Source organism: Camelina sativa, chromosome 15 (assembly GCF_030686135.1).
Source record: "Camelina sativa cultivar CO46 ecotype springtype chromosome 15, ASM3068613v1".
NCBI lineage: Eukaryota > Viridiplantae > Streptophyta > Magnoliopsida > Brassicales > Brassicaceae > Camelina > Camelina sativa.
In genome coordinates, this window is record NC_141894.1 from 15,776,468 (window position 1) to 15,848,556 (window position 72,089).

General features: G+C 34.6%; 2 protein-coding genes, 2 long non-coding RNA genes, 1 other non-coding gene and 1 pseudogene across 7 annotated transcripts in view; 1 reads left to right on the forward strand and 5 right to left on the reverse strand.

Annotated features, from left to right (window-relative positions):
• Positions 1 to 10,480: 10,480 nt before the first annotated feature.
• LOC147926701 (uncharacterized) lies at positions 10,481 to 10,984 on the reverse strand (annotated as a pseudogene).
• Positions 10,985 to 12,342: 1,358 nt separating this feature from the next.
• LOC104746967 (ammonium transporter 1 member 3) lies at positions 12,343 to 14,038 on the reverse strand. The gene has a single exon (XM_010468528.2). The coding sequence runs from the start codon at positions 13,932 to 13,934 to the stop codon at positions 12,438 to 12,440; it is 1,497 nt and encodes a 498-aa protein (XP_010466830.1). The 5' UTR covers positions 13,935 to 14,038; the 3' UTR covers positions 12,343 to 12,437.
• A 1,765-nt stretch (positions 14,039 to 15,803) lies between these two features.
• On the forward strand, positions 15,804 to 17,892 carry LOC104746968 (uncharacterized). 2 transcript variants are annotated; one of them, XR_761034.2, is made up of 6 exons: positions 15,804 to 16,468; positions 16,571 to 16,713; positions 16,809 to 16,905; positions 16,973 to 17,116; positions 17,376 to 17,514; positions 17,618 to 17,892. It is a non-coding gene; the product is annotated as an uncharacterized LOC104746968 (long non-coding RNA). The 2 variants fall into 2 exon arrangements; XR_761033.2 differs by having other exon boundaries at positions 16,809 to 16,895.
• Positions 17,893 to 23,981: 6,089 nt separating this feature from the next.
• Positions 23,982 to 25,327, reverse strand: LOC104746969 (uncharacterized). Its single transcript, XM_010468529.2, has 2 exons — positions 24,897 to 25,327; positions 23,982 to 24,818 (listed from the first exon to the last, which is right to left on the reverse strand). Exons 1-2 carry the CDS (start codon positions 25,175 to 25,177, stop codon positions 24,281 to 24,283), a joined length of 819 nt encoding a protein of 272 aa, XP_010466831.2. The 5' UTR covers positions 25,178 to 25,327; the 3' UTR covers positions 23,982 to 24,280.
• Positions 25,328 to 64,891: 39,564 nt separating this feature from the next.
• On the reverse strand, positions 64,892 to 64,998 carry LOC147926702 (small nucleolar RNA R71). Its single transcript, XR_015583219.1, has one exon. It is a non-coding gene; the product is annotated as a small nucleolar RNA R71 (small nucleolar RNA).
• Positions 64,999 to 71,585: 6,587 nt separating this feature from the next.
• LOC147926703 (uncharacterized) overlaps positions 71,586 to 72,089 on the reverse strand; it is a 5,921-nt gene continuing 5,417 nt past the window's right edge. The window contains exon 2 of one of the 2 annotated variants that reach the window (XR_015581737.1): positions 71,586 to 72,044. This is a non-coding gene — a long non-coding RNA (uncharacterized LOC147926703). Of the gene's footprint in view, positions 72,063 to 72,089 lie in introns of both variants that reach the window. The other variant, XR_015581736.1, reaches the window with a different exon arrangement.

The window sequence follows — 72,089 nt, forward strand, 5'->3', positions numbered from 1 at the left end:
GATGGCACCCATTTGATTGCCATTTAGACATGAATTCAGAAGCGTAGTTGTCTTTGACACGACATTTCACAGTTTCATTCCTACATGTTTATCAAATTAATAAAAAATTTTAACAGAGACAACTTCAAAACGTAACTTTCCTAAAGGTAAAGTAAATGTCTTTTACCTGCCATTCAACAACGTGAGAACATCATTACTATTATTGGCACTCTCAGGTCTTCTTTTATCTTCCACATCTACTATACACTCACAGACATCTAATTTGGCAAAAAGACAGAATTTAGCTTTCCAAAGTGTTGCAAATCTATATTTGGTAAAAGTTTAATTCATATTTTTCTAAGGGAGGAACCAATACACAAAGTTACACCAGATCCTATAAAGATTCTAGATTTCCGAACACAAAATTACAATTAACTATACTCACATATTGTACCATATCAATATGAAATTAATTAACGAAACACTTACCGAAAGAGATGGGATGATTTATTTTTCCACGATATATATCATCCAAATCCTCGAATCAAAAGTAATTCTTTGGACTCAATTGTTGGACCAGCGTCATAGTGGTATCGTCCGTGAATTTAATTTGATAAGGATGATGAGTATTCCTCTCATTCAGGGTTGGATTGATTACTTTGAAAGTTCTAATATCATATCATTCACCATCGTCGATATATTTCCGGAGTTTAGTGAGTGTGTTTGGTAAAAAAGTAGTTTCGATTGTGTTACTCTTCACAGTTTAATAACAATTGTGTAGGAAGTCGTATATATAAGAATTGTTAAAAATTGAACTTTAAGTAAGAATGATGTTTAATTAACGACACTAACCTCTACATCCACAAGAAGCAGTACTCTTTTTGTAAAGAACTCGCTGATACTCCAAGAATGTAAGATCTTGGCGTGTATACGCCAATTAGTTCTTCCGGGAAGAAGATAATTTTGACCTTGACCTTGGCGCTAATCGAATCTCATGATTTTCTCCAATTAGGGTTTTTCCTGTTTCTTCTCTGTTATCGAAAACGAAAAGGGAATTCCAGATTTGTAAGAATACAAACAGTCACGATTAAACGTTGCGTCTTAATCGTTTTATTGTCTCACCTTTTGTTTGACTATTAAATATTTTTAATATTTATTATTATATATATAATTACAGATTAAAGGTAAAGTTTGTAGTTAATAGATATGATGTAAAATTATATATACATTTTATGACACAGCTAACAATTATATGTTTTCAAACAACATTGTTGAAACCAAATAAAATATAATCATGTGAAATTTTTTAATAAAATGTTCTTAGACCATCTAAAATGTATTTATCTATTACTTTATAATATAGAATAAGTCAAAATTAGAAAATGGTTTTCTCCAATGTGAAAGTCTATATCTGACTATTAAATAGAGGTAGTGTTAAAGATATTAAAAATCACTTTATTTAAGAGAAGAAATGTAATTCAAGTCTAAATATCCAAAACAATTATCCAACTACAAACTATAATTATACAGTGTCAAATACCTTTTTGAAAACAACATTAAGTGTTTTATTCTGGCATTTCCCATCTTTATCTGTAATTAATACCTTAAAGCATTTTCTGGTTGTGACTCGAGAGAAGGCAACATAAAGCTGTGCATGTGTGAAACCGGTTCGGTAGAAACAATCCAACATGTTCTAGCGTCTAACCTTGACTTTTGTTTATAGTAATTGCAAACGTCACGGTAACAGCAAACTTTCGTCGCCTCATACGAAAGGGTAACTTTGCATCAGGTGGAGTAACATACATCCTAGGGATAAGTACTTTATCACCCACCTTTTTTCCTGTCACGATTCTTGCTTTGATTACATGATTGGCCATCTGAGTAATAATTAACCTCGTACCATTACGCAAACCTCCCTTAGGGTCTATATTCCTTAGCAACATGACAGGTGCTCCTATTTTCAACGTTAAAGCATGGCTTGGCAATCCAGAAACTTGTATACTGTTTAGAAAATCCTGAGTGTAGATCATTTATCATGAGCACTTTTATCTGTCGTTTCAATACTATCAGAGTTAATATATCGTCTCTCCTCACCTGTAAATAAAAAAATAAAGATGAAATTTTAGATATGTGATATCTTGTTTTTTGTTGGGTTTTAAGCCTTGTTTTTGGTTAGTTTTGTTGCATTATCTTGTCATTCTAGGTTATTTTAGGAGCATATGCATCTAGTGTGCTACCTCTCAGGTTCTTGGAGTAACATCATCACATTTGGAGCATTTAGACTTGTTTTGATGCAAAGAAGCAAAGATGAGTGAAGTGGAGAAGAGGCACTTGATCACCACCATCAGCGGCCAAGACCATCGGCCAAACGGTGGCCGAGTGAAGCAAGCGGTCAAGACCAGCATCCAAACACAAGCCGACGGAACAGGAGGAGAACTTGATCGCCACCATCAGCGGCCACCTCCCGCGGCCAAACCTTTTCCGCGTGAAGCCAGCGGCCACCTCCTGCGGCCAAACCATGCCTGCATGAAGCCATCGGCCACCTCCCATCGGCCAAACCTTGCCCGCGTGAAGCAAGCGGTCAAGACCAGCAGCCAAACACAAGCCGATGGAACAGGAGACGAACTTGATCGCCACCATCAGCGGCCACCTCCCGCGGCCAAACCTTTTCCGCGTGAAGCCAGCGGCCACCTCCCGCGGCCAAACCATGCCTGCATGAAGCCATCGGCCACCTCCCATCGGCCAAAGCTTGCCCGCGTGAAGCAAGCGGTCAAGACCAGCAGTCAAACACAAGCCGATGGAACAGGAGACGAACTTGATCGCCTCCATCAGCGGCCACCTCCCGCGGCCAAACCTTTTCCGCGTGAAGCCAGCGGCCACCTCCCGCGGCCAAACCATGCCTGAATGAAGCCATCGGCCAACCCCATCGGCAAAACCTTGCCCGCGTGAAGCAAGCGGTCAAGACCAGCAGCCAAACACAAGCCAATGGAACAGGAGACGAACTTGATCGCCACCATCAGCGGCCACCTCCCGCGGCCAAACCTTTTCCGCGTGAAGCTAGCGGCCACCTCCTGCGGCCAAACCATGCCTGCGTGAAGCCATCAGCCACCTCCCATCGGTCAAACCTTGCCCGCGTGAAGCAAGCGGTCAAGACCAGCAGCCAAACACAAGCCGATGGAACAGGAGACGAACTTGATCGCCACCATCAGCGGCCACCTCCCACGGCCAAACCTTTTCCGCGTGAAGCCAGCGGCCACCTCCCGCGGTCAAAACATGCCTGCATGAAGCCATCGGCCACCTCCCATCGGCCAAACCTTGCCCGCGTGAAGCAAGCGGTCAAGACCAGCAGTCAAATACAAGCCGATGGAACAGGAGATGAACTTGATCGCCACCATCAGCGGTCACCTCCCGCGGCCAAACATTTTCCGCGTGAAGCCAGCGGCCACCTCCTGCGGCCAAACCATGCCTGAGTGAAGCCATCGGCCAACCCCATCGACAAAACCTTGCCCGCGTGAAGCAAGCGGTCAAGACCAGCAGCCAAACACAAGCCGATGGAACAGGAGACACACTTGATTGCCACCATCAGCGGCCACCTCCCGCGACCAAACCTTTTCCGCGTGAAGCCAGCGGCCACCTCCCGCGGCCAAACCATGCCCGCGGGAAGCCATCGGCCACCTCCCATCGGCAAAACCTTGCCCGCGTGAAGCCATCCCCCACCTTCCATCGGCCAAACCCTGCCCGCATGGAGCCGCCAGGCTCCTCACTTGTTTTAGTTTTGATCCAGGTTTAAACCGGTTTGAACTGGATTGACCCGACTCTCTTTTATCCTTTATCTTATATTTTGTTTAGCAGCCACTTAGGGTTCTTAAGCTTATCTACTCTTGGTTTGTTGAATGATTGAGTACTTCTAAGTTATTAATAGCAATTTCTCCTTTGAATCTCTTAATCTATAATCTCTTATTATGATTTCACAAATATCAAACTCTTTCCTTTGTGTGATCATGATGATGAGTGAGTAGATCCTTAGAACTTTGGGCTAGGTAGATTAAGGAGATAGATGATTGATCTTTGATGTCTAAGGCTTTATTTATGTGTTTCCTATCTTGATTAGTGTTAATAATGCTAGATAGCCTTGATCATGCTTGAATCTAGACATTAGGATTTCCATGCCCATAAGATGTTTGATGAAATTCTCAAACCAAATTAATGAAGAGCTTTGTATTCCTAGCCAATGGAAATTGATGATTAGGTGCTTAATGGTATTTAGACTTGTTCTTAATGCATGCTTGCCTTGTGATTGCCTTTGGAAATTGTTGATTATCACTTGATTAGCATAGGAATCTCTATCATGGAAATGAATTGATTTGCATAAGTGTTCTTAGCCATAGGATTGTTCTTGATTGTTGCTTAGACATCTAGGATTGGTTAGCTATCTCCTAAGTCAATTACCTTGCCTAAGGTTCACTTGTTTAATCTTGATTTAAAGTTTGTTGCTAGTTGTGTTCTGTTACTTTGAGTTTGCACTGTTTGAATTGTCTTGTTTTCTTTCTTTGAATCAGTTTGTTAGTTAAGATTGTTACCAAAGAACCTTTTCCTGTTTAAGAATAGATTAAGCATATTTGTGTATTCTTAGTGAGTTGATTAATGCAAATTGTAGATAGATAATTTAATTGATAGAAAAATACTACATCAATATGTATTAAATATTAGTATTTTTTTAAAAATTATTACTTCATTATCCATATTCCATATCCTATTTAATTTGCATACCTGGTAGCTTGCTAAGCATAAATTGATTTATCTTATCAACATCACCATTTCTTGGACTTAGAATAGCTCTTTCCCTAAAGAACGTTGGATCAGTTCTGCTTGCAAAATTTTCACCGTAGATTTCTTTAACTATTGCTTGAATAAAATTTTCATTTATATTAATTAATAAATCATCCAGAATTTCTATCTCCACATCTCCACTATTTGTTTCGTTGATTTTTCCATCCCCGATATCAAGAAGTCACTTTGAAAAAGTGGAGAGAGCACCCACATCCATATTTTTACGTGCCTTGCAAAGTCTCAAATTTTTGGTAAGTTTAAGAACATTACAACTATTCCAAAGAACAGATGAGTTGATAGATGCTAAAACTGTCGCTACTCTTCCTCCTTCTGTAATAACAGGTAGAATCTCTCTAAAATCACCTCCTAACCCAACAACTTTAACTCCAAAAATCTGGTCACCTCATGATATCTCGCAAACTCCTATCCAGAGTTTCGTAACAAAGCTTGTTCATCACTGGAGCCTCGTCCCATATTTTGAGCTTTGCTTATCTAATTAAGTCAGCAAGATCAGATTCGGCATCAATCGTACACACAGAATATTCATTAAGATTGATTGGAATATCAATTCTTGAATGAGCCATTCTACTACCTTCCAAAAGCAAAGCAGCTATACCACTTGAAGCAACATTCATAATAATATTACCTTTAGACCTTAAATCAGCACCAAGAATAATCCACAAGAAAGTTTTCCCAGTACCACCAAATCCATGAACAAAAAACATACCATATTTGTCGTGATTCACAGAGAATGATTTCTTCATCAACACGTCTTTGCTCCTCAGTTAGAACAGGTAAAAACTCATTGTACAATTCCTGTTGTTTATGAGGCTTATATATTCTCTCATATGCGATAAGCCTATTTACACCTGTATTCACCATACTATTATCTGGTTGAGACATTTTCTCAAAGGCCGTAAGAGACGTCCCATTCGGTTGCAACATCAGTTCTATTTCAGTTAAACATATATTTTCTATCTGAGCCTGTGTCAACATTAGATCTACAACTGTAAAGTTAAACACTTATTTATAATTTTGTTTTACGAAAAAATAAATTATATTCAATTAACAAAATAACAATTTGACTTGTGCGGGCAAAATTTTTTAAAAACAATTATTGTCTAAACTTTTTTGTGGTCAAATATATCACTAATTCAATTCTTTTATAAATTTGTGTGGGCAAATATATTTTTAAATAATAGTTCAACTAATTTAACAAACCAAAAAATAAATTAATTATAAAGCTCAAAAGGATATCAACAAAAATATTAACCAAAAGAGAAGCTATAATTTAATCTTCATCAATTATATTTATTTTCTATTTTTTAATAATTTAAAATGGAATATGATTATTTTATTTCTAAGATTTTCTAATTTTTGTTTAAAAATAATAATTCATTTTTTAAACATTTTATTTTTTAAAGTGAAAGAAAAATAATTTGTTAACATTACTCGTTTATATTTTCAATATATATATATATTTTAATTGTCAGGACCTTTTGTCTTATTTAGAATATTTGTTCCTCTTTTTGGTGATAGAGTACCCAGCCGGAATAACATGGTGTTTCCGGAGATTTACAACAACCTTATGAGATTTTGTCGAGACTACAAAAGATTGTGTCATATCTTCAAATTAAATGGATATTTGTAGTATATCCTCTCGAGATTTTCAGTTCCTTCTATCCAAATCAAACCGTCATAATTATCTATAGAAATTTACAAAAGATTTTAGTATTTATTTTCCATTTAAAAATAAAAATAAATGGGATATGAATATTTGATTTCCTTTTTTTTCTTTCTAATTTTCGTTTTTTAAAGAAAAATAATTTTAAAAGTGAAACAAACGGTCTGTAGAAATTTAATAATTTTAGAAATAGAGATATTCTCAAAGAAATATTTGCAATATATTCTAGTATTTATTTTCTATTACTTTTAAATTTTAAATGAGATATAAAAATTAGATTTATGATTTTTTTATTAAACAAAATGAGAAATTTATAATTTATTATATATTATTTATCGATCTAAAGCAATTTCAAATAAACAATAATTGTAAATTGTTAAAAAAAACTCTTCCTAATCTTCTTCTATCTCTTTCTTTCTTGAAAAACCTCTGAGATAAAGTCCCGAATCCAATTAATATTCTTTCCTTATAATATTTCTTCTTATTCTTTCTGTTGCTTTCCTTTATAATCGACTTAGGGCTCTGATTAGTATTGCGTCTAATTTGTAATAATTTTCTGTTCATGTTTATTTTGTGAATCAGTTATAACATTAGATAATATGCTACTGCACTTGTGAATAAGACATAATATATACATCAATTAATGATTAATTTATCCTCGTATGGATAACTCTTCATTATAATGCTTTATTGATTATTGTTTCACAATTACTGAAGCAACTAAGCCAACATATCCATGCTTCGGTTGATTTAATTCAATTTCTTTGGTCACTATTGCTTAAATATATGCTGATCTGATTTCATTATAATATTTTAATTTTTCATAAGTACACGAACGTGTATTTCATTACATAATGTTTGATTTCTGATCGAGACATGTTTATATACTGATTTATTAGTTTGCCGAGGTAAGACTCATGCTTATAGCTGGTCTAATATCTCGTTGGTTTACGTATGTATACAGCTATATTATATATGAGTATGAATTATAAGAATACATAAACGGTGATTCAAGCTGTACCACTTATTGCTTATATATTTTATTATTGCTTTGTTATTTACCGAGATAACTTATACTCGTTTATTTGACTAATTATTTGTATATATATATGCAGTTGAGGCTGGTTTTAGTCGGTGAATCTCTTTGAATGTCGTAGCCGACCTCTCAGTTGATGAGTCGAACTAAAATTTTGCTGTTGCAACAGAGTAGAAGGACAAAGCAATATTCATTGCCAATAATGTCTCCAGACTCTGTCTTGGATTTCTAATAACGTCTTCATCGAGATAATATATTTTATATTTTATTGATTAGCATTTAAAGATCAACTCTCCCTAATCTTTCTATCAATTTAAGAGGAAAACAAATATTAGTCAAAAATATTTATGAAGAAATAATAGTCATACAAATATTTAATCTATTTGTAAATAGAAAGAAATCAAAGTTTTTAGAAAATTACCATATTTTTTTATGAATAGAATCCACCATAGTTTTTATGCAACTATAATCATTACAAAAAATATTAGTAACAATATTATTTTAAAAAATTAAGGATTCAGGTTACCTAAAATTAATACCTGAATTTCATTATATTCAATTTTGTAGATCCACAATTATGATCAATAAACATTCATGAATTCAACTGAAACAAAAAAATTACGTTATATGTTACATATAATTAGAATTATAATTTAAATATTATAAACAGAAAAAATCCAAAATTTTAGAAAATTACCATAAATTTGTTATGAACAGAATCCACCATCATATTTTTCTGCAACTATAAATGGTAAGTGATCTCTCTTATCATGAGGTCACCATAATAACACTATTACATATATGTCACGTGTGTACGTATATACATATATTTATTAATATATTACACATGTCGACAAAAATATAATATGCATACACATTTAACACTATATATATATACTTTTAACACTATTTACAGTGTTCTGACAATGTAAGACTGCATCAAATTCTCTGTATCAATATATTATTTTAATTAGCTACTGAGGGACGTAAGTATAAATTAATAGTCTATAGATTTGTGGTATTTTTTTTAAACGAATATGATGTCAAAAATAAACACAAAAACGAATATACCAATATCTTTGAAAAAAAATATCTAACAATAAAATCAAAAATAAATAAAGAAAGAAAAACCCAAATACCGATTATTTGAAAAAATTAAAGATTCAGATTAGCAAAAATTAATACCTGAATTTCATTATATTTAGTTTTGTAGATCTACAATTATGATCAATGATCATCCATGAATTCAACTGAAAAAAAAATATGTATTAGGTTACATATAAAAGTTTATTTCAAAATACTAAACTACAAAACAAAATATATAAAATAATACAAAATATATGTTTTAAAAGATGCCAAACAACCACTACAAAAAAAAAGCATAAAAATCAGAATCCGATGAAACATATAAAATTGTCAAAAGTTGTCTTTGCTCATTTGCTTGTAAAATAAAAAATCATCAAATAAAAATATGATCATGTTTAACCAAGAGAATAAAATTGAATAACAATCACCACTAAAAAAAACAAATAAACACAATTATTAATAATGCTTTACCAATTTGATTTTTTTTGCTTGCTTCATCAACTTGTTCGTCCAATCGTGTTTTTGATATACAAAAAAACATCCATGGTCCATGGCAGGTACACCTAAAACACAATCAAACAGTACAAAATGAGTAAAACTTTTGATTTGATTCAACAAAAAAAATATTTAAAATTATGGCAGCATAAAAATTAATCATGCAAAGAACCAAAGCATATGGATAGTACATCAATATGAAAAAAATCAAAATCATACAATAGTAAAGTTGATTCATTAGAACCAAAATAATACAGAAGAAAAATTATACTCTCAAAACTATATGTTTAGCTAAATGAATCCGGCTTTTACTGTTTTGGCTGAGCCTCTATATATATAGCTTAGAAGGAAAATTGTCATAATTATCTTTACAATTTTAATATTTTTTAAAATAGTAATTTTCTTTAAACGAAATATTCGTAATATATTCTAATATTTATCTTCCATTTTTTTAAAGATAGATATTGCATAAAAATATTAGATTTCCGATTTAGTAAAACAAATTTCGTTTTTTAATTTTTTAAAAAAAAATTAGATTTAGAAAAGGGTAAAAAGGTCCAGTTTGAAATCTCATTAATGGCAAATTAGTAATCTTAAGTCTGAGGATGAATGTGGTGCATTTCAGCAACCTAAATAGAGAGAAAAAGCTACTCCGAAATATTTTTAAGGGTATTTTTTATTAAGGGCAAAGGAAGTCAAATTTTGTGAGCTTGGCTGTGAGCCCTCTCAACTTCTCCTTTAATATATTAGATATAGCAACGGTAGCTTTTAAAATCGTACAAAATAACATGACATCATGGATTACCACATAACACAAATTAATTATTTAGTACTGTAGTAATTACTGACTAATTATACATAGTGCGTACTACTATATATTAATTTAAGTCAACTGACAATTTAACTATTAAAAACTAAAACTGTTTACTAAATACGAAAAGCCATGTTGGGACGTTTACTGTTTTACGAAATTACGCAACGGCACATTGCGGCGAGTCTACCTATCCTCTATGCATATCAAACTTTAAAAAATTTGTTAGTAAAATTCTTTTTTCCTATTTTCTATATTATGTAGCAGTGATTGGTGTATTTAACAACCAAAAACATCATAAGAAAACCTATAGATAATCATGATTTTCGCATTAACATGTTTGCCAAAACAATTTAACTCAATAGTTACGTTGTTGACTTGCATTGATAGGGGATCTTGCTGAAGAACCACCCTGCAGGATTCTAAGTAGTACCATTGAATATACTGCAGCTTCCAGATAGTTTTACAACTTTAATGGAAAGTCTCTATTTAAAATACTTCTTCAAAATTTGTTATCACGGTTTCGATGTTCAACGTATTTTTTTTTTTTTGTATTGAATTAAGGTTGATCAATACATAATTGTTCATGAAGCCACAGTGGCTTGGTTACAGAATTAGCGTAAAATAAAGATGAATTACATCCCAACTTGGCTAATAAGTGAGCTGCATTGTTACATTTACGCTTTGTGAAAACTGATCTAGCTGTGTGAAATTTTGATAACCAAAACTGTAAATCCTGAACGATATTGATTAGCTGCTTATGCGACTTCTGCCATTTACAATGTTTATTAGTATTTCACAATCTCCCTCAAAAATTAATGAAGTATATCCTCTTATCCAAGATTGTTGTAATGCAACCAACATTGTTTTTGCTTCTGCCTCCAAAGGTGTAGATGCGTAAGAAAGATCAGCTGCTCCCCAAGCCAACGGCGATCCTAAGTTATTGCGAATTATCCAGCCACCAATAGCTTGGTGATTAAGATTATTAAATCCAGCGTCGAAGTTGCATTTCACGTGACCAAGCGGTGGCGCTTCCAGTGTGACATATGAGTAACATCTTCATTCCGCCGAGGCTGTCTGTTGTTATGCATTAGATCAAAATATTGTTTTGCTTCTGATTTCGAACTTAAGACTGTTATTGATGGAGATTCTCGATAATTATTAAAAACGCTATTGTTCAACGTATAGACATACATTTTTGTTTGTGTGTATATATAATACTGTATAAACACTTACGGAAATAAATTAAAGGGTTCGTACTTGTATTAATATTTTTTTAACAACGACCCACTTAAATGTAATTAAAATTATTGTACAGTGTAAATGAAAGTTTCGCATGTTCTGTCTTTGTTTGGCTGACATATGCAATATACTTTTGACAAGAAACTGTAATATTTAAATACAGTTTGACGACTAATATGCACAAAAACATGATGTGTAACGTTAAAAAAAAAAGCTAATGGAATCGCACCGTAATTTCATGATTCTATACAGGTCTCTAAAATGAATATATACAGGAGATAATTGATTGTCATCTTTTACATATTCGTTTAGGGAAATTTGAAATAAATCACTAATATCCTCACAAACAAAACGAATAATATGTCCTTACTATTTAAACCAATTATATTTAGAAAAGTTTTATATTTGCTCAAAAAATGAAAAGTTTTTGTAATTTATAAGAAAAAAAAAACTCATTAGACTAATCCAAGTTGGAATAATCTACTTAAACATGTGCTTCTTAACAAAGAAGATTATTATTTGAAGGAGTTTTCTTGTATAGCAATGAGATTCCCCAATATCAAGCTAAGAATAGCTAGGATTTCCAGACTACAATAATTGATACACCATCCATCCAAAGACTTTCTACTACATCATACTACACGCAAGTCATACCGAAGCTACAAAAAAAAATCTGAATAAGAAGAAATTAACATCAAAATTCAAACTCAACCTATCTTGTCGGTCAAGGAAATGAATAAGTTCTGTTGTTTTGGTACGAGATGGTGGTACACAATCGCCGAAATGATAAAACTGTGTATGAAAAATGGTAGACACGTACAATATAATGATCAACAAGATATATGATTATTCAAAATTTATATACGAAAAATGGTCTCCAAAGTACAACTTTTGTTTAGTCCAATCTGATAAAAGCCATCGGCAAAAAGGCAACCTAAGCAAAGTTGTATATATACATAATGCATTCTCATTTTAAAGGATCACCAAAGCTCATTGCTCATGTATGTATTAGTCTCTACGAAATAGCATATGTATTAGCCGAGGCATGCAAAATTATAATTGGAAAAATGGAGTCGAAATAAGACAAATAAACACAGAAACATGATAGATCACTCAAAAGTTAATTTAGAAAGCTTGTTGATATATGTTTGTTTGTTTGTTGATTTTTGAGTCAAAACAAACAAAAATTATCCAAGATTTGTATTTCAAAAAGCAAAGCTCCAACAATCAACAATACATAATAGTAATAAATTACAATTTAAAAAGCTTGAAAATTAGACGCGAGGAGGAGTAGCCGAACGAGGGAAAGGAGATCCTGGGTCCACTCTATGAGACTCATCATCATTATCATGGTAGATATAAGCAAACCCACCGTGCCGTGTCATATCCATTCCTTGCATCTCATCCTTCTCCGAGATCCTAAGCAGATTGAGCTTTTTAAGGATAAAGAAGAGTGTTCCCATGGTGGCACTAACCCATCCTATGACCACAAGTATTTGAACTAATTGTGCTCCCAAAAGCTTCCCACCTCCGCCCATAAATAGTCCATATGGCCTTCCTGGGGTCGCGCCATAAACCTCGTTTAGATACTTCTCTTTGGCAAACAATCCTACGAATATCAAACCCCACGCGCCACATCCTCCGTGTAGTTGGGCTGCCTCGAGCGGATCGTCATATCGTAGGAGCTCGGCGAGCTTGTTGCATCCTATAAGGACAAGTGAAGCCATGAAACCGCAGACGATCGCTGCCCATGGTTCTACCACGGAGCAACCTGCGGTTATGGCCGCAAATCCACCTAGTAAACCGTTGCAAACGTCGGTTACGTTCCAATGGCCGGATAGGAGACGTTTTCCAAAGAGTGTGGTTAGAGCTGCTGTGCATCCTGAGAGTGTGGTTGTAACCGCTGTGCGGCCGATGCCGCTCCATTGGCCGTAGTTGGAACCGGATTCATATGGGATGAGTATCTTGGTGAAAGAACCAGGGTTAAAACCATACCAACCGAACCATAGGAGGAAGGTTCCTAAGACAACGAGCGAGGCTGAGTGGCCACGCAGAGCAATGGCACGTCCACCTTTCTCGAACCTACCACGACGAGGACCTTCGATAAGAGCACCCCACAGACCTGCTATGCCACCAACCATGTGAACAACACCAGAGCCAGCAAAATCGATGGCTCCGGTACTAAACAAACGATCATCTGCTGGACGGAAGGGACTGGCCCATCCATCCGGAGACCAGAACCAATGAGAGACAACTGGATAAACAAATCCGGTTAAGAAAGAAGAGTATATCAAGTAAGCCACGAACTGAGTCCTCTCCGCGATCGAACCACTTGTGATTCCAGCGGCGGCGATTGCGAAGGCCCATTGGTAGAGAAAGAAAGAATAGTCGGCTGTGAGAGTTGGGAAGTCTCTAAGAGCGAAGTTGTGTCTTCCAATGAATCCTTCCGAGGATCCACCAAAGGCAAAGGCATAACCAAAGAGATAGTAAAAGAGTCCTCCGGCTGCAGCGTCAAGGACATTAGTAAGCATGATGTTCATTGTATTCTTGGCTCTAACAGAGCCAGCACAAAGCATAGCGAAGCCGAGCTGCATCGAGAAGACAAGATAAGCCGAGAAGAGGAGGTAGGTGTTGTCTACGGCGTAGGCTGCATCGGTAAACTTGTTGTTAACGGTACCCAACTGGCCGCAGATATAGTCTGCTGCCGCCGTGGCGTTGGGACCAAGTAGGACGGAGAGATCCGCCACAGAGCAGGTTATAGCTCCCGACATGTTGAGAGACTTGAGAGTTAAGAGAGAAAGAGAGACATGGAGAAGAAAGGCCGTCTCCTTGTGTGTCTCTTAAAGGAGGAAGAGGGAGTTTAGGGTTGACTTTTGATTCCGTCTGGACCATTTAAATTTGTTGTATTTAAGTGTATATTAATTATTTTAAAAGTTATGTGAGGTAACCAACAACAATTATTATTGAATCAGAGATGTAGTCTACCAAGTTTTCTTAATGTCGTATGATTCTATATTATACGGTTTTGGTGATTAAGTGATAGGCATGTAATCTGTTAATATAAAAAGGCAAAGGAATATATAATTTTAAAAGTACAGTATAGGATGAATATAAGAACAATAAACTGGTATTAAAAATCCTAAAGGATGAAATCATACAAGATTCTCTTAGATCAACCGTATGTTCCATATATCAGATGTTTCTCTTACCATACTTTATCTACAAACCAAATTATATGGTACATGGAATCAATTTTAACCCAAAAATTTATCTGACGTTAAAATGTTGCCTAACGACATTAGTAAAATATCTACCCAAAGAAGGAGTCTCCATCTTGCAAGAGGTAAGTAGATTCCCGTACACATCGAGTGGACCTGTTGGTAGATATAGTTTGATGCTATTAGACTCATACACTGACTCACATGGAAATAGAAACTCATTCGTGCTGTCTTTCAGCACTCTTTATATATATGATAATCTTGCAAAGTATTAATAAATTTTAAAATCAAAAACTAATTAAGTTTGTTGAGGGCTGAAACCACAAATGATAACATGGGTTAGCGGGAACCACGTTTGAGTTGTTGAAAATTGCACTTGAGGCCTTAACTTCTAGATATGTCCAAAATTACTCAGAAGGAGTTAGAACTAGTATTGTTTTTGTATCTTTACGATTCCTCATGGCTGTGTATAATAATACTATGGTCTTCCAAGACCATATATCGGATATCTGAGACCTGTTCTGAAAGTATTCAATTAATGAGAAAAAGGACAAACGACATATATAGTTTAAGCAAGATACAGTTCTATCTAACTGTCATTGGAGCCGTATCAACTATTTTATAAATTCTTCATGTTAAAACCAATATATATATATATATATATATAGAAATTCTTTAATAAATGAAAAGAAAATATTTATCTCAGTTTATTTCAGGTGGTTAACCCTTTTTGTTGATCAAAAATCTATGTTTAGTAAGTATGATGAATTTTTAGAATAAATAAATGTACTTAAAAATTGTTATAAACGCTGCTGTTTCACCAACATGATATATAGGCTTTTTATTGTTCAATAATCTATATAATAATAACAATGTGAATAAATGCTAACAACAGTTATACTTTTTCGTCCTACCTTTTCGTGAAATAATTTTTAATATTTATTTTGGAAAAAAAAGTTATATGGTTGTGTCTATTTATTGTAGAATTGTGTATTTTACCATAAAAATTATATTATTACATTTGTTCATTGTATAAAACATCATATGGTTGCTTCTATTCATTGTAGAGTTGTGTCATACTTTTCAAAATATTTTATTCATAACTTTTCATTACAATAGTTAAGTTTATCTAAATATTTATGTCTTTTGAACTCTATATGTATATTTGCCTTTTCTTAAATAACTAAAAACTTATTGTTCGGTGGCACAATTTTTTTTGTTTCATGTTGAATCTAAATAATATGGACTTTAATATTCAATATCCAACATCATTCTATAATACAACTAAAGATTTTAGAAATGATTATCATAATCACTACAACAAAAGTCTACATTCATAGCACTAGATAATAGCTCATTTTTCTCAACTGCTATTAAAAATGGTTTGTAAATTTGGTTATTATTCTATAGCACATATTAAATGCAAAGATAAAATAATCTGTAGGTGGAATCTAAAATCGCTTTGTCCGCCAATACTTGGCCAAAATAATTCACTTTATACCGCTAAAACACTTAGAAAAAAAAAGGTTCACTTATTATCGATTAAAACCTAATTTCTCTCATTTGTTTTTTATCGTTCTTCTCCTCATCCATTACCTCTTCGCTATCTTCATCTTCAGGTTCTTCTTCCTCTTTATAAATTTTCCAGTTCAGAAAACCAACACCAGCGGTCCAAGATCATTACACGCCCTAGATTTGATTTAGAATATCGTAGCTTTTGGATCTGAATAAGCAATCAGATGAACCAGCGGCGGTGGCGGAGGAGGAGGATTCGCCTGGATCTGCCGCCAACGAGTCATCAAAACCGCCGTCGGATCGACCTTCTCTTTGCCGTCGTTAAAAGTTCATCCTGATAAGAACAAGGCTCATGGCTCTTGGCTTTTTCTTTTTTAATTTTTGGTGGATTCAGATTCGTGGGTCTCTTAACGTGTTGATGTTTTTCGTTCTGGTTAAGTCTTTGTCTTAGATTGTTGCCTTCTAGGTCGCTTTAATGGTGTGTGAAAGGTGAAAGCTTTAAGCTTCGTTTCTATCTCTTTGAGAACAATAAGGAGCGGTGACGAATTGTGACACCAATCTCTTCGTCTCTGGTAGTAAACCCTTTTTTATCACTCGATTCATTTCTGGGTTTTGGGGTTTCTGGATTTTTAACAAATCCCATCTCAATCTGATTGCTCTTATTCCTGTTGTAGATGGATTATAGCTCCTAGCTAGCTACTGAATGTTACTATGCGTTCTCACAAGCAAAGCGAGAGTTCACTTTTGGTGATAGTTTAGAAGAGAGTAACTGAGTTAGAGGAACAAGTGGAGAGAATTTGGAGTCAGACTCATTAAGGTAGCAGCGTTATTGATATATATGTTTATTACCCTTGTCTTGTTCGTGGTGTGGAAGAAAAAACAATACTGAAGCTGTGTTTTCTTTTCTTGCAGCTCCTAAACTTCCTTATGTTACTCAGGAAGTGATCTCCAACATCCAAGCATTGTGGGAAGATTTTGAAGTGACTTTAAGTTTGAAAGGTTTAATAAAGTATGAAACCTCTTTTTAATTATGTCTCTTAAATCAATTCTGATCAAAATATGTGTAAATGTAACAGGTTAGGCAGTAAACTGTTCATGCCAAGCTTCTCGTCAAGTTTTGACTCTTTTGACTCTAACACAATGTGTGGGATTCTCGCTGTTCTTGGTTGCATCGACAACACTTAAGCTAAACGTTCTCGTATCATTGAACTCTCTCGCGGGTACTCTCTCTCAATCTTCCCCTGTTTCATTCAATCAATCACCCATCAACTTGTTCTCGTAATATATAAAGGTTGCGCATTGTTTACTGAAGAATTGTTTATGAATGAATTGGAATAAATTTTTCAACTTTTTTTAAGGAGGGAATAGAATGTGTTTGCTTAATCAGTCACTGTTTGATTTGGCTGCCAAAAAAAAGATTTGATCTTTGTGGAGAAGACCCGAATTGATTGTTTGGATTGATTACTTCCGTTTGTTTAGGTTGAGGCATAGAGGTCCTGATTGGAGTGGACTCCATTGTTATGAATATTGTTATCTTGCTCATGGGCGTTTAGCCATCATTGACCCAACTTCTGGAGACCAACCGATCTATAACAAAGACAAGACCATCGTTGTCACGGTACTTGAAACAATGTCAATCTGTTGTACCTTTTTGCTTATTGCCAGTTAGTGAAAATGTAACTGAGCATATCTTTATTGTTGCATTTTGGTCTGTCTTGCAGTACGAAGAACATAAAGAATACGTCTTTTTCATACATTCAAAGTGAACTAGTGGCTGTTCATTAGATTGTTTGAAGGAAAAGTGAGCAGCTAAGAAAGGCTTGGATGGGTTACATGTACATGTAAAGTTTGTCTTTGTTGTTCTTTGTAATGTTAGCTTTATGTACATGTAAAGTTTGTCTCTGTTGTTCTTTGTAATGTTAGCTTTATTTTGTTTAAGACTTGGTGGCACTTATGTAAGACTTATTTTGGTTAATGTAATATTAAGGTTTATGTATGTTGATTCTTTTATGAAATATAAATTTAATTTAATAAATTTTGAAAAAAAAATACCATTATGGTAGAATCACCTAACATAGCGTGTATAATGACTTATAACATTATCTTTAAAAATTTGAAAAGCGGGATAACATAGCATTTCTGTACTGCTATCGTATAATACTATATCATAGCATACAAATTATGCGCTATCATATGTGAGGTACCTACAATAACAATGGCCTAACATAGTGTTTGTAAAAGAGCTATGAATTACATATTATAGCGTTTCTCTCATGATAACAATGTACATATTTGTTGTTGTGAATATAAATATCTATTTAATCAACTTTAATTATGTAACTTACAGTTACATTTATTTATCGTAACTTTTCGTAAAATATATGTTTTTAAAGATTTGAATATTTAATATTTTATTTTAGAAGTTGTGTATTTTTTTATAATTATTGGTTGATGAAATTTCACTCATGAAATTTATTTTATTTTTAAAAGATTTTTTATCAGAAATTTGCATTTACTTATTTTAATCTTTTGTTTAATATTTTCACTTAGGATCACTTCGTCATAATATTCATTTATTAATAATATAAATATTAGTAAATGTTATGATGTTTGGTACTTTTTACTATAATTTTTCATAAACTATTTTATACTTATATTTATAATACATAAAAAAATATCTACAAGGTTGTTTCCATTCATTATGACTTTTCATATAATAATTTTTAACTAAGAGTGAGTCTTTTTTTGCCATAATATTTTTTTAATATAAGTTTTCATTTTGATGGTTGTGTTTTTTAACTCGCAGTTATACATATTTAATATTTATGTAGTTTTACTCCTATTTCTTATTTTTCTTTTTTTGAGATAATTTTTCATTTTAGTTTTAGCATATAATTTTTAAACTATTGTTACTTTCAAATAATTTTATAGAAATATTTTTCCTGCGATATTGCGGGAGTATGAATCCTAATTAGTTTAAAAACAATCAAAGCTTTCTATTTATGTGTGTAACTTGATCATCTTTGGGGTCAACCAAACTTAATCATTATTGGTGACACTTGCGACTTGTAATCTATATATATACTGATGACTTGAAAATGAGAGTTGACACTCAGCAAAATAGACAAAAACAAACTTATTTTAGTAACGAACGACTATATTTTAGTAGACGGTGGCTTTTAGAATCGTACAAAATAATGTCATGAAGACATGAACTATCGTGACATCATAGATTACCACATAACACATTATTTATTTAGTAGTCCGTAGTAACTGAGCAATTACTTGCATTGCGTAGTACGAAAAAAAAAGTATGTTAAAAAAAAGAAAAGCATGTTAACTAAATACTGAAAGCCATAGTCAGTGGTTTACTAGTTTATGGAATTAGACTTTAGAAGACAGGTCTCTTATGTAAGCTGGTTAGTCCATGGCTCGATACAAGGATACGTTAGGGCGTCTATAGCTCTCATCTATGTATATCAAAATTAACAATTCATTTGCGATTTTTTCATTTATTAGTTTTTTACCTATAGTAGTAACTGAATGCTACAACCAATAATCATCATCATAAGAAAATTTATAGATATTCAAGAATTTAGCATTAACATGTTTTCCAAAAAAGTGGGATTCAGACGCTAGAACTCTGAATTTCTTGGTCAGCGAAACTACCTTCACTTCATGTATAAATCAAAATTAGAGAGCCTCTCTACTCAGTGAGTATTTCCATCCTCTCTACTTGGGTTTTTATTTCTTGGTCAGCAAAACTACCTTCACTTCATGTTTGTTCATATATGGTCTTCGTTTTTTAGGACATCTTTTAGGGAAAATTAGAGAGGTCAATTTGATGTTGAACTGTTGCAGGCAATAAATTAGTGTATATTCGGAACTTGCATTATTTACTTCAATTTGATGGTAATTTTTTAATAGTTGGTAATTTTTGGTAATAGTTGGTAATTTTTTTAATACTGTATGTATAACTTCGCATGCTTCCCGTATCATTATCATAGTCCACAATATTTATGGAATTGAATTTCCGTATCACATGGATATTAGATACACTTTCTTTTGAGTTCCCAAAGTGTATCTATCATATTCACTTTCTATTCTTTGGTAAAACTGAAAATACTCATGATTTTCTCTCATTTGCTGGAGGTCCATCCATGGCTACAGTAAGGCCAAAAACACCAAGAGGATTAAAAGGTACACTACATGTAATATTTATGACTGCAATTAGTTGACAACTTATAAAATGTTCTCTTATGTTCTGTCTATGTGATCATCTCAAGTGATAGTTAGTAACGTCGAACTGATACTCCAATACTTAGGTAAAACAAATTGGATAAAGGAAAACCGGACTGATTGTAAAATTAATATGCTTTATATCGAGAGTGAATTGTGGTTTAGTCGTTTTAAAGAAGAAAATAAATTCCTTTCTCTTATGGCTTTCGTTTCTATGCTACTTACAACTTAGTCCCAAGCTTGTAAGGATCCATTCATGCAGTTTCAACAAAAAAAAAAAAGGAGTGCACGATAACATTGAACAACGCTGGCAAATTTAGGCCCTAATTGGTAACGGCTGTTACTTGTGGTTGTAGATGTTTTGACTGTAAAAACTTTGCTGTAGAGACTTTTGCTGTAGAAACTTTAACTGTTAAAACTTTAATGGCTGTTGTTTTTATTGTATGTTTTTCATAAATCGAAAATATGCTAAGAATAAATTTATGTGGGCAGTATAATGATTTTTATTTAGAAAATAAAAAATTTAAAATTAAAATACAAAAACTCATAAAAAATGAATAGATAAATATTTTTAACAAATTAAAAAATATAAAGATATGACATAATTGATTATGTGTTATAATGGTTTTTGATGCTAAAATAATTTTGAAAAATGGATCTCAAAATAACAGAAATAAAAAATCTATTTTTAATGAATTATAATATATTTGTGATAAATTATACATAGACTGAAAATGAATGTTTTAATCATCATGAATAATAAGAAAGAGAAAAATAACTACAGTTTTATTATTATTTATTTTTTTTACAGCTAAAAAGGTCTCACATTTGTGACTTTTAAAATTTGTACGTACAAACTAAAAAAGTGTGCAGTTAGACTTTTAAGACTTTTAAAAATAATTAAGCAATAAAAGCATGATTGGTAAAATTTTGGCTTTTAAGACCTTAAATTAATTTTAAATTAAAAGTCACTCCCAATCAGAGCCTTAATCTACCGAGAGGTAGCTGGTCTCTAGCCTATGAATGTGGAGCTGACTTTTTTATTAAAAAATGTGGCACTAACTATAAGGAAAGGCTTGAAGAGTGTCGTGAATTTGAGCAAAAGAATATTGGGAACGGAGGCTTGAAGACATCTATTTGTTTTCTTAGTACGAATCTTCTCTTCATCATTTTGTATATTTGCTTGGAATATCATCATTTTGAATAATAACCACATTTTTCAGTAGCTAAGTTCAGTATTTGTAGAAGCGGCTTGTGAAGCAGCGGCATGATAGTAGAAGAAAACCACATGTGTTCGGGTCACCGAAACATTAGTAGAACGAATGTTGAAGTTGAGTTGAGAAAGAAGTCTTCAAGTCAAATCTTCAGATCAATATGGTGATGGTTAACGTAAAATATGTCTGTCAAATAAGTAAAACAACATAACATATATACACATAGTTATAAGAAAAAAAATGATAAGAAGAAACTTAGATATGAATGAATATATGAATAATATGTAATGTTTATAGATGCACTAACATAAAACTGCAAATAAAGATAATTTTAGAACATGTTACGCGCGGAGTTTCACCTAGTCTGATTAAAAGGAAGACATTCATTTTCTCTAATGAGTTCAAAAGAAAATTTTTAATTTCGTCTTTACTTAGTGGAAATCGGATTGATAACATTTTAATTCCAAAATATCGGATTCATGTTTAACATTTTTATTTGTTAAAAGTAATCTATATACTTATTTAAGTAACCCTTTAAACAAATAATCCTACTCCATGTAAAATATTACACAAAATGCCACTGTATTTTAATACAAAATATAATAACAAAATCTTAATATTAATTTGTTGTAACCTGAAAATGATTATCCAAAAAATAGTAACTATTAATTTATTAGAATACAAAAAATTATTAATAAAATAATTTCGAAATTATTTAATAAAATAATAATAAAATTATTTCAAAATTATGTAATAAAATAATTAAACAGATTCTATTTATTGTTTCAGAAATCTTAGGAAACAATAACAAACTATTTAGAAAATTATAAAACTTAAATTTATTTATAAAACTAAGATTAAATATTTACATATCTAAATCATTTAATAATAACAAATATATATTAAAATTAGGATACAACATTGTTTATATTTCTAAAATATATCTATATACTTATTTAAGCTATATTGTTAAAAATTTAACCAGTTCTGATGTGACATATTACGAAAATGCTATTATATTTTAATTATTCTAATAACTAACAAAAGAAAAGTTTAGATTTGTTTACAAAATAATAAAACTCTATTTATTGTTTCATACATCTTAGGAAATAATAACAAACTATTTAATTGGCTAAAACTTAATTGTTTATAACAATATTCACTATATAAATAATACTAAGTGTATAATATTGATAATATACATAACCTAATTGTAATTTTCACCTATAAAATTAATATACAACATGTTGTACCAATAACTTCAATTTGTAAATTTGGTATATTAAGATCTCTAAACACGATCACATCAATTTGTAATACCAAATCCCGGGTCAATACATGTTTTGTTGGATTTTTTTGGCTTTACCGAATGTATAATTAACAAATTTGATATTGCACCAAACCAAAATAGTAATACCAACTACGGGTCGAAATCAGAGTATGACCTTAAGTAAATTAAATTTATGATTTTATAAAATATATAGAATTAATAAATTTTCTACTATTATTTTGTAACAAACAAATCCAAATTTACATAAATATTTCCTCACGCTGGTAACATTATTCTACAAAATATTAACATGTATTTATGAGTTGGGTAATAAAACGGGTAATGAGACGGGTAACGAGACGCTCAAAAATTAAATTAATATCCGATACTCGATCATTATTCATGGGTAATATAATTAGTATACCCTTCACTCGACCCTAAAGCTGCGGGTACCTTTTTTCGGGACGGATACAAATCAGAAAACGGGTCTAATACAGATATCGGTAATAGTTTCCAGGCCTACCTATTAGTAGTTTAATATGAATCAAAATTCACCATATAGTACTATATTATATAACATGTAAATGAATGATACAACATAAACATTATATTAATAAATAATAAAATAAAAAAAAATTCTCCGCGCTGGTATATTATCTAGTAATAATTATATGGCTCAAACCGTGTTCTTGTTTTTCTTTTCAGCTGCACTATTTTTTTTTTTTTTGGCCAAACTGCACTTTCTTTATAAAATTTGTTCTGTCTTCTATTGCATCACCATTAGAAGATATTTTATTTTGCTATCCGGTAAAACTAACTTCTATAGTTCTATTAATATGCAAAAAAATAGCACTTTTGAATAATTAAACTCCAAATATCAAAATAAATTTTGATCAATAACTGAATAAAATGAGCTTCCGAAAAAAATCAATATACTTTTAAGATCCATATAAAATTGTAAAGAAAGCTAAATAAATATAAACAAAGAAGGGAAATTAACTAAAGAGATTTTTGAGAAGTATATTATTGTTTGAAAAATTAGAATCATTTTTATATTTAGTTTTACTTTCTCATAGACAACTTTCTCTTTTCACATTTTAAAGTCGATCTTTATAATAGACAGGTGTCTGATGATGATCCAGGCTATTCAACTGACAATGCAGTTCAATGTTTAACGAGAGCTAAGTACATATATACTGAATTCCTAGTCACTAATATCTCGCAACATGTAAGTCCTAAACTATGAAAAGCAACCACATTCAGAAACCTTTCTATTAATCTAAGAAACTCATTAGAATACTCCAAGTTGGAATAATATACTAAAAAATCTGTTAATCTCATCAAGATATTTTCTCACTAAAATATCCAAATAACAATTTTTTTATTTGATATATTGGAATGAGTTGTGTTGTACTGCTGTATAACGATTGACATAGCCATTCTTGGATAGACTCTCTAGTCTCTGTCTCTACTACATCACCCTTTTAGCTTGGCACAACTAAAACGAGCTTCTTACATCACACACAATTCATAGCAGAATTACTTATGATAAACCAAAAATCTAAAATAGATGAAACCAAACTAAACTCAAACTCGACCTAACTTGTCGGTCAAGTTATTATCTTTCATTCTCCGGAAGATAAGATATTTAAAAGGTCAAGTTAGCAGAAGGGAATAGCCATGTTCCCGAAACAGTGCTCCCTTGGGGCACAAGCAGCACCACCAAAACTTCCTTGTCCTTCAAAATCTAGATTCCATAAACCGTTCCAAATAGCGCTATCTTCATTCACATTAGGCTCGGGTATTGCCACAGGAACCACCGGGTAATACCCGTTAGTATTTGGGTCACAGCCAGAGCTTGTTGTTGAATGTATGATCTGTTGAGGCACATAGAAAGCACCACCTTTGCCGCTGCTGCCGCTACTACTGCTGCTGAAGGTATTATCACCATTATTGTTGTCGTCATCTAGTAAAGACATGATCTTTTTCATGTCAATCTGATTGAACTGAAGCAATTGTTGTTCTTGCTGTAACTCCATTTGTCTTTGCTGCTGAAATTGTTGCCTCTTGAAGAGACGGTTCTTTGTCTTCTCCGCATTGTTAGTTGGAGACTTTGTCTTCTTCTTGAAATGGGTTCTCCAATAGTTCTTGATTTCGTTGTCTGTTCTTCCCGGTAAACTACGTGCAATCGTCGACCACCTACAAATACAAATCATTAGTCAAAAATATATCAACTTCTAATGGTAAGATAAACAATCAAAAGCTTAAATTAGTTACCTATTGCCCCACTTAGCATGTAACTCAAGGATGATGGTTTCTTCATGAGGAGTAATTTGTCCTCTCTTAAGGTCTGGTCTTAGGTAATTAACCCATCTTAATCTGCAGCTTTTGCCATTTCTCTTCAACCCGGCGAGCCTAGCCACAGAGTTCCATCGGCCTTCACCGTGAAGCCTCACATAATCGATCAAAAGGCGGTCTTCTTCAGCAGTCCAAGGCCCTTTTCTCCAACCTTCTTCTACCACTCCCCATCCTCCTCCCATAGCTCCCCACAAACTCATTCTTTCTTTTTCTTTCAGTGAAAGCTAAACTAAAGAACTAAAGAAGTAGTGTCTTCTCCTTCTCTTACAGACCCACCAATCTCTTTTTTTCTCTCTGTCTTGTGAAGCCTAAGTGTTCCTCTGTTTTGTCTTTGTGTTGTGTTGTGTTCTGTTTTTCCTCTTCCCCTTTCATTATTTATATATGCACTCACTCTAGCTCTCCTTGGCTCCACCACTTTTTTTTTGTATAGACTAGTGACAAGACAAAGATCTTTTTACATTTTCAGAGTTGTGTTCTTTTTTATAATCATAATTATAATCTAACCACTACCTAAAAGACAATTCCGTGCAATTGATATACTTTTCCATCTTAAATTACAAAAATAGTTATACAAGCTCTTAGTTAGTAAATAAGAATGATTAATCTAGTCAGCAAATGTTATCGTAAGAAGAAAAGAATCAGAATTATAATGTAAACAAAAAAGAATGACAAGAACTTGGGTGCTCTCATTGTTCCTTTTCAAAGGTCGTAGTCATACCTCTTGATTATCCTCTCCTCTGTCCATTTAACTCTTGATTTGCAAAGGACAGAGGAGAGGATAATCAAGAGTTATGACTACGAAATACTAATTTACGCCCTTCTGGTTGGTGCATTTTCTTTTGAATTTAAATTGAGGATGAACAATATACTGATGGACTAATAAATCCAAACGACTAAATTTCTTTTACCAATCATAAATTAATAAAAAAAATCATTATTTTGTTGTTATAAGTTGGAGGATAAGAGTTTACAAAAGTAATCTCAAAAATTAAACTTTAGAAATACAAATTAGATAGTCTGAAGATTACAAAAACGTGAAATATTGGTAGAAATTATAGTTAACATGGAGCAAACAAATCACATCTTGTAGATTAAAAAAGCGGGTTAATCTTCAGAAAAAATGCATCATTAAAATTAGCTCTACACAATATGTTTCAAAAACCTAACAAAATATCTGTTTTAATAAGGTATATTATACATATAGTTCATGACTAAAATTTTCTCCATAGTTCATGTAATCGTCTCTTTGTAAACAAAATCCAGCCTAAGTGTGTGATGGAATCATAAGATTTTCACGGCCATCATACCGATACCGAATGTTTTGAGATGACCTTCCCGGTGAATCTCTTTTCTCTATTGCCTCAACAAAGCTCATTATAGTCTCCTCCCAAAAACAACCTTTCACATACTACCAACTTTTAAAACTCAAATAATTTTCAAATGTTAAACAAAAACCAGAAACTAGGATAAAATCTAGCCGAACTAGAAAGTTCTATTTACCAAAAATTTCTATTTTAAATTTAGATAGACAAATAGTTCTATTTATATTACATATATAATTTCACTTAAAATAATTATTCAAAAGGTTTAAAGTTTATATTCAGTCTAAATCTAAAACCAAAAAGAACCAAACAAAAATTTAATCAAATCAAACCTTTATTTAACTGAACTATACCATCGAAAAATCTACGAAAGTACATCAAATTTTTTTTTTTTGTATGAATGTTAAATTATATTCACCAAAAAAAACTGTTGCCTTAAACTAATCAAAGTACATCAAATTTAAATGTTATAATGTTATAATTAGTCGCCTAGGCTTTATCATTCTCATTCACCAAACGGTTATATTACAGGGCTATTAGTTATTGTCATATTCCACTTCATGCAGAAGATTAAAGAAATAATGTTAACGCATTGGGTAACATGGTGTAACGAGGCATCAAATCCAACAGAATAATCCTTTTATACTAAAGTTATTTAGAACTTGTGTTTTGTTGCCACGTATATGATCTAAGGGTTTATTGCAAGGGATATTTTATTGTAATTATTTAACTTCCTTAATGAACATTTTTCTTAAAACGCATAGTTATAAAGTAAAAGAGAAATTCATGGTGCTGGCCGATTATATTAAGGTTATAAACATACTTAAACCACTAAGGTTTCTCCAAGTGTCGAGGAGATTTTATATATGCGATCTCACACTAATCTTTGTTGTTGTCGTATAAGATTCGTTGGATTCCACACAAGGAATTATGACAATAAATTATAGAAACAAACCAAATAATTAAGGAAGAGTTTGTGGTCTTTGTATGTCACCATGGGACAGGTGGTCCTATAATTCTCTTTTGCTTAGATATTTGTAAGATTGTAAGTACTCTCTTCTTATTTCTGTATATGATCTTTTTTTTTTTTTGAACGAAATTTCTGTATATGATAATTTCACAAAATTAATGTATTGTTTCCATCTTTTCCATAGTTGAAATCATATATCCACCGAAATTTACTAAAAAAACGTGTGGTTGAGTACAACACGTACGTGTTCTTACTTCAGTTTCATCTTTCAAATGAATTTAAAACCAAAACTATCACTTGGTTTCTATTTCCGAAATAGTTTTAACAAATAAAACAATGGGATAATGAACGTGAATCTTATGTGTATGTGTGTGTGTATATATATATATGTTAGAAGTTATTTATCAAAAAAATAATGTCACTGATGTAAAACAGGAGTCTTACTGTAATGGTGAATCAGAAATTTAATACGACTGTCGAATATAATATTTTGATGCGACAAAAAACATAGTAGTTAATTAGCAGTACAAACATTAGAATAATTTTCTAGAACTAGGGTCAGATTTATGGTGTTCCATGCCAACCGTGACCGACTGACCGATCCACTTGCTAGTCAAAGACAAAAATATTTTTTCGTTCATTTTTCATATAGATACCAATAAATCTTTTATGTTAAAACCCAAAAAAACAAAAACTTATAAATCCTAAAATAAGGCACATCATCAAATGAATCTTGTAATTAATGAATTAGAAACTTTTAGGCTCCAAAACCTATACATCTTAGAATAGTTTCGTGAGAAGATTCTAAACGTTACATACGGTGACATTTCTTTGTTCATTCGAGATTTTTAAATCACCTTAACTCAACGACTTTTGAGAATTTGGACCGAGAGGTCAAGTGTTTGAGAAACTGACTGAACACTCTTAAAAAACGTAAATGGTTATAAAGTTTTGGAATTCTTGATCATTTAATTATCTCCAACAAATAATATTTACAGAAAATGTTTAAATTTTACCCTGGTCATATGAGTGACTGGGCTGGAAACTTATAAAATACAGTGTCTGTGAGCCGATATATGAGTGGCTTTGTCATAAGTATAATTTTTTTTGGGTCAACTATTCACGTCTAATTTCAGATTATTTCAAAATAATGGTAAAATAAATATGATATAAAATCTAATTAAATTTAAATGTTTTCGCGTACACTACAATAATATACAAACTCAAAGAATGGTAGAACTATTTTACAGACGAGAAAACATCATCCATCGCATGATCTTGAGATCACCAGTACTTAGATGCATATAGTATATGCCTTTTTCAATAGTTCAAAATCAAATACATGATCTACAACAGTTTGTGTATTGATATATATGTTTTTTTTTGGTAAAAGTTGATATATATGTTTGAACCCCGTAGTGTAGAGACTCTTTCTATTCTAAGGGTCTGCAAATTTCTATTTAAAAGTACTTTATTCAGATTTTGTTTGCAATGCAGATCTGATTAAAATACTTGTAAAGTTTAAATTATTTCGTTTAATCAAATTTAAAAATGGAACAGCAAATTAATGAGTTGTAGAGGTGAAAGTACCCTCAACGGCTGAAAGACTACATGAGACACAAATGCGTGCCTGTAAGACGTCAGCTATATCATTCACCGATTACACACAAACAATTTTTAATAGAGTGATTAGACACTAATCATCACTTTTTTAATCCCCAAAAATGATTGAATCATCTGCTAATAAATATTTGTCGTTGGAAGATCATCTGAACTCCGTGTTTCGTACGGGTATTATTTATCACTTTTGTACTGCAAAGACATGTTTAGCAGCTAAGCATGTGATTTTGCTAAGATACGACAATTAATCAATAAATCTTTTCTTATAGTATATATGTCTTATCAGGATATGAAAAAAAAATTCTTTCTTTTTACAACTGGATTTGTCTCAAATTATTTGTAGGTTATGTGTTATGTGTGAAAAAATTTGGCATATTTGATGTGTAATTTGTAAATTTTTAGAGACTTCTTCGGTTATGTGTTTATCTCAATTATATATATATATATATATAATTATTTTTATTATGTTTTTTGATAAATTAAGTGGAACTAGTGTTCCAGTTGCATATGCATGATAAAACACGGTCATGGTTTGTATCAGAAATTTAATCATCAAAAATTCCTCGAGAATAGTTGCTCGATTTGGTGAATACTAAACTTCAAATGACACAAATTTTCTTTAAGTTTTTGATACATAACCGGTATATTACTCAAACTACTTCTCTCATATCTTTTTGGGTAAACTTAGAGTCACAGATTTAAATATACGGTACGTAATTTGTAATCTCTGTTAACATGACTATTTTGGTACCGAAATGTATAGTACTAGACGTAGTAAGAGATGTGAAAAGTAAAAATAATTACAAAAGAAGGAAAAAATGAAAACCGATTATATGATTATAAGTGACAATTTAACCCAAAAAAAAAATATATATATATATATATATATAATATATATAGAGGATACCCCAACTATTTTAGAATCGTACAAGAAAAATATAATAATCCAACGTTTCCGCGTGAGATGCAACTTGGCAAGTACTTTGATCAAATGAATCATCGTATTCTTTTGTGTTAACTATATTATATGTTTTATAAATTTCTTCCTTTTTAGAGACTTTTTAATTTGTTGTCGATCAAAGATAAAGTTTGCACGATTCTGCTGAAATAATTTTAAATTATAACGTTGTTGTTCTTATCTTAAGTTGAAAGTGCAAGGATGTGTACTTGCCAATAAGCTTCTAGAACTTCGGTAAATCATTGTTGTTCTCATAGCTTTAACTATGAACAAATCCCACAAATTAGAATAAAGTTACAGAAACCATATACATACCAACCCACGCATAGAGAACTGTATTTTTTTTTTAAGGATACACATATACCAAGTATGAAGTGCCAACTATGGAATAACCTTGGTTGTGACACTAGCTTGGTTATAGTGAAGTCAATGGACTCGATATGGTTTTTTCCATCTAAATATCTAATGTGCAACTGGCATGTGAGAATGTACTTAAAAAAAAAAAGTTACCATAGTTATAAAAATACATACACTAACTTTCTCCGAAAGCCGCCAGCCAAAAATAATAATAACTCTAGCAAAATTTTCTAGCAAGCGAATTAATTAAACCAAGAAGCGTTTTTGGGTCCCTAACAACTGTATTCATTATTCAATTTTGGAGTAATTTTCCTATATAGATGATGATTAAGAGTTTCACTAGAGTATTATAATATGAGGATATTTTTAGAGTTTTATTTTTGTTGCTATTCCACATATATCTTCTCACTTTTTCTTCATTATTTAAGGTATAGTTATTGCGGCTATATATGTTTGTCGTGAACCTGGATAATAAGTTCAAAAAAAAAAAAAAAAAAGCACTTGGGTTGTATAGTTTACGAACTAAGTAAGTATACTTTAAATAGAATGATTCCCAAGGATTTACATAATCCATTCGAGATTTGCTGTCCGAAATTTTTATCAATTATTGTTATACCTTTTTCTCCATATTCTCCACCGTCTGCTCTTACAAGATATGCTATAAATGCTACAAAGTAACAACTAACAAGTAATTAAGGACATGATTCTTTTCTTTGAATAACTAAAAGCATATATATGTACGAGGACTAAGTTTATATATTATAGTAAAAATTGAAATCTTGATGGATATAGACGAATAAAAAAATTCATCAGGCAGTTTACCAACACCATATAGTCCAATATCTACGAATTGAAGAGCTTATAAAGTTATGAACGTACGAATGGTTATTTTGGAGAAGATGTTTAATTTTTTGGAGGTAGAGACATATTCCTCACATGTCGTTTTCCGAAACTTTTATTCACCATTACTATGCTATTTGGTTGAACAATCAATTCAAAAAAGAAACGGTATTACTATTTCTACATTTTTGATAAAAACATGTTTCACTTTCTCTAAATCATCCATCAAAAAGAATATATTAATAACAAGTGGATCGAGTTACTCGCACTTTCATAAAAAGTGTTTAGTATAAATCTATATTCTAGATATAGATAACGTTATCTCTTAAATACAAACTATTTTTAACCAAATTAATTCATAAGCTGGAATTATTTCCTTTTTGTGGTTAACTCGTAGGTGCATCTTAAGCCTAACAGTGTAGACATTAGAATGATTCCGAGTGCGAGGACGAAAAAACTACCTTATTTATTTATTTATTTTATTTTTTTTGAACAAAGAACTACCTTATTTAATTATATATCTACAATCATGGGAATATAAACTTGTTAGATCTAACTATTCAAAAGAAATCTTATCACCAAATGAATCTATTTTCGTCTTCTCTTAAGTTTTGGGAAGAAGAGACGAGATTATCAGGACATATTTGTTCTCAACATGGTTACGTTATGTTAGACCAAATAGAGTAAATGTATTAATAATTATAAAAAACATAAACAATAATGTTACCAGAAGAACAAACTTTTTATCTGGAAAGAACATTAGGTAACATAGTAAAATTATATGAGACACCATAATTATTATTATATATCATAACGGTATAGTCATTATCAGGCTAATCTTTAGGATAACTTCGCTTTGCATCACCGGTCTAGCGTTATGTAGATTTCGTGTATCTAATAGATGATTTCTGTCTTTTGAGTCCACAGACCACAGTTAACGTCATCGAAAAGTTGTTTGGATATGAAGAAACTAGAAAATTCTACTAACCTCGGAATACATTTAATTTCAAAGATTTGACTGTATATGATAATTGATTGGTAACATTTTTTAAAAATGTTGCAGTATGTATTATTTAAGTAAAATTTAATATAAAAATAATAATAATAATAATAATAACAGTTATAAAAAATGTATTAGTTAATAAAGTGGATAAACTTATAAATAATAAAATAATATTAATTTACACATGGTTAATTAATTGAGATTCTCAAAAATAGCACCAAAATAAGTTTTTGTTCCAAACTTAGCACAACATCTCTAAAATTCCAAAAATAGCACTAATTAATCTTCTAAAATTAAATCCTAAATTTAAAATACTAAACCCTACCCCTCAAAACTATACCCTAAGGGGGGGTTATTGGTTTAGGATTTAGAAAGAATTTTAATGACTTTAAAAGTTATGTAAAATATGTTGTTATTCAATCAAGACTTTTAAAAACTCTTTAAAAATTTGGTGTTATTGGTTTTAGATTTGTAAAAAGTTATCTAAAATCTTGATAAATCTAGTGTTATTGGATTAAGAGTCTTATAAAGTCATTAAAAGTTTTATGTTATTCAATTAAAACTAAAGAATCTTGGATTGTTAATGAATTCAAGTTTGGTGTTATTGGTTTAGGATTTTATATCATTTCCTTCATAACAAAAGTCATGAAAACTCTTTCATCAAATAGAAAGATTTTGAAAGATTTTATGAAAGATTTTACAAGATTAGGAAACACAAATCAGCAAGATTTAAAATAACTTCCTAAACAATCTCTTATAGAATCCTTCATTTTTACTTTCTAATTTTCTATGATTTTAAAAATCAGCAAGATTTTTAAAAACACAAAGTCATGAAAATTCTTTCTAAATCCTAAACCAATACCCCCTCCTAAATGTGAAATTGAGAACCCAAACATAAAAAAAAAATTCTAAAAATTAATTTTAATATTTTAATGTGTTAAATAGTGCTATTTTTGGAAATTTATGGAATGATTGTCCATAAAACTTGATTTAGTGCTATTTTATGGTATTTCTCTTGTTTTTTTTGTAACATAGTTAATTATAAAAAATAAAGATGTAAATTCTTTAAATCTATACTTTTTTTCTTTCAAATAAGAATAAAATCAATAATTTTGATGAAAAATAAGAAATTTAAAGAACTATTTTTTTTGAAAAATGTCATAAAAATAAAGTAAATATATATACTTGTGTTTTGTGTATTTGAGTGGATTTTCCTATAATTCCAGTAAAAAAGTGTTGTCAAATAGTTTAATACAAATTCTAAAAAACCGTATTACTGAACAAGAAGAATTAAAATATAATTTTCCTGTTTTGTTTTATTTTGTTTTGATTCGTTGCAAGATAAAGTGATTAAGGATGATGATAAAGGACTTAGAGTTTTATGAATATGGTGATGAATCATTATCCAAGCTTGTAAGTTGTAGCATACTGTATGAAACATTTTAGGGGAAGATTGTCAATTGTGAATTTTGGAAAATTTCTATACCAGATGATGTTAATAAGTTTGGAAATTTGGGTAAAGTTTGTAAGCCACAAGAAACATTAATTGGAGGACCACAAACACATTAAGCTACGTTTATTTTCTAATAATCCGACATGGTTTTAGACAAAACGTAAGGTTGGATATATACAAAATCAATAAAGATTACGTGATGGTCCTAAATAGTTAATGACAGCAAATCTAATCATGTTTGGCTGTTAAACACTAAAGACCAATCCACCTTCAGCAACCTTTTTTACTTTGACGAACCTCATTAATTTATGAGTAGTAAAAAAGAGATACTCTATGATTACTTTATAAAACTTAACCTAATAAGTAACAACCTTTAATTTCTTTTGACTAACCCAACTCAATTGGTTGAAACAAAAGATACATTGTCTTTTCGATATCCCAAGTTCGAGTCTACTAAACGGATTGAAAATTCTAGAAGATAGAGAGATGTGAATCATCCAAAAGTTAAAAAGTGAGAGATGTTGAGTAGAAGTGCAAAGCCTTAGCCTTAGGTTAAGGTACTCGAGGATGGTAGGCTTTATTTCATCACCATAATGCGCACGAATGGCGAAACAAATCTACTCCCTGTTTTTATATTTGGCAAAGCGTATCTAATTAGTGTTGGTAGGCAAAAACTTACATCATTCTTCTAAAAATATTCTTTCTTTCTTTCTTTTTTTCTCCATAATGAAAGGAAAAACAAATAAATTAATTTTTCTTTCTTTCCCACAAATTCATTGTATTACTTGACTTAATACCAATTTTAAAATTAACTTGATGAACTCTAATCTCATTTTGAAATTAGTTTTTATACCTAAAAAAGATATACTTTTTTTATTAACTATTTTAAATTATATATGTATAAATGTTTTTTCCAAAAGTACCATAAAATTAAACTAAACATTTTATATTCAAAACTAAACCCTAAATCCTAAACACTAAACCCTACTATCTAAAAACTATACCCTAAATTTAAATTTATCTACCCAAACCTAAAAAAAAGAAATTTTACATCCTTAAAAATCATTTTTTGTGTTTGTGTTATTTTAAGAAAATAAAATTTTGTGCTATTTTTGAAAAAAGAATTTAAAGTGTGGTACTTTGGGAAAACACTTAAAATGTGGTATTTTGAGAAATTCATATTTTTTTTTCTTACAAACAACATAAAATTAATGGTGGCAGAAGTACAAAAAAAACTTTAATTAACTGACTATCCATTCAAACCATTATCCTATAATATTATATGTATTTTCTGTAATATGGACAATTTTATCCATATATGGAAATGTTAGCTGTTATGAAAGCTGCTTGATTCTCCGATCTGATGCCTGAGAGATGTTTTTTCAATCTGTTAACCAAAATCTTTGAGATGACTTTGTAACTGACATTGCAGAGAGCAATTGGTCGAAACTCCATCATTGAAATAGGTGCTTCTGTTTTTGGTATAAGACATAGATTCGTGTGATTGTGACACTGGTCCAAAACATATGTGTTGAAGAAATTCTCCATTTCAAAAATAATTTCAGGACTAATATCATTTCAGAACTGATAGTAAAAAGCACCTGAAAATCCATCTGGACGAAGAGCTCTGTGTGGATCAATACTGAAGATTGCATTTTTGATTTCATCGTGACTCACAACTATTGTCAAGTTTGAATTCACTTCAGCTGTGACTTTAGTATGAAAATCCCTAAGAATTAGTTCTTGGGGTAGCTCGTGAGGATTGGAGGACATATAGAGATATTAGAAGTATTCCACTGCAACCTTTGAAATAGCTGTATCACCACTGTGTATTACCTAATCATTGTCTAGAACCAATCCTGTTTCTTGATTTCCTATTTTTTGTCACTGTATGACAGTTTTTTTTTTGTATTTTGGTCTCCCTCATGCATCCACCGATTTCTGCTCTTTAACTGCTAGAAGATTTCTTCATCTATTTAAGCTTGATTGAGTTCTCATTTGAGCCGGCTTCGGTCAGTTGGTGTAGATACTCCAGATGTGATTATTTATCCAATTTGTGTTTAATAAGTTGGATTCTCTCCTCTGCATTAGTTATATATCCCCTTTTCCATTGTGATTAGAACTACATTTATAAATTATTTTATGTCTTCGAGACTTTCTTAAAACTTTTTGAAATATGTTTACCGTTACATATAAAAGAAGTAAAGACATACGGTGGAAAGCGATTTGATTTGTTTTAAATATCAGTCGTCAAACTCAAACTTGCAGACGCAATCAGCCCGATATCACCACCATATCTTCCGATTTAGATGAGTGAATGTTATAACAAAACCAAAAAAAAAAACGCTATTATTTTTGGCTTGTTTTTTTAACCCATATTTGACTTGTTTTTGTTCTAGGTTTAAGAACTTAACTCAACTCATGTCTCGTTTTCAGCCATTATTATTGTATGGCGAATTCATTGTTTATTTACAGTATTTAAATTCTCTAAATTCATGAAATTAGATCTTGTTTTCCTCTTTTTGATCCTCACTGACGATTTCATTGTTAACAAATTGGATGGCATACAAGATGATTAGCAAATTTGTTTCCTCCTTTTAATCCTCACTATTTATTTCATCATTTCACGTTGTAAACTCTCTTTTTTAATAAACTTCTATCCCATTGTAACATCTGCAAACCAAATTGGATGGTTTTAGGATGTTTGTTGATCAACACAAGGAGTGTGTCAGTCGACGCCATCAATTTCTGGTTTGATTGGTTGTTTTAAATCGTCGAATTAGAGCGGTTTAGGTTTAGGAAAATGAAATAACCCATCAGGTCTTTTTTTTATATACCACAATTCATCTAGTGATCCCATACTCAATAATAACCTAGCAAAAATTCAACAACAGCGGATAACATAAACAATATATGTAATCCAACAAATAACTAAACAACAATAGTCTAACAATTCCAAATCCAACAAAGTCGAGAAGCAAATCACCATCAATCTACAATGTTTTAATGATTCAACTCTATCAACCTAACTAAGGCTAGACCACAATCAATCAATCCTCTAGAACATCCTTCTTTTCATCGCCCTGATTCCACGATCACACTTTCCTTTACCTACGCTAAAACACAAAAGAGAGGCGTAAGTATTACAAGAAATACTTAGTGAGGTAATTTTCCTATCTACTAGGCTATACACACAAGTAATAAGATCCTAAAGCACAAGAAATAAACACCAGCAAGTCACAATCAAACCAAAACACAAAAGCACATATAACAGCCATCTGCTAGGAACCGGTGTCGACTGACACACGCCTTGTGTCGACCGAATCAACTCCTCCTGCATCGACCGATGCACACCCATTGCATCCACAGATGCAACTCCATTGCGTCGATCGATGCACTCCTTGCATTGACCGATGCAGTCCTCCAAATACCTAACTGCGTCGACCGATGTACTCCTTGTATCGACCAATACAACGCGATGATTGCTCGCAAATCCTCGCGACTGTGTCGATCAACGCCCCTCCTGGCATCGATCGATGCAATTGCCCTAACGACTATTCCAGATGCCGTCATCGACCGAGATTCGCCCTCCAACACCACCATTCGACTACAAACAACACAAAAACACCACAAACAAGGAATCAATCCACAAAATCATAAAGAAAGAACATAAACTCAGAGATCTCATGCTCAGATAAGCCATTGTCGTGTACTCTCCTTTTAACACAAAAATTCTGACTTTAGAATCACATAATCACACCATAGCAAGGCCCATCACGCTTCCCAAACTCCGATCTCCACTCCCATAGAAGAAACTATCAAGAACAAACACCAAAACTCACCAAAAAATGACTGTGGAAGAACTCTCCTTCTCTCAGACCTTTTAGAACACAAGAATGGCCAAAAACCCTCAAACACGTCGAGCTTACTCCTTTTCTCGACTACAGGGTTTCCAAACCCAAACACGCAACAAAACAAACGTTTCACTTAGTTGTTCCCAACAAAACGAACCTTGCATCGACCGATGCACAGAGATTCCGGTTCACAGGCATTACAGAAAAACTCTAAACCATTGTATATAAGCTGGAAGTCTACCTAGGTTTTGGAGTAGCCTCATTTTGTGTGATTCCAAAAAATTTTAAAAGAGGAGAAAGTCTTGTTGAGTGTTCTTAAGTTTTATAATCCATTCTTGGTGAGATTTACCTCCGTGGTTGGAGATCTAAAGCTGGGGACGTGGTAAAAGCTCGCTAGGAGGCAATTTTCGTGAGTTTAGGGTCATAATATTTTTGTTACAAAGGTAAGTGCATGATCATGCCTGATCTAAGCTTAAGAATTATCTGTTTCTATGTTTTTGTTGATTGGTTGATGTATTTACCTTGATTGTTATGAGTTTTGCGTGTCTATGTGGCTTGGATTCGTTCTGTGAGTGGCTTGGTCGAGTGGAAGGTGTTTTGGGGCGAAGATTCACGCTGGAGATCGCTAGAAAGCGATGTTCAACATCTGTGTCGATCAACGCAAGGGTGTATCGGTCGACACAATACGAGAACGGCGCGAGAAACCTAACAAGCATAGATCGATACCATGTGAAGGTGTCGGTCGCGCGAGCTAGAGTTTTGGGTAGATGTCGAGCAAGTGTTGGTCGACACCAGGTGGCTGCAATGATCAACACAACTTTCACCAGGTGTCAGTGTCGATCAAATCCAGGACGGTGTCGGTCGACACCATTTTTCAGCAGCGGCTGATCTTTGTTTGTTGTCTGGTTTGATTGTGTTATTTGTTATGTGTTTGATTGGAGATATCAATTGTTTGTTTGTATATCCCAGTAGATGGGAGGATTGCCTTACTGAGTATTTGTGATAATATTCATGCGTCTCAATTGTTGTTTGTGATGCAGGTAAAGGCAAAGTGTGATCGTGAAATCATGAAGATGAGGAGGAGGATGATCTAGGATCTCAGTTATGTGTTGTTGGTCTTGGTTATGTTTATTAAAATTGGAATCTTGTGTAGCAGTATGCTAGATAATGGTTAGAATGGTTATGAATGATATTCATTAATTATTTATTGGAGATGGTTATGTCATACGTATTCCATTGTGCATGTTATTGTAGGTTGATTATTACTGGAATTATGGTTGGTTAGTGACGTCTATGTTGTTGGTTTAATTAAGTAGTATGAATTGCTTAATTATATATTATTAAGAAAATGGGTCAGATTGTTTCAGGTTTGGTATTAGAGCCCTAACAGTTTTAGGACAGGTTAATGGATGGTTTAGAGCATTTTAGGAAATTAATTGGTTGAATTATTTCCTGCTGCTTGATGCATGATGTTGCGTGGTGGAATTGATTATGAGTAGTTAGCTCAATTTTCATGTCGTATGAAGTCCTAGTATCATCCTCTTCGAACCTTCAATAAGATTCCACGGCAAAATGTGTTCTTTGTATTTTTACGTTGTTTAGTTGCTTAGCGTTCTGTCATTTGTAGTGCAAATTGTTAGAGGTGGTGTTGTTGCTGGTCGTGAACGCGGACGTGGTTGTGGACACGGATGTGGTCAACAGTTCAAGGACGCGGACGTTGTCATGGTAGGAGCAGAGGCCTAGCTGTTAGTGACACCATGGACCAGAGTGTGACAGTTGAGGGTGTTGGCGAGTCGCAGCAGATAGGTATCTATGGGGCCGTGGGAGCCAAGCCGGTTTAGGCGGTGTCGGTTGCTAGCTTGGCTGTTGGTGCTGGGCTTCTGGGTGCGGGGGTCGCAGCAGGTGGAGCCCTTGGTGGAAATGTTAACCTTGCGGGCTTGTTGGCACAGTTCTTGGAGCGGTTACCGGGAGTTATTCTTGCCCAGAATCTTGTTGTGCCGCCTATGGTGGCAGAGGAGTAGCAGCCAATAGCTGCGGGTGTGAGAGCGTATTCTCAGTACATCATCATGATGGGGAAGATGCGTAGGATTGGAACGACTAAGTTCTTAGGTTGTACCAACCCTACTGTGGTTGATGCGTTGAGGTCGAGGCTGTAACGTAACTTCCCGTCTCTCAGATGTCCAGAGGAAGATTGGGTTAGACATAAGGGTCCACTACCTGGCAGATGATGCTCACATGTGGTGGAGGTCAGTGGTTACCAGGAGAGTGCAGAGGGAGATGTCTTGGGTTGACTTTGTGGAGGATTTTAACCGCAATTATTTTGCTCGGGAGGCACATGACCGGATGGAGGTGTGTTTTCTGCAGTTGGCGCAGGAAACTCGGTTATTTCATGAGCTGGACGTGGAGTTTAGTCAGCTCTTTATGTATGGGGGTCAAGAGATGGGGTCTGAGATGGATCAGGTGAGAAGGTTCATCAGGACGCTTTGTGAGAACTGGAGGATCTACTGCAGAGGGAGGAACTACTCCACGAGGGCAGAGCTGGTGGAGACCGCAGCTGAGTTCGAGGACGACCAGAGGAAGCAGGTCATGGTGGTCAGTCCAATCATTCAGACGGAGGAGATTCTGGAGTAGAGCATTCTGAGAAAGGGCATCAAGTCGGACAAAAGAGGAAGCGGGCGGACTCGTCGGTGACAAGCCAAGGTGGTCAGGGATGCTATGGATGTGGGAGAATGGATTATAGGTTGCCGAGCTGTCCCAAGATGAGTGGGATGCAAGGGAACATTCGAGTGTGCTTCTACTTCAGAGAGGTGGGGCATATCAGGCTTCAGTGTCTGAAATTACAGTAGATGACGGTGGCAGAAATGCAGCCGAAGGAAGGCCCGAGCACTCATCCCGGAGTTTAGCTTTGGGTTTTGATGGTTGTTAAGTATTTTGTCTTGAAGTTGTAAGCGATTGTTGCATTTGAAAATTTAATAAGATGATCAGTTCTTCTAGAATCTTGATGTGTAATGGGTTCAATGATTATGCGGTTCTAGAAATGAAAAGTTTTATGAATAGTAATAACTTGTCTATTTCAGTAAGAGCATGTGTAAACACCCTAGTGATTGAGATGTTTTAAAGTTAGCCTGAAGAATAGTCATGATGGTGGTGATATTCCGGGGAGGGAATATGGTGGTTGGTAGGACGTTCTTATCTTCTACGCAAACCACAAGAGGTAGTTTTGATCGAGAGATGCTGATAGACGTTAAGACTTGTTGCTCATGAGGAGATTATTAGTTTTCCTGGGGAGATGATCAGTTCTCCTGAGGAAATGATTAGTTTCCTTGGCACACCGTGGGCTTGAGGGGTAGCAACCCTAAGAGTGGCAAAGGAGATGATTAGTTCTCCTGAGAGAATGATTAGTTCCTCTGAGAGGATGAGTAGTTCTTTTGGTACCGAGATCTCAAGGGTGACAAACCGAGAGTGAGACGGTATGGCTGGAAGACGACAGTCTGAGAGTGCAGGCAGTGAGCTTGAAGGTTGCAACCTGAGAGCGGATGAGTTAGGAGCAGATAATGTCTAGGACGTGGATATAAGCGTAGTGACTGGATGTAGACCTCGGAAATCAGGAGTGATCCCAAGTTTTTGGTTGTGCTGATCAGTGAGGTCAGAGTGAGGTGGACCATTGGGTCAGATCATTGTGGGAACCGTTTCAAGTTTCAACGGTGAAAATGTTTTGCAGTTTGGACTGCGGTGTTGATTGGGGGAGAATTGTAACATTCGTGACCCAAATTTGAAGGTTTTACGATGTGTGTCGATTGACACAATGAGTGTGACGGTCGACACCATCAATCGATGGTTCGATCGGTTTGGGTTTAGGAAAAAAACCTAAACTGAGGTATATAAGCTGGAAGTCGACCTAGGTGGATTAACCTCATTTTGTCGACTCCAGAAAGTTTTAGAAGAGGAGAAAGTCCCTTTTGAGTGTTCTTGAGTTTTCTAATCCGTTTTTGGTGAGATTTGTCTCCGTGGGTGAAGATCTGAAGCTGGAGACGTGGTAGAAGCTCGCTAGGAGGCTGTTTTTGTGAGTTTAGGGTTATAATCTTTTTGTTTCAAAGGTGAGAGCATGACTATGGCTGATCTAAGCTTGAGAAATATCAGTTTATGTGTTTTTGTTGATTGGTTGATGTATTTACCTTGATTGTTGTGAGTTGTGCGTGTCTCTGTGGCTTGGATTCCTTATGTGAGTGATTTGGTCAAGTGGAAGGCGGTTTAGGATGGAGCTTCTTGCTGGAGATCGCAGGAAAGCGATGCTCGGCTTATGTTCGATCGACGCAAGGGGTGTGTCAGTCGGCACAATGCGAGGATGGCGCGAGAAACCTAACGAGCGTCAATCGACGCCATGTGGAGGTGGCCGATCGATGCGAGCTAGGGTTTTCGAGAAATTTCGAGTAGGTGTCGGTTGACACCAGAAGGCGGTGTCGATCGACACAACTTTCGCCAGGTTTTAGTGTTGACTGACACCATCCTTTAGCAGCGGCTGATCCTTGTTTGTTACCTGGTTTGATTGTGTTATTTGTTATGTGTTTGATTGGAGATCTCAATTGCTTGTGTGTATAGCCCAGTAGATGAGAGGATTGTCTCACTGAGTATTATCATACGTCTTAATTGTTGTTTGTGATGCAGGTAAAGGCAAAGTGTGATCGTGGAATCATGACAATGAGGAGGAGGATAATTTAGGGTCTCAGTTATGTGTTGTTGGTCTTGGTTAGGTTTATTAAAGTTGGAATCTTGTGTAGCAGTATGCTATATGATGGTTAGAATAGTTAGGTATAATATTCGTTAATTATTTATTGAAGATGGTTATGTCATATGTAATCCGATGCGCATGTTATTGGAAGTTGGTTATTACTGATATTATGGTTGGTTAGTGACATTTTTGTTGTTGGTTTAATTAAATAATATGAAATGCTTAATTATATGTTATCAAAAAAAAATGGCTCGTGTTGGTTTCCCCAACTTGAAGCACGATCCCGTGTCTTGTTTGGAGCTTCATTTCTTGTAGATTTTGCCATGTCTTGTGGATTGTGTGTCGTGTGGTGTGGTCTGGCCATACACTTGTAGATCTCTTGCTATGACAACTATATGGGTTGAGTGGATCATGAAGAAGTCAAAGTCTTCAACTAGTTGGAAAGAAACCATTATAACAAGAAGTATAAAGACGAAGATGCGAGACCGCAGTCCATACGTTGTTGTGGTGTTTCTTCAATGGATCGTCAAACGCCATGAAGTCTAACACGATTTCAACTTGTACAATTGATAACAAAAAAAGAATGAGTTTGGATGGTTCTCAGCAACTTGATCGTATGAGCTTGGTTCCTTGCCACTATTATGAATTTAGACATCATATACCCACATACACTAGTTAATCCAAATGGTATTAACCAAGTGTTCCTTTAAGATGGAACCATCAATCCACAAAAGAGATACAAAACAGATCATTAATCCCAAAAGCCACCAAACAAAACATAGTGTTTTTTAATGACTGATGCATATATGGTTGAAATATGGTAAAACGGAAAAAAAAAAAAGATAACACTAAGAAAAAGAAGGCATGAGGAAAAATATGGCTCTAATTAAACGGAGTGTCCATATTACAATACTACCAAAGAGTTTTCCTTCAAATTTAGTGTATTCCAATCTAGATTTTTTATTTTGGAGATTAGTGTGACATCTCGGTTTCAGAGACTTGCGGAGAGGTTTAAAAGAATTGATTTGGCCACCTATGTCACCAAAGTGCATTTTTATTTTTGGTCAAGGGTCATGTAAGAATTCCAGAGTTAAGCGTGCTTGAGCTGGAGTAGTCTCAGGATGGGTGAATTTCCGGGAAGTGATTGTCGAAACTGTGCAAGTGAGGACAAAACACAGAGAAAAATCATGTGGTGATTTGTAGGGATGGTAACAAGTCTTTAAAGCCTCCCTGACGTAGCAAACTGACTGTCGGATATTGATGGACTTACAGGCTTAGTGAGAGGACGTGAGACCCATTAAAAAAGGTGGGCCCATGAACTGGGATTGGACATGGGTCCACTTAGAGGTGGCGGTCGGGGTGTTACAATTAGCATCTCATTTAGATGAGCGAGAAAATCATCATTGTTTCTCATTTAGATGAGCGAGAAAATGCTTCATGAGAGTTTACCTCTTCTTGAGCTGCTTTCCTCATGTTATCCTTAGCTTGTAAATTAGCACTTCTCGGGTTTACCCTCAAACTGACCACAAACACAATGACCCAGATGTTATTCAAACACAATAATAGACTATAGTAGCTCTGCTGCTACTGTGAACAATAATATCCATACCCTTTATTTGATAAATGCTTGAAAGAATTGTATGATAGGAAACACTCAAATTAGTTTACCCCATTTATCTTTCTACTTTGACTCTCTTGTTGAACCAGAATTCTAAGTGATTGAGATCAAACTCAAGCTCAAGGACATACTTTAAAACACTCATATAGCATTGAGAAAGATATATAACATTCCCCTTAGTCTTACAAACTACTACAAACGATGGACTCAAATGTACCCCTAACCCAAGGTTAAACGTCCCCCTATCACATCATGCGTCTTATAGATTGAATTACTCAACTGCCCAAAGACGACCATCATGGTACAAATTCAAGGTTCCTTTATTCTACTTCTGAATGTTGTAGACTCCACAAGCACATAAAAATAAATGATACTTATAATGAAAATTGGCATCAATTATTTCAATGATAGAAATATACATCATTTAAGAAATGATGGTAACAAAATTACGTAAAAATATTCATTATTTAGGGAAGACCCACGTCGACAATAGCTTGAGAGAAGAAAATTACTCTTCGATAAAACAAACTCATCATCTTAGAATAAGGTGAAAAAGAAGAATACTTGGGATTTGAATAAAGTTTTAAAAACTTTAAATTTTATGTAAAATTTGTTGTTATTAAATCAAAATTTTGTTAAATTCTGTTAAAATTTAGCGTCATTAATTTGTAAAAATTCATCTAAAATCTTAACTAGTTTATAAAAAGGTTAAATGAATAAAAAATCTCATCGATACCATGTAATTATTTTAACTAAATAATAAGTTATAGTAAATGTATTTAGATATTATTAAATTTAAATAATAATATTCTAATTTTAATTAATGAATCCAATTTCTTAAAAAAACAACTATATTTAGCATCAGTTGTTGACAAGTGATGCAATTCTAACATCAATTATAAACAAATGATGCAACTATGTAGCATCAATTTATTGGCTTTTGAGAAACACTAAAAGGCAGATCATTTCCTCCGATGGATTACGAAATCATATTTTCTAATATCATTTCTTCAAACTTTTGTAAAAGAACAAAAAATTATTCAATATTGAAAAAATTATTTTGCATTATTCTCATTTGGTTCATGAAGTTTAGATTATGCCCTCGTTTGGTTTTTATCTCTCTGCATTTTATTCGTTCTAATTAAAACCATTCTTCATATTTGCCGTTCTAATTATTTTTCTCCCAAAATATATTTGGTTAGTGACCTTGTGTAATATCAATTAGTTTGAAATCAATCATTTTTCTCGACAACTGATTAAAATATGTCCTCAAAATTGGATAACATATACATATGTGCTACATATGTACAAAGTCATTATATTGAAGTACATGTGTTTACCCATCTTCTATTTTAGTTGTGATACAAAGCCAAACATATTATTCTTACAATGCCATTATACATGTGTACCAATATTACAAAGCCATTATAGTTATTATTCTAAAACTAAAAGCCAAACATATTCTAACATTAAATACACTTACCAGACTATCAATTATGATTTTTAAATACTTTTGTTTATGTATAAAGATTCCTGTACTATAATAATTATATGACCTAAGTTTTATACAACTCTCATAATATATTGGGTTTTGACATCTCGAAAGCAGTTTATAAAATATAGTATGATTTAAGTTGTTTTTTTTTTTGCTAAAAAGCCTAAAATCAACCAAACATACTTTTATACACTTTAATTATGTTTTTTATATAAAATATATATGTGTTTATATATTAAAAAAAACTTATAATTACACAATAGCGCCAATTCAACTTGAAGAATCGGTGACTCAAAAATTAAAATTATTAAAATTCTAATATGTATTTAAAACATATTATCAAACAAATCACAACCACTAAAACAATTCAACTTGAAGATTTGGTGATCTTTGAGGTTGCAAAACAGGTTCTCTTTAATAACATTGTGGATCCGATCTTTAAGTTCTGAAATTAGATTTATATAGACTAATACTTATTTTACAAAGAGAAATTAAATCATGGATCAATCTAGAGGACCTCTTGATGACAGCCTGTACAACATAGTTGTCATAGCAGTGTGTCATGAGACCACGACCAACAAACACAAGAAGAAGCTCGCGGATGATAGAAGACGCAGTAAAGTCAGAGCCAAAGCGAATCCCAGACAGAAGAAGCTTGTTGGCAAATTTGTGGCATGCTAGTGTAAAGCAATGGCTGGACATTTTGTTGACAAGACATGAGGACACTTGTGGGTGAAGTGACACCACAAAATGCTGTAGGAAATAGCAGCTGCAAAAAGGAAGGAGAAAAGATTGCATGAGTGAGAGTATGCAATATATTGTCGAAAAACATGCAAAAGAGGGAAGAAAAACCAATTATATATGATCCACAAACATAAAAACTCACCAATTTTTTTTCATAGGCAACCTCACAGATGGGAGGCACATTGGATACAATGGAGAACGAAATTGTTGGTGTGGCTAGGTCTACCATTCTCTTTAAGTTGCCAAGACCAGAAGTGATGTGAGCACGGGATCGGTCACTCGGCCAGGAACACTCACATCTCTCGGCCACTACTCGGTCACCTCTCGGACGCCTCTCGGACACTCGGACAAACGGTACCAGCGTCCAATAGCTAGCATAGGCGACAAGTATCTGATCCAGAACACTAACGAGGCACCAACCAGTCCCCAAGGATCATCAAGGAGGAGCAAGACAAGTCACCTAATGGACATTTCAAGCCAAGCTCCAACCTTTACACCAAGAGCTCATGGCTAGCATCACCTTTGAAGAGCCTTGAGTTGCGACCAGCTTTGGGAAGCTTGATTTGCGTGTCTTCACCATCATGCTTGTGTGAAGACAACTCTAAGCCATTAGAAGGAGCTGTACTCTTTTTCCTACTCCGGGTTTGTCCCAATAGGTTTACCGAAGAGGTTTTAACGAGGCAGCGAGCTCTAGTGCATCTCTACTTCGTTCCCGCTTGGCTCATGACTTGGAAACATTCATTGACATGCTTAGGAGCTAAGGAAGTGAAGATCCTATCACCGCGTCCAGCCAATGACGTGGCGATCCTATCTCTTTTCCTTCCTTCCTTTATCTTTTTCCTTTGAACTCTCTTATGACCGTTGGATGGTCTTTGCCTTTGAATTACTTTTGCTTTGCTTTTAGGAACATATGTGTTCCTTAGCTTTGGCCACATGTTTAGGGTTTTAGTATCTCCCATTTGTAAACCTCCATATATAAAGGCCTAAACCCTCATTGTAAAACTCAGACTTGAAGATTGAATTAATTTCCAAAGAGAGAATCTTTGTTTCTTGTCTCACCTCTCTCCTTAGCCCAAGTCCGGGACTTGGCTCTTGAGAAACCCTAGGAGATTCACGAACCGGGTTCGTTATTAGTTCGACCGTATCACGAGCCGAGCCATCTCTCGTGTGTCGTCGCATCAATCCACCTTCGCAACCATCACTGCTTCGTTCGTAACCACTCGCAACCATTGTCGCTTCGCATCATAGCCACTTGAAACCATCGTCGTTCCGTCTCGTAGCCGCTTGCAGCCACTGACGTTCTGCATCGTAACCACTCGCAACCATCGTCGTTTCGTCTCGTAGCCGCTCGCAGCCAACGACGTTTACTCGCATACGGACCAAGTCCACGTCATTGACGTTTACTCGCGTACGGACCAAGTCCACGTCTCGTAGCCGCTCGCAGCCAACGACGTTTACTCGCGTACGTTTACTCACGAATATTCAATTTGTTTTGACGCGTTTACTCGCGTACGGACCAAGTCCACGTCATCGTTCGAGAATCATCTCCCGACCGAGAGATCTACCGTTCGCGACCCGAAGTCTGCCCAAGTCATCAGCCGATCGTGTTTTCCATCACCATCGACTCACCGGACGAGTTATCAGCCGTACCACCCGCGAGATGACCGATCATAGCCACATCCGCTTATCACCGTCCAGTGCTCATATCAAGCACCGCGTATCATCGTCGAACGGTCGTATCATCAGGTCATCGTTCGTACCGGTCATCGCACCAGCCGTCCGTACTGTTGTCCGGCCACTAACGGTCGTCCGTACCAGCCGACCGAACACCGTCGTCCGTACCAAAGCCGACTACCGTTAGCCGTCCGTACTGTCGATCGAACTTAGTTCCAAGGCCGCGATCGGTAGCCAATGCTTGAATCAATCCTGATCAAGTATGGAGTATGAAGATTTTAACTTCGATGACCAACCATGGTACGAAGAACACCATGGTACTGATCCGGAACAAGAGGCCACCGAAGACGAGCCATGGTACGACGAACACCATGGTACCGATCCAGAACCAGAGTCTACCGAGGATGAACCATGGTACGAAGAGGACTATGAAGAAGAGCATGGATCACCGGACCGCAATTGGCCGTCAGCTCCGAAAGCCACACTTCATCGCGAGCCATTGCCGACTAGTGACGAAGATTCTGATGGCGGCAACTTTGGTTCTTACTATACACCACCGCGGTATCATAGAGAGCTACCTAAGAAGTACCCAAGATGCATCCAAAGAATTCCGACCTGGTCACCGCACGCATCATCCAGCAAGTCTAGTACCTATCGCAGCTGGAACCAAGGTCTTCCAAGCTGGTGTCCACGCGCACCACCGGTCAACAAGTCTAGCCGCGTTCAAGACAAAGCCAAGGAGAGCATTGTGGGTTCTCGGACTAAGTTAAGGGAACAAGCCTCAAGGAAGCCGGTGCATTCTCCCGGAGCACCAAGTTTCACGGACGAGTTGATCACTATCCAAACTCAACTCCGACATCTTAGAGAAATGTTGGGCCAAGTAGAGTCATTCTACACCCATGGAGAAACATCACGGCACTAATACTCGGCCCTTGTGTCTTCACCGACGCCGGTCACGCGAGTTCCTCACCAACCGGAACAAGATGACTTGACGTGGAACAGGCCGAATACCGACTTGATCAAGGACACCGCACCAATGGAGAAAGCTGACAGTGCGCTGAGCTTAGGACCGGATTTCGATCAACCAGACGGTCCTGAAGGAGTCATTGGGCTGGGAGGAATCGTAGAGAAGCCAACTGAGCTGCCTAACCACCAAACTTATGTACTCGGAGATACAAGTTCCAACCGTGACGCGGACTAAGGTCAACTCGCTACCGCTCTTGACGGCCGAGCCAACACTCGACCTCCGTGTCCAAAGCCAATCACGGTACAAAAATTCTTATCCGAGACGCATACCGAGTCTTTAGATGACGCTAAAGAACATGTTGGCCGTGTAATTAGTCCTCTATCCGATGCTCACTCGGTAATGGGGAGTTTCAAGCAAGTTCGGCCACCGGAGATGGCAATTGATGGATCCTCTCATTCAGTATTATTCTTAACTACTTCAAGTAGTAAGCTCCAGCTGGGAGTCGATTATACCGTGCCATCCTTCTCCACTCTTAGCGCCAACCAAACAAGGTATATGAAGGGATCAGAGCAACGAACGCCACCGGCCTTACCGGGGAAGTCTTATCCTTTTTTCTTAAGGCCTTACTGTTTTCTTTTGATCCCGGTAAAATTAAAACCGTGATGGAACTTTTGATGCTGCTGATTTGGGTTTTCCTTTTTGATCCAGCTGATGAGCAAAGTTTTGAGGTCAAAACTTCTATAAAAGGGAGTGAATGATGTGAGCACGAGATCGGTCACTCGGCCAGGAACACTCACATCTCTCAGACACTACTCGGTCACCTCTCGAACGCCTCTCGGACACTCGGACAAACAGTACCAGCGTCCAGTAGCTAGCGTAGGCGACAAGTATCTGACGCAGAACACCAACGAGGCACCAACCAGTCCCAAAAGATCATCAAGGAGGAGCAAGACAAGTCACCTAATGGACATTTCAAGCCAAGCTCCAACCTTTACACCAAGAGCTCATGGCTAGCATCACCATTGAAGAGCCTTGAATTGCGACCAGCTTTGGGAAGCTTGATTCATGTGTCTTCACCATCACGCTAGTGTGAAGACACCTCTAAGCCATTAGAAGGAGCTGTACTCTTTTTCCTACTTCGGGTTTGTCCCAATGGGTTTACCGAAGAGGTTTTAACGAGGCAGCGAGCTCTAGTGCATCTCCACTTCGTTCCCGCTTGGCTCATGACTTGGAAACATTCATTGACATGCATAGGAGCCAAGCAAGTGAAGATCCTATCACCGCGTCCAGCCAATGATGTGGCGATCCTATCTCTTTTCCTTCCTTCCTTTATCTTTTTCCTTTGAACTCTCTTATGACCGTTGGATGGTCTTTGCCTTTGAATTAATTTTGCTTTGCTTTTAGGGACATATGTGTTCCTTAGCTTTGGCCGCTTGTTTAGGGTTTTAGTGTCTCCCATTTGTAAGCCTCCCTATATAAAGGTCTACACCCTCATTGTAAAACACTGACTTGAAGATTGAATTAATTTCCAAAGAGAGAATCTTTGTTTCTTGTCTCACCTCTCTCCTTATCCCAAGTCCGGGACTTGGCTTTTGAGAAACCCTAGGAGATTCACGAACCGGGTTCGTAATCTCTTAGTTCGACCGTATCACGAGCCGAGCCATCTCTCGTGTGTCGTTGCATCGATCCACCTTCGCAACCATCACCACTTCGTTCATAACCACTCGCAACCAACGTTGATTCGCATCGTAGCCACTTGCAACCATCGTCGTTCCGTCTCGTAGCTGCTCGCAGCCACCGAGGTTATGCATCGTAACCACTCGCAACCTTCATCGTTCCGCATCGTAGCCGCTTGCAGCCTACCGTAGCCGCTCACAGCCTTCCGTAGCCGCTCGACCAGATCGAGACCAAAGTTCGAGACTTTTCAAACCACTCGTTGGTTTTCCTTCATTTCTCGTTTCCATCGTTGGTTTCCACCATAGAGACGATCCACCACGCCTTGACCGAAGAATGTCGTCCCTAGCTCGACCGGCCCGAGAGCATTCGATTTCGTCCGTACAGCGAGGCGACCGGCGCTCACATCAAGAAGGGTCTCTAGCGAGAGAGAGGAATTTTCTTGAAGTGATCGAGCAGTAACAATGGCTGAAAATAGCAAGTGTTTATTTGTTAAAAGGTAAGAAAGAAAGTATCAACTAAAGCAATAAGTGAGAGAAGCTTTTCTCTTTACCTGAAGCTGTTCAAGAGAAAGCTCTTGAAAAAGATTTTGAAGAAAACGATCAACATTGGGATAAGATGAAGATATTAATTACATGGTTCACAGTTGTCAAGTTCGGTCAGCACTCTATGGACCCAAAAATAAAGGTGCCACTCTCTTTCATGATGGCGAGGAAGGGATCGGGTGAAGCCAACGTGGGAGAAAAAATCTCGGAATGAATGGGTTATAGAGTATGAACTCATCTGGATCCCATTCTCTAGCAAAGCAAAGAGTGCGACCGTCGCTGCTACATTATAAGTAGTTGTGAAAGCATAACTTTTTTTGGTAAAGGTTAGTAGATGCATAAAGTCTATGCGTCTGACTCCACATGTACATTGTATCACCATGGAAAGGTATGTCCAAAGGAAAATAATCCAAATTGGTCACCGGGTAGATATCATAAATCTATTGTCATTCCGTGCTCTTAATTAGCTTACATACATGTAACTTGTACAATTGGTTTTCACACACAATATCCATATACATGAGCAAATCGTGAGATGTTGTGCAACGTCTTGGGAATATCATCCTACTTCTATCTCTGAAATCAGGAAAAAGACTAACTCGACAATGATCAGATTCTACCGCATATAAATCATGGGATACAAGAAGCTCACCAAAATATTGAGAGTGGTGGTCTGAGTTGAAGCCAATACAGTAAATGTTTCCGTTCAATGTAATTGGATTGGTATAAGTGATAGAGTTCAAGTGGGGAAGAGTTTGGAGAGTGTTGAAACTCCACAAGCCTATCTCAGATGAATATACGAGTATACTTAAGACACCTATTCTGATGTTAGTTCTATCCATGAAAACAACTCTCTAACCTAAAAGGACATCCTTTTCCATTCGTGTAACCTAAAACAACTTTGTAACAAAATCAATCCAACGTCAGTGAAAGTCAGGACTTTGACCATTTCCTTTTGAGTCTGGATGTTTTTGGTTAGGAAAGACGACAAGTAAAACCTAGAGATCGTGGAAGCCCCCAAGTCTCGCATCCGTAATGAGCCACGACTTCTTGCGGCCAAACCTTCCTCTATGTGTCCCTGTGGAAGTTGGACCACGACGAATGCGAGGGTTTATGATGAGACATGAAAAGCTTGGGGAAACACGGAGACTCAACTATTGATTTCCACAGCTTGCAAACCAAATTGGATGTGGTGATGCTCGTAATTGGTAATCTCGCTAGAATAATCTTCCATATATCTTATGTCAAGGGATCCATCTTTCTCTCTTTGATCAATAGCGGTTTTTTTTCTCTCTATTATGTAGGAACCTACCTTCTACAAAGCCCTGAGACGGATCCGGATATCCGGCTTTTTTGAGACTATCCGGATCCGAATCCATATCCGCCGGATATATGAAAAGACTATCCGAATCCGGATCCGATCTATATATTAGGGGGAAAATTGTATACAGTATTTGTTATGGAGTATCTTATTATATAAAGTTGGTTTTTGAAAGTTAGTTATTAACAAGATTTTGACATGTGTCAAGTTAACAATCTCAGATTTTGACATGTGTAAAAGTTAATATTTAATATGAGAAATTTGATTACAACAAAAATAAAACATTTTGTAATTGTTATCATTATTCATTCAATCCCAAAGGGAGATAACGAATAGAAGCGCATCAACCTAATGGATGGAAAAATAGGCTAATCAAACACAATCTTACAACAAACATAGATAGATTGGAAAAATATAAATAATTGTTGATAGATCCAGAGGAGCTCAAAGACTGTGACACCCTGGTTTGCGGAAAAGTTTAAAATAATTTATTTGGCCACATCACCAAAATGCACTTATTTTTTCGGTGAAGGGTTCTGAGAGATCTTCATGATGGATGACCTTCCTGGAAATGATTGTCAGAACTGTGCGAGTGAGGACAAAACATATGAAAAGATCATTTGTTGATTTAAAGGGTCAGTAAACAAGTTTTTAAAGCCTCCTAGACATAACAAACCGGCCATCGAATATGGGTGGGTCCACGGGCCGGGAATAGATGTAGGGCCCATTTAGGAAGGTGGATCCATGGACTGAGGGTGAACATGGGCTCACTAAGAAAGGTGGCGGTTGAGGCGTTACAGAGACAGAGGCTACATCATGGTGTGTCAAAGACACTTCCACAAATACATTGAGAAATTTAACATTAGTTACTATCAAAAGATTTTGTGATGATAAAAGGTTTTTACTTTCATTGGTTGTCGGAGCAAGCTATTTTGAGATAGCAAAAAGGCGTGAACATGTTCTCTCCACACAAGAGGAGGGTAGAACTGAGGTTCTCTCTATGGTGGAGAAGGTTAGACAAAAGATTATTTCCCCAAGGGATGAAGGTGGAGGAGGTTGGACACAAGGTTATCTCCCCAAGGGAGGAAGGCAGAGCCAAGGATCTCTCCATGGTGGAGGAGGTTGAACGCAAGGTTCTCTCCATAAGGGATGGGGGCGGAGCTGAGGTTTTCTCCATGGTGGTCATATATTATTGTGATGATACATCATTGATTAGTATATTATGTTATATATATTTTTATTCAAAATACTTTTTGAGCCAACAATTTTAGTAATTAAAAAACTATGTAGAAGTGAAAGTAAAATAGTTTGCTTAATGTGTTCATATAGATATTTTCTAGGTGGGTGATAAATAATATATTTGTAACATAGAGTATATTTAGGTGTAAGAAAATACACTTTATTGATAACATAAATAAAAGATTTGTAAATGGATATAAATCAATGTATTATAAAAAATAAAAATTATAAATAACAGACAATAAATTTTAATATATATTATAAAACTTTAAACCCGCACATCGGATGGATCCTCGTCTAGTATTACTATATATTGTTAATGTGTGGTATTTAGTTATTTTCCAAAGATTTCTCTCGACACCAATCAATCCCATTGAGCAATATTCTGCGGTTGTGGCCGCAAACCCACTGAGCAGGCCTGGCCCGTTGCAAAAGCAAAACGTCGGTGTACACTGGTACCAACTACCAAACCACGAGTCTGGTGTTCTTCCTCCCTCTTAAGATCGGGCTTGACGATATTATCAGACAAACAACTTTGAACAACCACCTCAGCTCTACGTTCTTGGTTTCTATTGATTCTCCATGTATATGATGAGCTCCAGATTTCTGTAAAGGCAGAGTTTGAATCAAGGCATGGCTACTGCTTCTGTCACATTGCTTAGGCTTTCGATCTCTCTGTTCTCAGACTTTGCATTCAGTCGACGTACATAAAATTCTTTCATTTTCTTCCGTTCCAAGGTTTGTCGTTGAGGTTCGTAGCCGTATGTTGGCTGTTGCTGCTAGTGAATATCATCTATGACTCCAACGCCATACATACATGACAAGTGTTGGAGATTAGTTGAGTTTTATAATAATGTTTTAAAGTGTATATGTTGGGTTTATACATTATGGCCAGGGTCGCAGTGCTGCAGGGTCGTGTCTGATCGTTATTATGTTCAAATTCCACAAACGAAGAATTGTAACTCTTCTTGTTAGTGTTGTTTCGTGTATGTCGTTTTGGTCGAGTTGTTTTTAAGTCTATATAAAGACGAACTGTTTGCGTTCAGTTTTTTTCAATTACGCAAAATTTGGGTTCTTTGAGTAAACGTGAGAATCGTACGCAAATAGATTGTGAGATATTCATCATTCTCTGTTTTTTCAATATGCCCTGTTGAGACTTGAGAGAATCAAATCTTAACAAGAAGAACATAGTTTCGTTCTCGTGGCATTGCTCATATCTGATCCTTGATGCTCTATGATATTGCTCTCTCGGATCATAACTGTTGTCTCCAGTTATGGTTAATCTTAAGAGTTTTAAGTTGAATCTTTCTGATAAGAGTTGAATAGTAAAATTCTCTTAGTTAGAAACAACTGGATATTGAAATGGGACAAAATCAATTTTGGCGTCAAAGTTACAAATGCTCTTGAACTATTTAGTATTCTTAACTATTATTTTTATTTTTTCACACTAAATAAATGCAATTTATAAGGTCATTGATCAACTGTGAAAGTAGCCAATATTATCCTGTTAACAAAAAGTAAGGTCTCTCTCTTACTCGTCTCTTTACCTATGGTTGGATTGAGGCTGTCAGAAGAAACCAAAATGTCTAAAAATTGCTCATTCATTAATTTCGTTCATGAGAAAAAAATATATATAATATACACTTTTTTGGTATATTAAGTTGCTCTCACTTATTTAGTTTAGTTGTTAATCTGTTATGGTGGAGGTTTTTGATTTCTATCATCTAGCTTTTAAGACTCACGTTATCGTAGTTATGTATCTAAACACACGAACATCTTTCTTTAGTATAATCACCAGAAAATGGTGCCCCTTAACCCCAACTATTTTTTTCCAATTAGAATGAGATGATTTTATTTAATGAGAAAACAGAGAAAGAACAGAGGAGAACACATAAAGCACTATAATGTTTAGTATAATCAGTTAACCACTTATGTTTGGTAAAGTTTACTGATTTCAATACCAAATTATACACCAAATACACAAGCAGTCAACGAAACAACACATCATCAAATAGAAAAATAGTTAGTGGAGAATAAATCTACTTGAATGTTAAATAGAAGTTAGTCTAAGTGCCTGAACGTTTTAACTTGTAACAAATTATCTACACTTGATCGCAGATTAGTCTATGGATCACGATGACATCCATAACAAATTAACTTGTAACTAGTTCAAATTGCTATTTTAATTTTTATATTATCTTTATATTATCTAATACTATAATATAAAGAAATTTAGATAAAATAGGAAAAATAAAATGCTGGAAAGCTAATATATGTTGTAAACAGAGAAAACAAAGATTATGGTCCGAGACTGATGAAACAATACAAACACTAACTGACTAACACAATCTTCCCGATTTGATCAACCCATTTAACAAAAATGTTGTAGCCGTACAATGTATCTATAACAAGAATCTAACACCAATATAATTAGATCGAACTTAGCTTAATATATATAATTTGATTCCACTATTACATCATACATACAACAAAATTAACGCTGAAAAAAATGAAAAGATGGAGTTCAAGTTCTTGAGCGACTTATACGTTACTCTTGGTTAAAAACTTTAAATGACCAAATATGAAAAGCTAATAATGTCAAATTCCAAATACAAGGTAAGGAGACAGGGAAATTTGGAAGATTTGCTTGCCTGAAACTGAGAAGGCACAGATTGAAAAATAATCATCAAAGGTAGATTCCCAATTCTGATGGAAAAACTTAACATTGGCATGGCCACCAAAATTAGTTTTCACCGGACCATCCATAACACATAAACTACTATATATAAATAAAAGAGACCGTGAACAATGTGAGCTTTTTGCTATAGTGATTGAATGAAGAGAGGAAAAGATAGAATCATACAAGGGTGATGACAGAAAATAGAGAGATGCAAGTAATAAGTAGTAGAAGCCGAGAAAAGAGTTAAAAGCAACACGTGCAAACTGTTGAAATAATCTCCACAGATCACATTTTGGACGAGGAGAACTGTTCACATAACAAACCAAATTTTCTTCCAAGAATGTTTAAAAGGAATAGGGGTTTACACCCTACAGACTGCAACAACTTCAAAGAATATTCTATCACATACAACAAGTGAAAAAAAAATGATCTTACATACGAGTGGAAGAACTAATATCTATGTATACATGGAAGGCTATATCTTGACTTGGAGCTTGGACTGAAAAGCTATATACGGCTAGCAATATCTATCAAACATGGAGCTTTCAGGAAGAAGTAAGGCTATCACAAGCCTATCATACAATAACAAGATGTTTACCCCAAGGATAATATTTGAGCTTATCTCTCCTTTGTTCGATCACATACACAAGCTGAGAAGGAAGATCATCCCAATGGTCTCTGACATACCTGATCAAGAGACGTTGGAGGACATAGTTGCCGAATTGGTTTGTAACCAAGGAGTTAAAAGATGGAGAGAGTTGAATTGGTTTTTATATCTTCATTTATATTCTTTTGGAAAGATTTGCTCTCAAAATGCACCACACATAATCACTATCCAATCCCAAAATCCCAAAAATCAATTCGATTTCACTATCCAATCACAAAAAAATCCTATAATCAAATTTCATCACAGAAATGAGATAAAGAAATCCAAAACTTACTTGGACTTGGATCGTCATCCTCGTTCTCAACTTTAAACAACTCAGTGACTTTTGTAAAATTAATTCCATTTCACTATCGAATCATAAAAAAATCTCATAATCAAATTTCAGCATCAAAAAAAACAAATTGAAAACTTACTTTGACTTGGATCGTCATCCTCGTTCTAAAATCAATTTGATTTCACTATCCAATCACACAAAAAATTCCAGAAACAAATTTCAACACTTTTCAAGACCTTTTGAACTTTTTTTTTTACCAAAAGATCTAATCCTAAATAAAAATAAATAGCTATGTATTTATTTGATAATATTTTAGTTTTCTTTAAATATTAATTAATTTTAAAGATCCAATTCATTTTTTAAAAGAGTTTTCGCAAAAAATGATCAATCTTGGTAGATTGAAAGATTTCCTCAAAACCACCATTCTTCAAACCCAAAACAAGGTCATGTTTCATAAAGTCCGAGAGTTCAAGTAAAGAGTGAACCAACCCTTAAAATAATAATTGAAATCAATAACTTTTAAAATTCTTAGATTTTTTATTATTATCCAGCCATACTGTCTTATTGATTTTATTCTCTTTGATTTTTTTAAATTTACACTTTTTGATTGTTTTATTGATATAAACTCAACACTCACACATAATATTCCAAATTGAAAATATTACTTTTGAAGTGACAAACTAAATAAGTTTTTTTAAAAAATCATATGAACTTCAATCTAAAGATTTTTTAAAAGCCCAAGAATAATTTCAATCCTTTTGTTTTTCACTCATCAATTTAATTTATAGTGCTAGATTTCATACTAATGGTTTCATCTTTAGAGGATTTAGTTAAATGGTATTTTAATAATTATATTATTTTTTATATTTCACTTCCAGTTAAACATGATTTCTTTTTGGAATCATTTTTTCATTTTTCTTAATTCAAGAAAAACAATTTTTTATAATTAAGATCTTTTTGTTTTCAAAAACCTCAAATCTTAAATAATATATAAATATTATATTGATCATTACATATTTATCTATTGGATCACAAAACAAAATAGACTTTATAAATGGATAATTATATTGATCATTCTAAATTATTAAAAATGATACATGAATATGTGAGATAACCAAAGTACATAATAGAGAATTAGAGATGGATCTTTTCAACTTCATGACCTTATTGTGTGGTGAATATTGTGTGGTGACTTATAAGATGCTAATCTAAAATAGATAATGAAGATAAACCTTTTAAAACAGATTCTCAAATAAACTTGATTTTTTTGTTAAAACCAACATATGTGAATTTAAATTTAGCTATAGAAATTTTAAAAATAAATATGAATAGATTAGAAAGGCAAGAAATATAAAAGAAATATTTTATTTTTATATAAATAAAATAAAAATTGAAAACAATGTTAAATATATATAATACTTTCTAAATTAAAATATAGAATCAAACTCTTACAACACATATTAGATATCACAACATTTGATATTGGTGAGAGAGGAGGAGAGAATGATTACTTATAAGATGATAATCCAAATTAGATAATGGAGATGAATCTTAAATATAAAAATAATGTAAAATAAATACATCATGTAGTCTCTAAAGTTAAAATTTTGCATTAAATTTTTACAATGATATTTCATTTGGTTTTTTGTTACCCATTCAACAAAAATAAGAAATTGAAAACATAAAAAAAAAAAAAAAAAAAAAAATGATTTGAGATATTGTGGAAGAGAATGAGAGAAGTGGAAGAGAATGAAAGAATGTGAAAATGAGAAAGAAAAAAATGCCAATATGAGAGAATAGGGCAATGCTTATTTATATGATAAGAATTGATGGAAGTTACATTTAGAATTATTGGAGTTACAAATATTATTTATTCAATTCATATAAAATTGAGTGGTGGAATATGATTAATGCATAATTTATTTTATTTTCAGTTATAATTTTGTTTTAATGTATGAATTAAATGTATTGTGTTAATTGGGTTTTAAATATTATTTAAAGCAATTAAATAATTGGAAAGCAAATAAAAAAAAATAAAAAATTAGAAAGTATTAAATGAAAATCAACCAATAAGGAAAGACCAAAACCTTACTTTTATATATATGATTTATAACCAAGTACTTAACATATACAATAGTAAGATTTGCTAGTAATTCATATATTATTGTGAGTCAATTTCTTTACTCGACGACCCTTAGGTAATCATTATAGGGAGAACACCAAGGGTTACTTATTGGTGTTCTTATAAACCAAGGGTGTTCTAAGCCAAAAAAATTAGAAAAATAATGAATAGTGAATTTAGAACACTTTTTTAGTTCTTGATTTAGAACTGATCTTGGCTCAGTTCTAAGCTGACGTGGCAAGCTGTGAATGGATACAATTTTTTGCAAACAATTTTTCACAAATTAAAAGAGGATTTGATTGAGAATATATGGAATAAATTTGGACATTAAACTATGTTTGTGTGCTTTAATTAAGTAAAATGTTTGTTTTTTTTTCTCTTTTTTTTTTTGTTTCATAAATATTTGGTATTGTATTTTGAATTTTAGTAAAAGTTTTATAAATTTGTAATTTAATTGTTATTTTAAAAGTTTTTATAAATGTAATATGTTTAAGATTATTATATTGTTAAATCTTATCATCTTAAACATGTTCTCCCAATAACAAACTTCTTAACAAAATATCTAAAGTAATGATTTTACATTATTTTCATAATATTTTTACTCTAAGAACACCCAAAAGTGTTCTCCTATAATGATGCCCTTAAACAAAACCCCTAATTCCAAGTGATGAATCTTATTATATGACATTTTTTTTCTCTTCGATCGTATAATAGCATTTAATCATGAAGAATCAAATATATTTTTTGTACCATGCGCTGTTTATACTTATACACATACATAAACCTCGTATATAATGCATGGAGAGAAAAAAGATATGCTCATATTCTTAAATTTTGATATAGGAAATATGAATAGCACAGACACACGTGTGAGCGGGATTAGGAACTTATGATTCTGTCTGTATGCTCATATTCTATCTGATCATCAATTCTGTATTGTTCTTTTTAGCCACTTAATTAAGAACTTGATTCTATTTATTTTTTCATCTCTTCCAATTTAAAAATTTGTCTTTCTTTATTTCATATCGGTAAATACCTATTTTGTCTTCTTAGTGGAAACGGTGGAGGTATTAAATTCCATAAAATAAAGAAATAAAATTAAAATCTAGTTGGTCATTCATTATCCAATATCAGAGCCCAGTGCCAAATTCTTCTTTTTAATTATTGCCATGCATGCATGTTTTCAAAGACAATCTAACAAAATACTACTAGCGTATATTTCTTCTCATCTAATTAAAGAGCTTTTATTTTGGCTCTCATATCATTTTTAACTAGATATTTTAAGTAAAACCTTACCATACGTACGTACGTACGACTCGGCCCTCTTTATAGACATCGCAATGTAGATTTTCTTAACACATATATATACAGGATGAATGAGTTCGAGCTGGAAATTCACATTTTTGCTTTTGATTTTCTTACATTGATCCTCTCCATTCATCATATTATAGTTTTTTTTTGTTTTTCACTGAGATGTTCTATTATTTTCTATGTTTTCCTCCGTGATTAATTTCTCTGGGATTTTTAGTTTGGTTTGTACGGCTTGGTTTAACACAACTGAAAAATCAACCCCCCAAAAAAGATTCTATTATATGTATATATAATATTTCAATTAGAAATTAATATCAAAATTTTTTTTTTTGGGGCATGAAATTAATTTACGGGATGAAAAACACTAGTAAATTTACACAAACAAATTCATGTTAGCAATTGTTTTCTGCCATAATTAATGAGGGTGGTTCCTTTGTACCTATTGCATAATCTAATATAAGTTTTTTTCTTTCTTTTGCATCTATTGCATACTTATAAATGGTTTACACCTATATATGACTTACCTTGGAAAACCTATGGCAGCCGCAGATCACACATGCTTTATATATACTGATATATCATAGTTTTTAAGTATTTTTAGCCATGATATAAGTCTTATTTATAGAGTCTTTTTGGTATTTTTAGAGTTTTTTGAGTCTTTATAGGATTTAACATGGATGTGAGCTTAATGGAGCTAAATAGGAAGATTTTGAGCATAATCAAGCATTGAGGCTGAGTTACGAAGTTGGGAGACCAGATCAAGAGTAAGCATCGATCGATGCTTCATATGTGTCGATCGATGCAGAGCCAAAAGAAGAAATTGGAAGTTTTCCCACAAGTTTTGAAGATTTACAAAACTGCCCCAAAGTTTTCCATATTTGCATCATTAGTCCCTTGACGTGTTTAGGAATATAAATTGGATTTTTATGGTCATTGTTTAGACCTAAGCTTTATTTTTCCCTGCAACTTTTGAGAGCAAAACCCTGAGAGATTTTTAGAGAGTTTTCGGAGAGAAGAATCAAGTCTCCTTCAGAGAAGATTCAGAACTCCTTTACTTCTTCTTTTAATCTCTTAATGCTATCTATTTTATTCATAATTTGTGTTCTTACAATTATGTCTGAGTAGATCTGCTTGTTAGGTTTAGGGTTTCTCATTAGGGATTTCATGGATTGTTATATCTGTTAATTTAGGATTCATTATCTTTCTTGTTCTTCACCATAGGTTGTTCTTAATGCTAGATCTTTGATTAATCATCTGGATTTAGATCTTAGGATTATTGATTGATATGAGAATATAATTGATTTTCCTGATAAAACCTTTGGTGAGCAAAATTACTTTTTGCAAAGAGATTTGGATTAGTGATTTTGTGAACTTATTATTATTTTTTTTTTGGATCAAACAAGGAATTTTCATTCAAATTAACCCACAACAGGAGATGAGTTCTTACAACATGAAACACGATACAAAAAAAGAGCTAGGGATAGGAGTTCCATGAGCTTAACAAAGGAAGTAACAAACTGAGACAGTGTTACAATATTTGATAAGTCTATTGAAACCGAAGTGGATTCGTATTTGAAGGCTGACTTCACGAGATCCTCCACCAAAGGGTGGTCACAGGCGGCTCTAGCAGACACTGCAATTGAGCTTGTAGGAAGATGTTCCATGGAGGGAACATTTTAGAGGGTTGTCACCAACAGAAGGGGGTTCAGTATCATGGGATGAAAGATCTTTAGGCTTTTAGGGACTAACCTTGTGGTTGTAGACGAAGCTAAACCCAGGAAACGCAGGGGATGGGATTCAAAGCATAACAACGCAGATGGGTCATCCCTCACATGGCAATGGAGGTAAATGAAATCCACACAGAGCTTGTACATGGTTTGTTCCAGGAGAAAATCAGCAGGTCCAAGCTTTTGGTCTAAAGGCGGTAGGTGATGCAAGGGATGAGATGGTTTCAGCATCGGATTCAAGCAAACTGTCAGATTCAAGCAAACTGTTAGATCAGAAAAAAACATAACCGGGGATCGCTGGGTTGGGAAACAAAGCGTAACAAAGCAGGTGGGTCATCCCTCACATGTCAATGGAGGTAAATGAGTTCCACACAAAGCTTGTAATCGGTTTGGTCCTGGATAAAAATAACAGACCCAAGCTTTCTATCTAATGGCGGTAGGTGGGACAGGAAAACAGAGTATGTGAGAATAGGAATCAAGCAAACTGTTGGGGCAGATTCGTAGTTATAAATATACAGTTCAGGCATCCGGACAGAGCTAGTAAAATGGTTTCGACAATCAATACTATCAAGCCACTCTATAGAAACCAATGCTTTGCTACCAAGGATTCCTCGTCTTGACCAAGCAAAGCTAATCGGTACTAAAGAAATGAAACTTGACTTAAGGCTTTCAAAACCAGAACTAGGTATAGAAGATCTAACGCTAGTCATACAATGTCGAGGGTGGTTCAGCGAATTAAATCGTTCATGAGGCATTGACCAAGCAAGATTCAGCAACGGGGATTCAAGATATGTACACGAAAGATTCCAAAGGAAAAGCGTTCGTATAGAGTTTGATTGCACAGACCTGGGCTTTAAACGATGAGCATAAGGATCAATGGTTTTGCTATTGGGCCGGAGGATGGTTATTGGACCTGATGGAGAATGTAGGTCCATTAACAGGAACCTTAGAGTCTCATCGGCTGAGAGGAAGATGGCGATGGAAAGGCGGCTTACTGGCAAGAAGATGTTCCGATTGGAGCCACTAGACTCCGGTGGAGACATGGTCGGCGGAAGGAGCAGGGTAACTCTCACCATCTCGGTTTCTCGCGGACTTGATCTTCTTCTCCAGAGAAAGACAACATCGAACATCGTCGTCTTACACACCGGACAGAAAGAAACAGTCGAGTCGAGAAGGATTTCAGATCTAGCATTTAGGCTCTTCGGCGAGGGAGAGAGTGATTGAGGCTGATTCAGAGGGATTTGAACTGATTCAGACATGCACCAACACAGAAATAAAAGCGAGTAGGAAGGACAAGTGACGGCGAAGAAAGAAACAAAGACCCGACGCCGGCAAGCCGGAGCTATACCGATGTCGGAGCAGGAAGAGATTGGAAGCTTCTCGATAATTGGGCCTGAGAGAGTTTTTGTTTTTTTTTATCCTTGTTTTTTGCCTACCGTGAACTTATCTAAAACCTGATTTAATTGCTGGTTTTTAACTTGAATTTTGCAAAGAGATTTGGATTTTCTGGTTTTAAACTTAGATAATATTTGCAGTGAGAACTGATTTATTTTATAATTGTGTTTAGAGTTCAAGAACGGGGCTTAATTATTGAATCCTGCTTGTTTAATTAATTGATCTGATTTTCCATGATTTCCTGAGAATTTCTCTAAGCCTAGCGTTTATTCCTATTGATTTACAACTCTTTTATTTTCTGTTTTTGCATTGCTATTTAAATTACAATTTTGGTTTAGCATAATTAAAAGATTATTAATTTTATTGTGTGAATCTAGAGTTCCTATGCATTCGATCCCTAAGTACTACAATTGATCTCTTAATTTGAGAGAGTAGCTCTAGGGTAAATTTGAGCATATCAAATTTTGGCGCCGTTGCCGGCGTCTCTTTTGATTCACCATTAGATTAAAATCTTTGATTTTGTCTAAATTTTTCTTTTTCTGTTTTACTCACACGCTTTTGTTTCTTTTCTCTTGTGTGTTTCAGGTACATGCCTAAGCCTAGCACCAGGAAAAATCCTACTGGTCTAGTTGTTAAGCTTACAAACCTAGAGTTTAGACAACTAGAGCGTAATAACACAAAAGTAGCCAAATCAGCAAAGATGGTCAACCCAATCATATTGAGACCAGATGCGGCTGGAGTTTTGAGGGATCAAGAGGGTCATGTGCGCAACGAACTAGGCCAAAAACTTGATGCTGAAGGACAAGTTATTCAGGAAGATCTCGTCGCCGTTGATGAGAATGCAGATGGCATTGATCGATAGAATGTCGGCATCGATCGACGCAACCAAGAAGGCATCGATCAACGCAACCTTGGCATCGATCGACGCAATGTCGGAGCTGGTGCGAATGGAGCCAATTTGGACCTTCAGCCTAGACGAGATAACAATGGAGAGCTTGTTAAAACTCTTGCAGACTTCAACAGACTAGACTTATTCTATGAGAACCGCTCCGCAATTGTCCTTCCTCCATTCCCAAGGAATGATTTTGAGCTGAAGCCTGCCTACTTCGCTCTTGTTGGACAAAGGCCATTCCAGAACCTTCCACATGAGAAGCCTCTAGACCACATTGAACACTTTGAGGATATAGTCACAAGCATCAAGGCTAATGGAGTCATAGAGGACTATCTCTACTGCAAGCTTTTCCCCTATTCTCTTGCTGGGGAATTGGCTAAGGCAGCTGAAACCAAGATCGACGACCTGGCATGACATCAAGGTAGCATTCTTTAATTACTTCTATGATGATGCGATGTCTGATGAGCTGAGGATCAAGCTCTCTACCTTTAGACAAGGACATGATGAATCTTACAAAGCTGCTTGGGTAAGATTCAAAGCATACCAGAGAGATTGTCCGCATCATGGGTTCTCAAAGGTGCTGTTGATCAGTATCTTCTTCAGTGGTATTGATTGGAGGTATCAGATGGCTTTGGATGCTGCTAGTGATGGGAACTTCAAGACAAGGTACCCAGATGACGCTGAAAAGTTGATAGAAAGGCTAGCATCAAGCAACAATACCAAGAATGCAGACTTAGAGCGGAAAAGAGTACATGAAGGCAATGGTTCAAATCAGTTTGCTGCGGTGAATGCTAAGTTGGATACAATGCACAATCTTCTTGTGGGAAAGATGTCTGTCCATTTTGCTGAAGATGTTGAGACTTTTGAGCCAAAGCCAGAGATTTGCGAAGAAGGTGTTAACTATGTGTATGGAGCTGGGTATCAAAATCAGAGATTTGGTCAGAAGAATTCCTTCACAGGAAATCCAAACAACAACTTCACTAGGAACTATGGTTCTTCTTCTTACCAACCCCTCCCTCCACCCAATTCAGAGAGCAAGATGGAATCAATGATTGGACAGATTTTGGAAGGTCAACAAAAGTTAACAGTAGACTTCAATGGGAAGATTGATTTTGTATACACTGAGCTGACTGGGAAGGTTGATGCATTAAATACTCATGTCAAGAAGCTGGAGAATCAAGTGATTCAGACTGCTGGTTCTGTTAAAAGACAAGAGGAACTTCTTTCTAGAAGAACTGAGAACCCCAACCATGCTTGTAATGTGATTTTAGTGAAGGAAGGAGATGAAGATACGTTAGTGGACCCAGCATTGATCGACGCCATCACAATGCATTGATCGATGCATTAAATACTCATGTCAAGAAGCTGGAGAATCAAGTGATTCAGACTGCTGGTTCTGTTAAAAGACAAGAGGAACTTCTTTCTAGAAGAACTGAGAACCCCAACCATGCTTGTAATGTGATTTTAGTGAAGGAAGGAGATGAAGATACGTTAGTGGACCCAGCATTGATCGACGCCATCACAATGCATTGATCGATGCAGTCACCATCCGTCGAGGCAACCTCACTCCAGAACAAAAGCATCGATCGATGCTCCATCAGTATTGATCGACAGCCCCCACAAACAGCTACAATTTTTGTTCCAGTTCCACCATCCAATTCACAACAAGCCTACAAGCCTTAGTTTCCTTTCCCTAAGCCTAGGAGGTCTAAGCAGGAGATTGAATAAGCTAGATGCAAAGCTATGATGGATAAGGTGATGATAGAAATGCCTTTGATTGATGCAGTCAAGTTTTCTCCTGGTATTAAGAGATATGTGAAGAGGATGGTGACTAATGGTTTGAGTTCTGAGGAAGGAGCTTTGCTTACCAAGGATGTCAGCTCAATTTTGTTGAACCAGCCTGCTCAAAGGAAGAAAGAGAGGAAAGAGAAGGCGGTTGTCTCTGAGAAAATGAGTGCAGTGATTTAGAGTATGATTGCTTAGAAGTTACCAGATCCTGGAAGTTTTGTGTTAGATTGCTCTATCTCCACAGGAAGGTTTTCTCACTCACTTTGTGATCTTGATTCTAGTATTAACTTGATACCCCATCCTGTTGTTGTGAGACATGGGATGACAGATTTCAAGCCGACTAAAATCTCTCTTATCTTAGCTGATCGATCCAGAAGGATTCCTGAAGGTGTCTTAGAAGATGTTCCGATTAAGATTAGAGAATGGCAAAAACTGTTGTGCAGTTAACCAAGCCACGAGATTATCGTAGAGCGCTTTTTTCTTCTATTGATGATTTTGCTGGAAATAAAAGAAGCAAACCTGTCCCTCAGTCCCGCCCTGGTCATGTTCCTCACATCCTTGACAGATCTCATGCACATACTGCCTACACACCACCTAGGATGATGAGACATTCCTCTCGGAAGGATTCACTGCCATGTTCTGATCCATCGGATGCCTGAGATCCGACATAGTCAAGCAAATGACTGAAAACAAGCGCTTAGTGGGAGGCAACCCACTGGTAGGTTTTTCTTTTTCATTTTTCTTTTGATTTTCATTTATTTTTATTTTTTTCGCCAATCTCATACTTGATAACACTGGGGACAGTGTTGTTTAAGTCTGGGGGAGGCAGTTACTAACTACATTTTTGATTTTGAGTCGAAAAAAAAAATTGTTTTATTGAGTCAAAATTTTGTTGGGAACTATGATTTTTCTTTTTAGTGTACTGCCTTGGTTGATTTAATGCTGCAGATTGAATCCACAAATCCGACTAATGAGAAATTCAATGGCTGACCAGTGAACCAGAGGCATCCGAATTTCCAACAGAATCTATAAAAGATTGAGGTAATTTCTGTACTTTTCTTTTTACCTCATCAAGGAGATTGATGTTCATAGAGCTTGACTCCTTGTTCATACCTGACAAGTAAGGTTACAAAAGAAAATGGTACTCTTCTCCCTTATTCAAGTTAAAAAAAATCCTGAGAGCTTTGTTAAAAAAAAAAAAAAAAAGGAGAATAAAAGATGAGATGATTTTGATCAGTTTAGAGAGGAAGATAAATTACCTGTGACCTCATTATTCTATTCTTGAGTCAAATGATCATACAAAGCTTGGAAGCGAGGGGTAGGTAAATTACCGATGACCCCATTATTCGCCTACAACTTTGAGAAAAAAAAAAAGAAAGAAAGAAAAGCAAAGATCTAAGTAAAATAAAATCGAATAAGTCTGGGGAAGAGAAAGAGTACCACATGTGGTAAAAGATATGTCTTGCTTGTTATGGTATTGTACGGGAATGAGTCTAGAAGATTCTTGATATTAATCAAATTGATGAGACCCACCGATGAAGGCTTAATGGAGGTAGTAGTGGAATTTGGTTTGAATTTGGGATGTTATGAAAGTCAACGGAGAAGTATATGGTGGTTCGATTTGGATTTATCAGCTAAGCATATGGATTATGGTTTGGATGATCATGGCATTACTTTAAAAAGGAAATGAGTTCATGTGTTTTCAAACCTCTTTCACAGGGCTAAGTTTATGTTTTGCTTGAGGGCATATCATGGTTTTTAGGTGTTTTCAGCCATGATGTAAGTCTTATTTATAGAGTCTTTTTGGTATTTTTAGAGTCTTTTGAGTCTTTATAGGATTTAACATGGATGGGAGCTTAATGGAGCTAAATAAGAGGATTTGGAGCATAATCAAGCATTGAGGCTGAGTTACGAAGTTGGGAGACCAGATCAAGAGTAAGCATCGATCGATGCAGAGCCAAAAGAAGAAATTGGAAGTTTTCCCACAAGTTTTTAAGATTTACAAAGCTGCCCCAAAGTTTTCCATATTTGCATCATTAGTCCCTGGACGTGTTTAAGAATATAAATTGGATTTTTATGGTCATTGTTTAGACCTAAGCTTTATCTTTTCCTGCAACTTTTGAGAGCAAAACCCTGAGAGATTTTTAGAGAGCTTTTGGATAGAAGATTTAGAACTCCTTTACTTCTTCTTTTAATCTCTTAATGCTATCTATTTTATTCATGATTTGTGTTCTTACAATTATGTCTGAGTAGATATGCTTGTTAGGTTTAGGGTTTCTCATTACGAATTTCAGGGATTGTTAGATCTTTTAATTTAGGATTCATTATCTTTCTTGTTCTTCACCATAGTTATTCTTAATGCTAGATCTTTGATTAGTCATTTGGATTTAGATCTTAGGATTATTGATTGATATGAGAATATAATTGATTTTCCTGATAAAACATTTGGTGAGCAAAATTACTTTTTTTTTTTTTTTTTTTTGTCAACCATTGGGCCACAACTGACCGGCCCATTAGCCAAATTCCTACATTCGTAGGAGCCGGGACTCGATCCCGGGTGTGATGGTGCCTTCTACAAATGGACTTACCTCCTGCCACTGCACTAAGGTCACTTCACGTGAGCAAAATTACTTTTTGCAAAGAGATTTGGATTAGTGATTTTGTGAACTTATCTAAATCTGATTTTATTGCTGGTTTTAAACTTGAATTTTGCAAAGAGATTTGGATTTTCTGGTTTTAAACTTAGATAATATTTGCAGTGAGAACTGATTTATTTTATAATTGTGTTTAGAGTTCAAGAACGGTGCTTAATTATTGAATCCTGCTTGTTTAATTAATTGATCTGATTTTCCATGATTTCCTAAGAATTTCCCTAAGCCTAGTGTTTATTCCTATTGATTTACAACTCTTTTATTTTCTATTGATTTACAACTCTTTTATTTTATGTTTTTGCATTGCTATTTAAATTACAATTTTGGTTTCGCATAATTAAAAGATTATTAAATCTATTGTGTGAATCTAGATTTCTTGTGGATTCGATCCCTAAGTACTACAATTGATCTCTTAATTTGAGAGAGTAGTTCTAGGGTAAATTTGAGCATATTATATACACCGGATCATAGAGAGATGAATCAACAAGATTGTTAAATTTGAAATCATGAAATTTATTTAAGACAGTAGTAGGGTCATCCTAAAGGTTTTGGAGGCATTGACTAAGATACGGGTTTATCAAGTAACTTCTGTTGACAACTTTCAAGCCGTGTAATTTTATAAACACCTTTCTTTCGGAGAAACTAATGACACAATGCAACAAAGAAAATACTAAAGAGAGGAGCTAGAGAGATCTCTTTCTTTAGGTTATCTCCGAGGAATGCAGCAAGTTAGTGAGGGGTACTGTGCTTCAACTTGCCTCGACTCGTCAAGCTTGGCAAACCTGAAGAAGATTACATGGTTCACAGTTGTCAAGTTATATAGAGTATGAACTCATCTGCATCCCATTCTCTAGCAAAACAAATAGTGCGACCGTCGCTGCTGCTACGTTCCAAGTAGTTGTGAAAGCTAAACTGTTTTTGGTACAGGCTATTAGATGCATAAAGTCTATGCGTCTTGCTCCACATGTACATTGTATCACCATGGAAAGGGTTTATAGCCAAAGGAAAATAATCCAAATTGGTCACCGGGTAGATATCAGAAACTAACTGCCATTCTATGCTCTTAATTAGCCTCCACACACGTAACTTGTACACTTAGTTTTCACAGAAAATATTCACATACATGAGCAAATCTTGAGATGTTGTGCAACGTCTTGGGAATATCATCCTACTTTTGTTTCCAAAATCAGGCAAAATAATAACTGGCAATGATCAGATTCTGCCGCGTATAAATCATGGGATACAAGAAGCTCACCAAAATATTGAGAGTTGTGGTCTGAGTTGAAGCCAATCTAGTAAATGTTCCTGTTCAAAGTAATTGGATCGGTATAAATATTAGAGTTGAAGTGGGGAAGAGACTTGAGAGGAAGAGACTGGAGAGTGTGGAAACTCCGCAAGCCTGTTTCAGATGATACGAGTAAACTTAAGATGTTAGTTCTATCCATGAAAACAACTTTGTAACCTAAAAGGACGTCTTTTACCATTCGTGTGACGAGTCCAGGTCTGATGATTGCGTTTGTTGACTTTAAGGCTAGAGAACGAAGAGGCCGAGGAGGGATTTTCACACATTGTCGTGAAATCGGGTTTAGGGAAATGGTTGATGGTCCTATCAAAAGAAAGAAATGGCTGATGGTGATGGTATTAATATTATTATATTATATCAAATATATTTGGGTCGAGTCATATCTGGATCGACCACAATTCTCTCTCTAACTGTGCTGATGGTCTTATTGATGTTGTCTTGGGTTCCACTGCCATTACCATTTCCGATAAGCATTTCACTCACCACAATGAGGTCAATCAAACAGCTAAAAAGCCTTCTATTTTTATTTTTATAAAACTCGATTTTTTGTTGATCATGACATTGTTGGGAGCAGGTGATGTTGCTAGGACACGCTGATTGGTACACAAAATATAAGCTGATGCAAGGTAAATCTACAATGTCACATTGTGTTTAATTAGGCGTATTACTTTTAGTACAAGTTAAGAAACTTTATTAATTTATTAATTTGATTTCATTTATTTTCTAAATAAAGTTTTTCCAAACTGGTTACAGAGTCTGGGAAAAGTGGTTCCTTAGGACACAAGCACCACCACAAACCTCTTCTTTGTAATTTACAAATTGTTGCAATTAGTTCACAAGGTTGTTATTTTTTTTTTGTCTCCCGATTGATCGCTACAAGTGATCGGTAGGTTGTTCGTATTATTATTGCTATAATATATTGGAGATCATAATGGGCCACATTAAAAAATATATATATATATATATTCGTGCAATGTTCTTTTCAATGCTGTATTTAATTAAAATTTTACATTAATTAAATCTTCGCTCAATTTATATGCACATTTGTCATTTGTACACAGCTTAATTAGTTTTACTAAATAAATGGAAAAGAAGAAAATTCCGAAAATCAGTAGAATACTAAAACCTCTTCTTTATATTTGGTTTAAAATATATTTTAATTTATCAAAAATTGAAATTAAATAGAAGGCAAAAAAAATTTGAAGTTTGACCAGAATTTAAACTTTTAAATTTCTGGCTAATAACTACAGTATAATTCTTGTTTAACAAATCTGCCTTTTCCAGTTTGAGTTATTTTAAAATAGCATCACTGATTCAAATGGCGATTGTTGGAAATGAAATCCAAAAGTGCTAATAAATTGCTGGAAAGCTAATATGTGTTGGAAACAGAGCAAACAAAAATTATGGTCTGAGACTGATGAAACAATACATACACTAACACATCTTCCCGATTTGATCAACCCATTTAACAAAAATGTTGTAGCCGCACAATGTATCTATAACAAGATTCTAACACCTATATAATTAGAACTTAGCTTTATATATATACATATAATTTAATTCCATTATTACATCATACATACAACAAATTAACGCTGAACAAATGAAAAGATGGAGTTCAAGTTCTTGAGCGTCGACTTATTCCTCACTCTTGGTTAAAATGACCAAATATGACGTATGCCTTAGACATTGAACCGATTACCACCAATTCTAAAGTATCTTTCAAACTAATGTATCCCTTGAAGGTTCATTGTTCATTGGTTTGCCATAATCTTGATATGTTCATTGTTCAATGGTCTTCTCATAAGCGTCTTCCCATTCTCTCTTCGCCTTCTCCACTTCAACAACAACCTCATCCATGTCTCAACTCCAAACTTATATAAAACACAAAACTGCAAATTTTTAGAACATATTGAAAC

Coding starts and splice junctions, on each gene's coding strand:
- LOC104746967 (XM_010468528.2), bottom strand. CDS start 13,934: ATGTCGGGAGCTATAACCTGCTCTGTGGCGGATCTCTCCGTCCTACTT.
- LOC104746969 (XM_010468529.2), bottom strand. CDS start 25,177: ATGAGTTTGTGGGGAGCTATGGGAGGAGGATGGGGAGTGGTAGAAGAA. Junction 24,819..24,896: donor CATGCTAAGTGGGGCAATAG/GTAACTAATTTA, acceptor TTGTATTTGTAG/GTGGTCGACGATTGCACGTA.